Source organism: Cibotium barometz, chromosome 8 (assembly GCF_041138505.1).
Source record: "Cibotium barometz isolate CiBa-2024 chromosome 8, ASM4113850v1, whole genome shotgun sequence".
NCBI lineage: Eukaryota > Viridiplantae > Streptophyta > Polypodiopsida > Cyatheales > Cibotiaceae > Cibotium > Cibotium barometz.
Window position 1 is genome coordinate 5203021 of NC_141053.1, and position 72089 is coordinate 5275109.

Below are 72089 nucleotides of genomic sequence, written 5' to 3' on the forward strand. Positions count from 1 at the left end.
ATATACTTGAGACTACATCAAGGAATAACTCCTTCTGAGTACATCATTAGAAAAGAAATTGAATTATTGGCGCCTTTCTAATGATAACTACCCAAAATACAATAAAGTTAGGGTAGAAAAATAACTCACCTAGATACATAAACAACTAGGTATCCGATTGGAATATGTACAAGAGTACAAGAAATATACTCCAAAATTACGTGCAAAAAACGAAGGCAAATGCTACCTTCAAAGCACATGTAATTATTCAAAAGATCAAAAGATCCTTATAAAACCATGAATAAAAGCATAGAAGCTCCTCGAATCCATAAAGACCATAGTTGATCATAAAAATCAATGCATATCATCTAATGGACATTAATCATGCCAAAAGAAGCATTAAAATTGGTGGCCAACTCATCAATCCAGAGTATATGAACATTGTCGTTCAAGCAAAACTCCAAAGTAAGCAAGTGAAACACATATGTTTAGCACTCAATAAAAAATCCCTAGACACAAGTGATCTAGGCAAAACCTGATGAGTCCATATAAAACTTGGAAAACATCCAATAAAAATCCACCAAAACAAACCGATCAACTAACCCATGATAGAATTTATCTTAGGCTTAAGAAATTAAGCACAAACCACACTTAAACAAGTGCAAAATAAGTTATCATGGAAAAGTGTCAAAGGTGAATCACACTTTGAACGTAAATTATAGCCATAAAAAGAAATTAAGGAACATGTCCAAAAAGAATGGCTAAACAATGGTAAAAAATCATGAATACATCGTTTAAAATTAATCCAAATATAAATATCCATTAATACGAGGTATAATCGTATTAATAATATGTGAATAACCCGCATCTATCTAATGTCAGCACGAGAAAATGTACTTCAACATTAAATAACCCTCGAAAATATTAAATTCTCGAGAAAAAAAATTATCATGATTTTTTTCTAATTTTCTAGGGCCTCAAAATATGATAATTTTGAATTCCACCAAACCTATCTTATGGCATTCCAAACCTATATTTTTCCAGAAAATTTTTAGCAATTAATTTTGCCAAAATATCATTGATATTTTAAAAATACCAATTTTTAAGATTTCTAAAAATAATTTCTAGAAATTTTCTAATTTTTCTTGAGAATCCCATCGTTCACAAAATTTCCAATTTCGCCCGACAATTCTCAAATCCAATAAAAATTTATAATTTTAATGGATTTTTTAATTTTCTAGGTCAAAAATATATTTTTAAAAAAATTTGAAAGGTCATGGGCACCCAAATGGACACACCGCATGCCAAACACCAACTCCACATTTTTCCAAAATTTAAAATAACCTTTGTCTAATTTTTCACTAATTTTCAAGAATTTTTTGAAATTTTTAAATTACCCCGAACGCATTTAGAATACGAACGGTCAAAAAATTTCGGAATTCCAACGGTTTTCCCGAAATACGGAAAGCCAAAAGTTTTGGGAAAATGAAAAGACAAAAAAAAAAATCGGAATGTGAAAGGTCAAAAGTTTTCAGAATACGGAAGGTCAAAAGTTTTTCCGGAATTCGGAAAGCCAAAAGGTTTCGGGAAAACGGAAAGCCAAAGGTTTTCCGGAAGATGAAAAGCCAAAAAAGTTTCAAGAAGAAATTTTCAGAAATTTTTCAGAGATTTTTTCCTCAAATCCCATAATTTCTCACTATTTTTCAGGCTTTTTTTGAAATATTATCAAAAGTTTTTTTTAAATAATTAAAAAAAACTCATTTTTAAAAAATATAAAAAGCTTTTATTAGCTTATAAAGGAATTTGATTTTTTAAGGGGGGCGATTTTTCGCCGGCTGGTTGAGCGAAGCCCCCCCGTCTCTGCGCGGAGATGAGTGAGAGAGGGAGGGAGTAAGAAAGCTCCCTCCTCTCCTTCTTCTCCCCTCTTTCCTCTCCTTCTTCTTCCTTCCATTCTCTTTCCTCCCCTCTTTGTTAATCAGAGAGATTAACTTTAATCTTTGATTAAAGTTTTTAATGAAACAATACTTAATCATAACCATCAATTATGATTAATATTTAAAAAATTATTTTTAAGAGAATTTCTCACGAAAAAAAGAAGGAAAAATCAGATTTGAGAGGCGGAGAGTCCCACGCACACGGGAGAGCATTTCATGCATCAACATGCTAACTGGATTTCAGTAGAAAATCGACAGAAATTTGATCGCATACTCGCGGAAAAAACCCGCAAAAATATATAAAAAATACATTTTTAATCATATAAATGCTCAAAAATTTCCTAAAAATTTAGATTTTTTTTTTAATTCTAAAAATTCAGGAAATCCATTCTACCAAAAATATCCACCATAAAATATATGGAATTTTTGTAAAAAAATCTATTAATGCTTGATTTAAACCATAAAAATAGAGAAAAATAGCATTAAACTCATGGAATTCCCCCGCAACGTTGATTCGTCCATTGAATTGTAGTAACACGCATTCCAATCACCATATCAATGATCCACATGCAATTCATCAACACAAATCAATAAAATAATATTTTTATTAGTAAATATTAAAATTTACTAATCTAAAAAAATCAATAACAATTAAATAGAGATTGCTCTGATACCACTGTTAAAACCCTAAGATCTCTCTAGATAATTGTTATGCATAAACATGCATAAATTAGGCATAAACTCAACCACCCAACTACCCCCAAGCCCAAGGGATGCACACATGAATTATAAATGAAATACATCATACCTCTACCTTGATGTCCCATACCATCAGGAGGTATAACTCCAATCCAATAGCATGTAGCTATAGTGTGAAAGGGTAGATGAGTAGATATGGACCTCTACACAAGAGACCATAGCATAAGCCTCCAAGCCCCCAAGCCTCCCTTGAGTGTGCCCCATGCCCCTATTATATATAGGAGGGCCCTCAAGTGACTCTTGACTTTCCATTCCCCATGTGTGACCCTTGGATGCCTGACCCTAACCTTAACCCTTAAGGTTAGTCCTAACCCATCGTCCACTAGAGCTTGTTCCCATGCTCACAAGCCTAATGTGGGTTAGCCTCCTAGTATATGCACACATAATATGCATATAACAGTTGGGGTCTCAAATGTGGACACTTCGTGTACTAGTGTGGTTTTCTCGACAAATCGTGCACCAAACTAGTTCTCTCTTGGGGTAAAGATGAGGTTTCCCAACTTGGTCACAGCTTTGGCCTACTCTCCATTGTTGGGTCATTTGTTGCGGCATACTAGCTGCTCCACTTCTTATCCTAAAGAGGACTCTTTTCCCTTTCCTTTCGATTGCGTACTTGTGGTTTTGAAGGAAGCTTCATAAGTGCCCTCATGCACTTATGAAGGAAGCTTTATAAGTGCCCTCATGCAATTCTTGGGAATGAGTTCCCTTGAAATTGTCATCGAAATCCATGGCGCTTGTGCAGCATTTCTCAAAGGAGGTGTGCCCTAGAGCATATAGGGAGTTATGCAAGGCTATATCTTCAAGTCCCTCCGATCAGTATGTTATCAAATAACTTGTCCCTACCATTACAGCGAGAGTGAAGATATCTCACCCAGTTGATGTAGTCCTGAATGCATTCCCCCTCTTTCTATCTTACATTGTGCAATTGCTCGATCGGACTCTATCGAGTTCCTTGTCTTGAATATCCTACTTTGAAAGCCTCTTTCAAGGCATCAAAGGTAGCCTTGTCTTCTCCTTTTAGTGATCAAAGCCACTGCCCAACTTTTCCATCAAAGGTACCTGATCGTCCATGTGACCAAATGCCTCACGGATCTGGTTAACATCTCCAAGTGGTATAATTCTTGAAGCTACCCCCTCCCTATTTCCATGGCTATCCTCAACATTTCCAGTGTTATTCCTACCATGGCCAGGGCTGGTGTGGGTTGGGGTATGATAGATGGGGGAGCTAGGCCTAGAGGATAGTATCCCATCTGTAGACCATGCCTCAGTGGGGTGGGCTGGTGTACGCTTCATAAGAATGCATATGGTATCTAGGATACACTCTACAAGGTGTGGTTGTACATGTGTGTGCGAGAGTGGTCTGGGTGGTCTCTTTCTCTTTGGTATGAGGTCTCTAGACCTTGGTGAGCTGGCTCTTGACCTAGACTAAGTGCGAGCCTATGATCCTAGAATGAATTTACCATCACAGTAGTTGGTATGGCTCTGAAAACCACTAGATCAATTTGTATTGGGTTATCTAGGCCTTGCCCCACCTTCGATTTGGGATCTAGCAGAGGTGTGATCATTCTCTCTGGTTGGACGATCCATGCTTGTGTCCCTGGGATGGGGCACTTTTAGTTGTGTATTACCCAGGATAAAGTTTTTCAGTCTTGAGGCAAGACTTCTTTATGAATGTGCAGGAGATCTTGGGTCTTTCTCTTGAGTCAATGGTTTGTTCATGTGTACTGGGCAGTCAATCCTTCTGTCTCTAAGTTGGGGTTGGTTTGTCTTGTTGTGCTTGGATGTTCTTTGCTTTCACTAGTGTTATCAAGGATCAACACCATTTGACTCCACGCTGTGTTGACCAAAGGGTTAGGTCTAATAAGTGATTGTGCAGCATAGGATGGTTCAGTGTCATCAAACAAGGTGTTGTTTCACACCAATTTTCCTAAGTGTAGGTGCATGAATGTGTCGAGTGACAGTGTAGAATCACACTCTAGAAAGGGAAATGTTTGCCCTCCAAGAGCTTAGGAATGGTTGTTTATTCACAGAGAAAGAAGCATTCACTCTTGAAGGTATCGGTGTGGCTTAGTGTAAGAGTTATGGTTGTACGTTGCTGTAAGTACGGTCGTGGGTTAAGAACAAGAATGGGCGTTCCTTGATGGGGAGGAACAGACGTTCTTTCATTAGGAAGGTGCGGCCGTTGGATAGTTAGAGGAGCGGTCATTCCTTGGTGGAGGAGCAGTCGTTCAATTAGGAAAAGTATGTCCGTGTCTAGTGTCAGCAAAAAGATTTTCCAACGAGGGAAAACATGTGTTCTCTCGTGAAAGTATGGTCGTACCTCTGTGAAGGTTGGGCATACGTCTATGAAGGTATGGACATACGCTCACACACAACAGTAGGTATCTTAACTACACCAAAACGACACATCTTCTAACAACCACCTACAAATATTCCCCTTACAGTTCAGCTGTACCCCTTTTATGCCTTTTTAATGCACATTACTCACATTTATGAGGTATATTTGGAAAGATTCCACTACATGAAGTGAACGGACGTTGATAGGATTTTTTGTGGCCACGAGGACATGGTCAATGGAGATACTCTCCCCAACCCCAAGAGAAGAAAATAACACATTGGGAATGATTAGGGACCTTAGGAAATATGGGATTCTTGCATGGACATCATTGTAGAAGTAGACTAGCTGTTATTTGTTGTTAGGATTGTTGCATGGTGAATAGCTGATAGGATTAGGTAGAGTAGGTGAGGGTATGCATGGAGATAGAGGGTAGTTGCGCGGGAGGGAAGTGTGTGTAAGCGAGTTTGGATTGTGATGAGAGCATGGTGAGAACTTTTGTGTGTTGAAGATGAGATTGTTGAGAGAGCTATTGTTTGGTTGTGAAGTTTGATGTGAAGCTGGTTAGCTATTTGTGGGCTTGTACTGTGTAGAAGGCGGCAGGAGATTGTTGAGAAGACTTAGATCTATCCAGAGTAGGGGTTGCAAGAGTGGTTAAGGGTTCTATGTGGAAGATTGTGTCCCAGAATCTTGCAAAGTGCATTACTGTTGGAACTTGGACCAGATTAAGGATTGCTCACAAACATTTCTCAGTTGTATTTGCTAGTTGAAGCCTGCAAGCTATGGTTGCAGATTATATGATTTTTGATGATTTTGTTGAAGCCTGCAAGCTATGGTTGTAGATTATATGTATTTGGTTTCTTTTGTGGTCATTTGTGTGAGAGCTCTGTTGAGCTCTCCTTTTGTTTTTTCTCTCATCTACGCAAGTTTCAGGGTTTGTTGCATGTTGCACAATCTTCTTAAAATACATAAAGAATCAAGTTGTGTGGTATTAAAGAATTCTTCTGTCGTTTTGGTTCAATTCTGTGTTGTTTGGATGGAATTCTTTTAAATAAAAGGCTGTAAGTAAAGAATTAATTCTGGTTGAGACTGTGTTGTTGGACAGTTAACCTATGTAGGGATCAACCATTGTCAGACCTATTTGAGTTGATAGGAAGTGGATCTAAGGCACAACTAATGGTTTCAAGTCTGTCTAAGAATAGTGGAAAATTGTAAGAAAGCTTGTTGTCTTACATGGTTTCTGTGAGGTGACAGTCTAACACTAGTGGTCAACTGCTTGATTCTAAGGCTTGGTTCTAGTTTTGTTTTAGTGTTTTGAGGCTGTTATGGTGCTAGTTGACTCAAGGGAGAGAGAATCTATGTTAGCTAAGTCAGTTTGGTTAGTTGGGTGAAAGCCTGGGGGGTCAATCATAAATATGTAAGTGTAGCACGTGGGTTCACATAAGAGATTTTCAAAATTTCTTTTTTTACATATTTTTTATATACAGAAGGGTACCATTGAAAGGGGGTATTCATAGGTTGAATAGAAAAAGGGTATGTTTTATTCATGAAAAATTCACAGATAAGGGATTTTTAAAATCGGTCTTGAACGCACGTGATACAGAGGGTTTACTTATAGTGAACCCCCCGAGGGTAAAAGCATTCCATTCGAAGGCAGTTGTGGGCTTGCAGTAAGCAAAGAGCATGTGAGGTGATATCTTGTTAAGTTGAGAGACATCTGAGGGTTTCTAGTTGTCAAAGGACATTTTGGAAAGTTTCAGAATTACTATAGACTTCAGAGACAAACAATAGCTGTGTGGCAAAATTATGAGGCAGAACTCTACAGCTGGAAGATCAAGGGATGGTCGAAAGAGGGTCGGTATGTAGGATAGTCAAGAAGGTCTAGGAATTGTGGAAATTAATTTTGTTGATGCTGGAGGATCGTAGAGGACATTAGAGGATCAATTTTGGATTGGGGTAACCCATCAAAATTTGGAAGCAGGTAACAGTGAGTTTTTGCTTTGTTTGTGGGCAGTTGAGAGAGTTTATTGTTAGATAATGGGTCAGATGAGGGAAGCTGCTTAGTTCTAAGAGGTTTTAAGATAAGGTTGTGAGATTAGCTGATAGTGGAGAACACTTTGGAACTCTAGAAAGAAAATTTCTGATAGGAAACAAAGGGAGGACTTTGGAGACAGGTTTCAGCTAGTTCTGTGATAGTAGTAGAAGCTGGAAGCTGTTCTGGTCAACTGAGAGTCAATTGAAGATAGGAGAGGCTCTTAGTGGAAAGATCATAGGTATTGGAAGTGAGAGATGACCTTAGAGGACATTATGAATAGGCTGCCAATTTGAATAGGGGGATTGGGAGGGTATTGAATGATCCAACTAGGGCAGCTGAGAACCAGGCGATGTTATCTAGGTGTGTTGGTGTCTTCTAGTGTTTTTTATGTTGGGATGTGGTGTTTGTACTACTCTCCTCTCACAGTGATGTGCTTTGGATGGAGCTATAGAGGTGGTATCTCCCTAAGCCATCATTATTTTGGTGTCCCCACGGAGGAGGGCTTTCAAAGCACCCTTTAGACTATTGGTAAAAGCTGAGACGTGTTAGCTATTGAGATGGCTACAATGATTTCTTATCCCAAGCATGCTAATGAGGATCGAAATGAATTTTTGGTCGGGATGGAGCTAGAAAATTTTACATTTGGAAAGCACAGAGATGAGGAAAAATTGACACTGTTGTCTATGTTATTGAAAGGGGATGCAAAAAGGTGGTTCCATACTTGGAAGGGTCAACCACATTAGGGGCAAGCATATGAGGATGTTAAAGGAGCTCTGGTGCACCACTATAAGAAAGGTGAGTCCCTAGATGTTATTTGGAAGGATATATAGAAATTGAAGCATAGTCTATCAGATGTATTTGATAGAATTGTAGATCGTTTTAAGGATTTGTGGGGCAGATGGGATGCTTCATTAGGAGCATAGCACCCACTTGTACTCCTTAAAAAGGATATGTTCATTCAATCCCTTCATGCTAATCTCAAGGAGAAGGTAGAGTTAAAAAGACCAGGTACCTTTGATGAAGCCTTGAGGATTGCAAGAGAGAAGGAATAGAAGCTTCAAAGGCAGGATCAAAAACAAAGAGAGTTTCCAATTGAGAACATACGTGTTATGACTGGAGAGAGAAGGATAGAAGAAGGGAGTACTACTCTAGTTCTAGTGGTGGCTATTGACCAATTAATGCAAGGTACTAATTAGCTAACTCAGCAAATGGAGAATTTGAATTTGAGTTTGTTGTTGTAAGGAGGTAGGAATGTCCTTAGAGCAAGAGGAGAAAGAGAAGGAATGAGAGAGGCAGAGGCAGAGGAGTCCCTAACTTGAATGTCCAATGCTTCAATTGTATGGAAAGAGGTCATATCTCCCTTCAATATCCTTACCCCAAGAGAATGGGAGGAGATGTATATCCTTTGGCACCTAGAAGGAAGAAGGGAAAGCAAATAGAGGACCAATTCAAAAAAGAGGGTAAGAGGAAGAGCAGACCCAGGAGGCGTATTGGTATATGCCAGAGTTTCCTTTAGGGGTTTAGGAGGAAGAGTACGATTTGAAGAGGGATCTCTAGTAGAAGAAACCCACTCTGTCTTGGCCCCAGTGGTTGTAGATGTGCCCCAAACTTAGAAGAACATGGAGCAAACTGGTTAGCACAAGGTTTGTCAAGAAGGATAAGAAAGCAGGACAACTGAATATAGTACGTGTTAAAGGAGACAAGGATTATCTACCTATCATGGATGCCTAGATAAACAAGCTTAAAGTGCCTAAAGTGTACATTGATGGAGGTTCCCAAGTTTGTGTAATGACCCAATAAACTACGGAGGCCTCAAGGCTTAAGGTGAGTGCACCTTCTGAGTTTAAAGTTAGAATGGCAAATAATGCAAAAGTTAGATGTTTAGGGGTGGTGAAGAGGCTGCAAGTGACTATTGTTGGATAGGAAGCTGAGGTGGATGTTCATGTCATGCCAGCAAGGACAGAAGCTTATCCATTGATTTTGGGGAGACCATGGTTGATTGCAATGAGAGCAGGACAAGATTGGTGGAGAGGGCACCAGCCTGCCAAGAAGGAAGTTAGATATGACATGGACAAGGGGAGAGAATTGATCCCAGAGAGTAATTCAAAAGATGAGGATGAAGATGAAGAAACCAGTTCCACAGAGGAGTCAAAAACAAAAAAGGATAGCTCAGAGGATAAAGAGGGGGAAGTCCAATTGTTGGAGCCAGATACTAACCTCATGTGCATGTCTCTACAATTGTGTACAGAGGAAGGGGAGAAGGTGGAAGATCAGGCTGAAGAGCAGTCAGAGAAGGAAGAAGTCTTACAAAAAATGCTTGCCAACAAGGAGTGGTTGAGAAGAAAGAGAATCTGACAATGTTGTAGCAGTTTCCATATTTATTTATTTCTTCTTACATTCAAGTTAGGGGGTGTCAATTGTGCAACATGAGATACAATTGAAGCCTGAAGCTAAACCAGTTGTGCAAAGGCTAAGAAGATTGGGAGTTATGCGGCAGCATGTATTGAGAGAGGAGGTGAATAAGCTGTATTGAAAGTAGGCTTTATCTTTTTAGTTGATAATTCTAAGCAAGCCTCTCTAGTTGTAATTACTCCCAAGAAGAATGGAAAGTCGAGAGTCTAAGCCTTTAAATGCTGTGACCAAGAGCGTCCATTATCCACTGCCTTTTCAAGAATGAAATCTTAGATAGTGTTGCTGGGCATGAGAGGTATAGTGTCTGTGATGGATATTTAAGTTACTTTCAAATTTCTATTGCCCCAGAGGATTAAAAGGAAACTACCTTCAGTACACCATTGGGTTGTTTTGCATAAAGGAGGGTGATGCCCTTTGGGCTTACAAATTCACCTGCTGCTTTCCAAAGATTTATGAACTTGGTTTTTGAGCCTTATTTAGGGTCCTTCATCAGAGTGTTCGTTGATGATTGCTGTATCTATAGTGTAAATTAGTTCACTATGAGAAGCTGAGGATGGCATTGAAGAAGCTGGATGACTTGGGTGGACAATTAAACCCTGACAAGTGTCATTTAGCTCAGGCCAAGGTCACCCTACTTGGAAATGTGGTTTCTAAGAATGGAATTAAGGTAGATCCTACAAAAGTATAATATTTGCTCTTACTAGAGGCACCTCAAAATGTGAAGTAGCTGATGACATTCACACATAAAGTAAGATACTTGGCTAGATTTATTTATCTTCTGTCAAGCTTTATACTCATTGTGTTGCAACGAGCATCCCAAAGAGATCCCTTTGTGTGGCAAGACAAAGAAGAAGAAGCCATTCTGCAGGTTAAGGAAATTATGAGCATCTTGTTGTTATGCCCCCAAATTGGAATAAAGAGTTCTTTGTAAATCCTAGTGTGGGAGAAGATGCCATAGGTGCAATACTGTTACAGCAGGGAAGAGAGCATTCTTATATGAGGCCAGTATATTTTGTTAGCGGAACAACGATAGTTGGAGAAAGGATTTATTCTGAAGCAAAGCTAGTGATGGTGGCTCTCGTGTTTACTTTAAGAAAATTTAGGTCTTACTTACTTCCAAAGCCTTTCACTATACTGACCCATTACTCTTTACTTCCTCATTTGATTCAATATGTTCCATCCAAGAGACTGTCTAAATGGTTGGTTGAGCTGCAAGAGTTTCAATTAACTTGTATAGTGGAGGATAGCACAAGCGCTACATTATTAGATATTTTAACATATAGACAGAATCCTTTGGTACTGAGGGAAGAGACAATAATGAAGAAGAAGGTACCCAAGTGAAGCAGATCTATCCAATTCTTTTACTCTGTTTTTTGATGCTCTTTACTTCCTCATTTGATTCAATATGATCTTCCATCCAAGAGACTGTCTAAATGGTTGGTTGAGCTGCAAGAGTTTCAATTGACTTGTATAGTGGAGGATAGCACAAGCGCTACATTATTAGATATTTTAACATACAGACAGAATCCTTTGGTATTGAGGGAAGAGACAATAATGAAGAAGAAGGTACCCAAGTGAAGCAAATCTATCCAATTCTTTTACTCTGTTTTTTGATGGAGCCTTTAAGAGAAGCTTAGGTGTAGTTAGTGGAGGGGTTGTTTTGTTGGATCCAAAAGGTATAGTAGTATGTCAAGAAGGGATAAAGCTGCAAGTGCAAACCACAATGAAGCTGAGTATGCCATTTTAGAATATGGGCTTCAATAGTGTCTTAAGAGAGGAATTAGCAGGCTAATTATCAAAGGAGATAGCTTATTGGTCATTAGACAACTTCAAAATATCTCGAAGGCTAAGAATCCCAAGTTGAAGGAGTGGTGCTTTCAAATAAGAACAATGTTGTAGAGATTTCAAGAGGTCCAAATTCAACATGTGAAGAGGGACAAAACCAAGTTGCACAGACACATTAGAAAAAAGGGGGGTTAGGCAGCAAGGATTTGGATGCATATGCCATGATTGTAACCCATCCTAGCTATGTTGGAAGGGAGAGTTTATAAAAAATTGAAGAGTTTTTGCATACAGGTTTGGTGCCTTCAAATTTATCCAAAAAACAAAGATATGGTTTCATAAGGAGAGCTCTGCGGTACAATGTTATAAATGATCAACTCTACGAAAGGCAAGGATTTGATTCTAAGAAGGGTTCCAACTAGAGAAGAGATCTTTGCCATAATGGCTTCATGTCATGAAGGGGTCTGTGGAGGGCACTTTGCCCTAAAGCTAACTTTGAGAAAGATTTTGACTGTAGGTTATGTGTGGTGCAATTTGAGAAAGGATGTTTACCATTGGTGTAGAAGCTACGAGCCATGTCAGAACAAGGAAGAAGGGTGTTTCATCATGAGTTAAGCAAAACCATTGTTTCATATGGAGCTTTTGAAAAGTGGGGTCTAGATGCAATTGGTCCTTTACCCACAACTATTAGAGGCAAGAACTACATCTTAACTAGAGTGGACTACTTAACCAGGTGGGATGAGGCTACATGTGTGAAGTGTATTACTGCTAAGGAAGTGGCCAGGTTTGTCTTTGAGGATATCTCTGCAAGATTTGGTATGCCATTGGAGTTGTTGACAGATAAAGGACTTGGGTTCAGAGGCCATATTATACAAGAGCTGATGCAAAAGTTACATATCACACAGGTTTTCAACCCCTTACTATCCACAATGTAATGTGCTAGTTGAGCGAATCAATGGGGAGTTGTGTATCATGTTAACCAAGTGTCTACAAGAGCATCCCAATCAATGGGACTTACATGTATCTTCAGCTCTATGGGCCTACAGGGACAACTATGAGAACAGCTACAAAGTTTTCACCATACCACATGGTTTTTGGGAAGGAAGCCCTGATGCCCATTGAAGTGGAAATTCCTAGCTTGCAATTTCTTCTAAAACATCAGGAGAGGGACATAGATGAATATGAAGAGAGGTTGCTAGATTTACAGGAGCTGCACTAGCTAGGGAAGAAGCTTTGGACCACTACATCTAGTTGAGAAATAGAAGAGCTGAGCTTTTTAATGAGATAGTAAAGGAATAAAAGAGGGACATTTGGTGCTTAGGTACAATAGCAAATTGGATAAAACTTTCCAGACTAAGTTCCAAATCAAGTGGGAAGGTCCTTTCAAAGTTGTGCACATTTCTAAGAATGGTACTTACCAGCTTGCAGATTTGAATGATCAACTTCATTCAAAGAGAGTTAATGGCTACATATTAAAGACATATTGGTGCAGAGTCATAACAGTCCAAAAAGATTTAGAGACAGTGGATGAAGGCCTACTTGCTGAGATGAAGCTGCTCTGCTCTGCAGAAGAACATAAAGAAGCTTGTTGTTTGGGACCTGGATGTATTTTTGGTGGGCTGAGGATTATTTCAATGAATCCATAGCATATGGTTGAGTATAAATGCTCTAACCATGGGGGGTTTGGCAAAAGATGATAGGATTTTCACCTAACTAACCAAACTAACTTAGCTGACATAGATTCTCTCTCCTTTGAGTCAGCTAGCACCACAGGAGCCTTAAAACACTTAAACAAAACTAGAACCAAGCCTTAGATTCAATCAGTTGACCACTAGTGTCAGACTGCTGCCATAGAAACCCTGTAAGACAACAAGACTTCTGACATTTGTCTGTTGACCTTAGACAAACCTGAAACTGTCGGTTGTGCCTCAGATCCACTTACTATCAACTCAAATGGGTCAAAACAAGATCTCTACACAACCTGGTGACTGTTTTGATGTCTGATTGACAATGGTTGACCCTTACACAGGTTGACTGGCCCCAACACAATCTCAACCAAAATCAATTCTTCACTTACATCCTTTTCTTCAAAATAACTCCATCCAAACAACACAAAATTGAATCAAAGCCATAGAAGAACGCTTTAATACCACACAAATTGATTCTTTGTGTATTTTAAGAAGACTATGCAACATGCAACAAACCCTGAGACTTGAGAAGATGAGAGAAAAAACAACAACAGCTCAAGAGAGCTCTCACACAAATGACCATAAAAGAAACCAAATATATATTCTCAACTCCAACAAGATCATCAACAACCATATAATATGTAGCCACAGCTTGCAGGCTTCAACTGGCAAATACAACTAAGAAATGCTTGTGAGAAATCCTTAATTTGGTCCAAGTTCCAACAGTGATGCACTTTGTGAGGTTCTAGGACATAATCTCCCACAAAGAACCCTCAACCACTCCTGCAACCCCTGGCAGATCAAAGTCTTCTCAACAATCTCCCGTCGCCTTCTACACAGTACAAGCCCACAAATAACTAACCAGCTTCCCATCAAACTTCACAACCAAACAATATCTATCTCAACAGTCTCCTCTTCAAACACACAAAATCTCTCACCATGCTCTCAAAATCCAAACTCGCTTACACACACTTCCCTCCTGTGAAACTACCCCCTCTATCTCCCTGCATACCCTCACCTACTCTACTCAATCATGTTGGCTATTCACCATGCAACAATCCTAACAACAACTAATAACAACAAATAAAAGCTAGTCTACTTCTACGTTGATGTCCATGCAAGAAGCCTATATTTCCTAAGGTCCCTAGTCAAGGAAGACTAGGCCTTCTAGAGCCACATTATTACCATGGGGGGATTGTTAGATATTAATGGTAATTAATGTGGGAATAAATACAATGCTAGGTGGTTGTGTAAACTAAATTGTGTGTAGCCACCAAGGGTGCCCACATTGCACTAGACCGGACCATCTCTAAGGTCACACCACCACACCATCACACCACCACACCATAACACCACCATAGTGGGTCAACCCTAGAGGAACCATCGTAGAGCATTCGATGAACCATCCAAAAGTGCAGATGCACCACCAACGGATACATGAGAGGTGCAACACTGACTTTGGAGGCACCAAACTAACACTCGAACGAGCATCTTCTAGAGATAGGAGATTCTACCAAAGGCCGCCACTCTAAGGGCATCCACCAAGATATGCCACTAACTCCACCGACTCCACTACGTCTTGGAGGAATACTATATGGTACCTCGTGAAGTATTTTCTTTATCCTTCATAATACATTGTAGCCTTAGCCTTGGGTGATGCAGTCACTTGTCCTCAACTTAAGCGTGTGTGTTGTCCTATCCAATGCTGTGACCTTTGCAAAGTGTGCACGATATAGTAAAGCACATGTAATAGTGTTTTTAGAGTAGTGCAAGTGTTGTCCAACCTTCTCGTTCTCTTGTAATCTTCTCACTGTGTTGTGTTCCACTCCATTCTATCTATTTGTGTGTGTGCTATGAGGTGAGCATTAAGGACTTTGGACATACTGTCCAAAGAAGAGCCACCATTAGTGTGCCGGGTAACCAAACCTGCTACTATAGGTACAATAAAATTTGGCACGCATGATGGGACTCTTGAAAGTTGGAATGCTGTCAGCTCACCCTTATCTTTGTGTCCTCTCTGTATTCCTAATACACGCTCCCATAGTAGTCTAGTCAGCCCATCCAAGAGTCCTCTCTTAATATGCTGCTAACTACAGTCTGAAGAGGTTCAATTACATACCACTCAGGTGTTCCCTTCCACCTACGTATCCCCTTCCACCTTTCCCTGTGGAGCCGACCTTGGCAATCCCACTCTCGATAACAATGCTCGAGGCCAAGCCAACCCTCCTGGTCCAGCCAATCCTCCTGGCATGTAGAACCCCACAGTGCCCGGACAAGTCAATGTCAAGCTTCCAACCTTCAAAGGATCTTCCACTAAAGATGTGGATGACCCCATCTAGAGGTTCATCTTTATGTGCAAAAGCTGAGGCCTTGAGTGTGAGAGGATGCCTTCTTGGTACTCTTTCCATCCGCTCTACAAGGCTCTGCAGAGAAGTGGTTCAGTCAATTTCCAACTGATCACTTTGCGGACTGGGCCACCCTAAAGAACACCTTCTTCTGCACCTTCCATCCTGGTGGTGACTATGAGGACCACATTCTCCAAGAGCTAGGGAAGCTACAATTTCTACCAGAAGAGAGGGTGTCAGAACTTATGACACAAAAAATAGTGCTGGTGGTCTTGTTATACCAACACACCCTGGCGACTTCATGGTGCATCAATGGTGGTTGGGTGACATAGACCTTGCCCAGGTCCAACCCACTAGAAGATTCAGGAGAGTCGGCCCTCACCAATCGGCCCTCACCAACTACATTGTTGGAATTCCAAGAGCTAGTCTCCCAACTAGAAAACGCACAACTCATGTTTGAGCATGATGTGGGCTATGTACATCCAACAATGACATCATTGAATGACCCGATGGCTCAGCTAAGCGAGAGCTAGATGTACTCAAAGTGAGCCACAAATATCCGAGTGAGGAAAGTACCTTGCTACTACAACTTAGAAGGGAGACTAAGGAAATGAAGATATAACAAGAAGCCAAGAAGGGACTGTGGTGTGCACACTAGTGGGACACACCGTCCAAGAATGCCCAAAGAGGAGGTACCGCTCCTTTTGCAAAAAGGGAGGGCATGAACAAAAAGAATGCTACTACATGAAGAGGTTATGTTTAACTTCATCACTCCACCTTGATAGCTCCCAACCTAGCCCACTACGCCAGAGCCTCCCTTGCCGTTCCACCAACCTTCCACATTACTACACCTCCCATTTGCCAACCTACTCCTCTTGTGACCTACCTTCCACCACTCATTCCTAATCCTCCTGCACTAGCCACTATGGTAGCACCCCCCATGAACCATCCTGCTCGCCCTCCATAACCCCACAAAACCGCTGTGTCCTCTACTACATCTGTGGGGAATATGGTCACTACCAAATCCAATGCCCCCTTCTTGAAGGTGCATCGCCCTATAGACACTATTAAGAATCCAAGGATCATTATACCCGAGATTTCCCCAACCAACAGACATCCACTTCATCGGACTTCACATTCCCACTAGCCCTAGCCACCACATGGTCTTAGTAGGACATCCACCATCCCCTACCCTTGGTGTGTCTACCAGACCCACACCAACCATTCATGAGGATCCACCATCAGCCATAGTGGGAACCTGATCACAAAGGAAGGCCATGCCTGAAGAGCAAATGGTAGACGAGCCCAATGATACCACTGCTCCACTCCCCTGCATAGTCATAGACCAGTACTTCTTGCACTTCTTGCAAGCCTTCATGGACCTCCACAGCCACCCCTCTATGTTGGACAAACCACCTACCCCCTCCCTCTCACATTACAAACCACTACTTCCACCTTTCTCCATGTGGAGGATCTACTCAGGGAAAATAAAATGACAGTGAACCTCTTTGATCTTATGCAGATTAGCCCCTGTGTTCGACAATGTCTCAGTTCACTAGAGAAACTCCACACTACGCCACCCAATTCTAGTGGTGTGGGCAGTATAATGCGCCGTATTATGGGCTTCCACTTCCTATAGGGTTGCACATTGCTGGTTGCATGGGTATGAGTCGTACCTATCCCTCCCTTACTGACTACCAAAGCCCCTGCCTCTCCGCGGAGATTTACGGTACCCCACTTTCTGGGGCAATGTCGATGGTGGCTCTAGGGTAAACCTCATACCAGAATTCGCACTCCGTACAGTAGTTCTCAAGGTAACACGACCAGCCAACTTCTGTGTCCGGATGACCAATCAGAGGTGACCCCCATTGGCCTGGTAGAAGGTGTCTTTGTAGTAATCTAGGGGATCTCATTCTTACTGGACTTTGTGGGGTGATCCCGGCTCCTTGAAGTCTAGAGGGGCCTACTCATTACTCATTGGTCAACCATGGCTTAGAAGAACATGTGTATTGCACAACTAGGGTTATGACCGTTCATGGATTCCCTACTAGGAGATGGTCAACATGAGTTGAAATTGGAGAAAGATCTGGACAAGGGATCCATGGTGCCGCAATGGCCCCCACTTCGGAACCCTTAGGAGACCACCTCTTGGCTTATGCTTGAAGAAGGCCTTGTTCCCCATGGTGACGAGTTGCAACTACTTGACTAGCTCCAAGTGGTGGAAGGCCTGACATCCTACATGGTGGACATTAGGGAGGTACCAAATGACTTCATCAACCCTTCCTCCGAGCACTATGGGGCTGTAGGGCTAAGGAAACATGTCTCACAGGTCACCACCACAGAGGGTGCAAGATGGTCAAATCCCTCTCACACAAGGCCGACAACCCCACAGCCCCAACCACTTCCCCACAGCTCAAAGAACCAACACCACAGGTGTTTGTGGAAAAACTAACCTTTCCCTTAGGGGAGTGTCCTAAGTCTTGGATGGATGAACACTACGACAGCTTCCCAATTTACCACCAGATGGCTCATAACCCCACGCTCCTCTCCAAAGCAGCCGTCACTCAAGACAAGGAAATCTCAATCCCACCCTTGGGAAAGTGTCCTACGTCTTGGACAGGCAAAACCACTATGGCACCTCCTAATTTACCACCAACCGGCTCACAGCCCTACCCTCCTCTCCAAAGCAGCTAAGACATGGGAAACCCTTAGCATTCCCTCTTGCCACTCCAAAGGAGCCTCATCCCATCTAGGAATTTGATCTTGGCACTCCAAAGGAGCCTCATCCCATCTTGGCACTCCAAAGGAGCCTCATCCCATCTTGTTAGCCTATTGGTTGTGGGACTACCCCACCCTACTTGAGCAAGTCGTTGCCTTTTTCTAGTCTTGTAAGGATGTCTTCACCCTGAACATACAAGGACTTAGAAGGTGTTCTAGCCAACATTGGTGTTCACACCATACCACTCCAAGAACGCGTTCTTTAATGGGCTTATAAGCTCAATCCAAAGTATGCGCAGGGGCAATCAAAGTGGAGGTGGTGGAAAAGATGGAGGATGCTCAAATCATCTCCCCGATGGAACACTTCAAATGGCTTTCCCCCATGGTCATCTCTCCCAAGAAGAAGACCAACAAGATCTGTGTTTGTGTGGACTTTTGGTCCCTCAACAAAGCAACCATCAAGGATGGATTTCCACTCCCATTTACGGATTGGGTTTTAGAGGATGTTGCCAAGCATACCCTATATAGCTTACACCTACAACAAGATACACTTTGGGATGTGCTATTCTCCATCTACCTTCTAATGGGTTGTCACCAATATCTTCAAGAAGTACCTCCTCATCTTTCTTCATACTTTCATTGATGCTTTTTCTAACTTCATAGCAGGCACTCACCTTGTCTCTCGGATCGAGGCCTTCTCATAACATCTTGCTCAGCAAGCTCTAGTTTTTGCCAAGTGTCGCTCATCCAGGTTATGCCTCAATCCCTTTAAGTGTTTGTTCTTGGTGGTCCAAGGCACACTCCTAGGTCACATCATATCTTCCCAAGGTTTGGCTCTCCCGACCGAGATAAAATTGTTGCCATCCTCCCAACCATAATAAAATCATTACCATCCTTTACCTATCATCTCCCATCAACCCTAAAGGAACCCAAGTCTTTGTTAGACAGACTAGTTATCATCATTGTTTCATCGATATATATGTGGATGTGGCCCTTCCACTGACTCGCCTAGTCAAGCTATCCTGATCTTCGAGTGGTCTTACCCTTTTGTCTATCTCCTACCTTAAAAAGTGCCTCACTGAAGCTCCCATTCTCGTCCCACCTGACTGGATGCTCATCTTCCATGTCCATATAGATGCAAACCTCACTGCTGTGGGCGTGGTCCTTAACCTAGTGTGGACTCCCACTTCATCATCATCTTGGACTCCACCATGCTCTCAAATATCTTCTCAACAAAGCCTAGGTGGTGGGTCGTGTGTCTGGGGGTGGCTCTTTCAAGAATTCAATTTTGAGAACCTCCTTCGATTGGGCAAACGACACTGGGGAGCTTGCAAGACGTGTATTGAGGATGATGCTCTTAATAGTATTTTTTTTTCAAAGTTGATGTCACTTCGGATTGGTATAAAGATGTTCTTGCCTTGCTTTCCATAGGATAATTTCCAGTTGGCGCCAATCCAAAAGACAAGCAACGGCTATTGATGAAGAGCCGACCCGTCCGAATCATAGCCAGCCAACTCTATAAAGCTGGTCATGATGATGTTTCATAAAGGTGCATCAACCCTCATGAAGTGCCTCACTTGGTCGAAGGTGCCCACTTTGATCATGGTGGTGGTCACTATCTCGGATACATCTCGTGTGCCCTCTTATTCCAACACGACTTGTGGTGGCCAACAATGTTCAAAGATTTCATTCAATTTGCCAAATCTGTGACACTTGCCAACAGTGCAGGCCCAAACCAACCTGTCAATCTCACCGGCCTCTCGAGGTCTATCTCGTATGAGCCCCATTTGAGAGGTGGGGCATTGATTTCGTGGGGCCCATCAATCGTGTGGTGGCACACTCAAGCCGGTGCAAATACATTCTCATCACTAGCAAGTGGGCGACAGCCCAAGCCATCAAGGATTGCACCGCTAACACAGTGGCTTGGTTCTTATACGAGCACATCTTTGTCCGCTTTGGCTACCCCTTGGAAATCACTAGTGACAAAGGCTCCACTTCATTAATGAAGTCATTACCACCTTATTGAGCACGTATAAGATCTTCCATTGGAAGGAGTATACTTATTACCCTAGGCCAATGGGTAGGTAGAAAGCACAAACAAAGTGCTCTGTCACTTACTTCCAAAGATGTGGCATCAACACCCAAGTCACTGGTTCGAGGCTCTTCTCGACGCCTTCAAAGACACGACATGCAACAATCCCTTTCAGTTGGTACATGGTCGTCTTGCCCTTTGAATTTAACCATGGGTCATATCGGGTAGGGATCGCCTGCCCCAGGAGGATGCTACCCACATTGCCTCTATGCTCCACTTGACCATCCTGGATGAAACTTGAGCGTTAGCAAACCAAGCTTTAAAGGTGAAACAAAACCGAAGAAAGGCATGGCACGATCAACATCTTTGGAAGCCTTGGTTCTACGAAGGCCAACTGGTACTACTATACCAAGCTCGTTATTTGAAATGGGGAAAGAAGTTGATTACGATAGAATTTGGGAAAAATTAGGTGTTTATATTTTATTTGTTAAATTATAAATTTTAAGGAATAATTTATAAAGTTAAGTAATACAACCAAATTAATGCAACCTAGCACTACACCATTGCTACATGCCAACCTTTCACAAAGGCTAGCTAAAAAAATAAATTAAGGGCAAAGAACCACGCTTGCAAAGTGCACATCACCATATCTTGTGCAAAGCAAGTATTCAAGCTGGCCACTGAGAGACACAGGCACGCCCAATAGGTGGCATTGGGCATATGGCCAAGGTAATGTTTTTGCTGCCGGTGTCAAAGGGAGAGAATTGTTATACCTTTTATTTCCTCCTTTTATTATCGATGCCGTTTGTTACACAAGGCTTACAAATATTAAACCTTAGTTTTCAACTAATGTAAATGGTCAATTTTAAAAGAGAGAAATATATGGCCTCATTTATGAGAGGCTATTCACATGAGAGATTTGCATGCAACAAATAAAGGGTATAAAAATTATTTGAATCATTTAGAATAGAAGACTTATAGTCATGATGTAAAATGAGAATTATTGCTTGTCAACAACAAGTTGAGCAGAGTCACCTCATTAAGAAGATATGCACATGGGTAATCCACTATTGGGTGCATGATAGTCTAAGAGAGGATTTCTTAAGGTTAAGAATTCAAGGTTTTTATCATTAATGCTAATGATGTGGAAGATTGTGGTATGAAAGCCTGGTTAAAATACCTTGATCAACTTGTGGTATCAAAGCTTGGTTAATAACTTGATGAATAAACAAGCCATGCTTTTCTATTTTTTTTTTATTTTTGTGAATAATTAAGATATTATTTTGAATTTTTGAAAAACATAACATGACACCGTTTGGAAATGTGTTTCACTTGAGGTGGGGGAGATAACATAGCGCTCTTGCCCTATGCAGCGACAGCCCTGGTTCAATACCCGCCCCCCTTATATTTGCACTACAGCCTTTTCTCACAAAGGCTTAGCCAACTTGTGTGTATTGACCAAAGTGGGTACTTTTTCTACTTTTACTCGTCCCCCATGCAAGGAAGGCACGAGAGAATGGAGTGAAGTTGCGGCAATGCTGCCTACCTGCTGTCAAGTTCTTCTTGTGTACGCTAGGATGCGTCTACGTTGCAAAAGAGAGGCCTTCTGCAGTAACGAGTTCGTCCACATGATCAACGGCTTCAGCTTCACAGAGCGCAGTCAGCTGCTAAAGAAGAAGAAGGCAGAGCTTCAGCTGATCCATGGATCCCAGTGGGCCTGGTTCAACACGGCCAAGGCCGCCCTCCCAGGTGCTTCCATACATTAATTATCCTTTTCACGATGCGTTGTATGTATGTATGTATGTGCTCTGCTTGAGAGCCCCATCCTTGAGCGTACGGCAGCGCTGCATTTGCACACAGGGCTTGAATCACCATATGTTTTGGCATGAATATGAGCTGAAACATTTGGATTCTTAACTTCTCTCTATGTGCACAGCATCTGTTCTTGTACAGAAGAGCTCTGTACAGACCCAAGTCTTTCGTTGCTATGGGGGGGTTGCTCCAAGTCAGGTAGCTTGTTAGGCCCTGGCCCTTGAAGGGCTCCATCCCATGTGCGTTGATTCATGAGAAGGGAATGGCTGTTAGCCTTCTAGCTCTTAGTAGATATCAGTTATATAACAAGGAAGGTGGCTTGATGCTTTCACATGCTTGTAGTTCTTGTACAGGCAGGCTGCCAGTAGACACTGATGAAGTAAGGATTGCTCTGTCTGAAGTCGTCCTTGTTGACTTGCCTGCTCCTTCATTGTGCTGGTTGTGTTTGCTCATATCAATGTGCACGATTGCCATATGATGACAACAGGTTTCTCCATGGGCGCAAATTTCGAGGGCGAGTCAGTTTGATGCTGCTCAAGTCGATGAGGGGAACATTTTGATGCTTAAGAATCAGCTCAAAAGGGTTTTTTCCATGATGGTCAGTGCCAAGGTATTCCGTTACATATATGAACCATTATCTTAGTAACCAACCCCTCATATTGGATTCTCCAATTTCTAATGCAGCCAGATATTTTCTCGAAATACGAGCCAGAGTTGATGGCATGCCTTCAACTGTGTGTTTGGAGGTTCTCCATATGGCTGGACAAGCCAACTCCTGGAATTGCTTCAAAGGGTCTGCGATACAGAAATGAAGGGGCTTTTCAGTCGCTTGTTGAGGCTGGGAAAGGTCTGATTTCTAACTTTCTATGACATCCGGAGCGGTACAAAATTTATGCTAGTTGATCAGAAGATGTGGACTAAACGTGTGATGACTGACATTAGGGTGTTCTCCTTCATGTATTCATGTCATGTGCATCTCCAATACTCTTATATTGTTCAAAGAATTGGCCGAGGTCAATTTTCTTACCAAAACCGTACTCGTTTTGCGAGGTTTAGTGAGAACCGGACTTGAAGGGCCTGGGTTAACATTATTACAGAAGTTTGGATTCCTTTTTACCATGGTTGGTGTGCCATATGGGTGGGCTCGCCTGCAGACGCTTCCTACTTTTGAACATATCGGTGGCAGCCGCCAACAGGTTCATCTGTTTTTAACACTCTCATGTCCGTGTTTACGAAGAAGCGAGGCTGAAAATTGTACCAGAAAATTTGAAAAAGTAAATGCTTTTTGAAAAGTGATTAACAAGGCAAAGTTAGAGACGAGTAGTGTTTACTCTTCCTCTTTCTGTGGCATCAATTGGAATGATTCTTAGATGTAGGCTTGCAATTCTTTAAAGGAGGATGAGAAGAAAACAAAGACCTGTGGAATCTAGCAGAGAGCACTGAGAGATTGACCCAACACAATCAATTGTGAGCGACTGCAGGCCAAAGTATAGATGCTATGCCAGAAAGTCATTTTGCATCACAGATTGGAGGGAGGGTTAATTTCCACTCCATTCTAAGCCCACGTCATGGTAGAGGGGGTGTCCTAGATAGGAGAGATGCACATTGTGTATGTCACTCTGACTGTGATTCTACTTGTCACATGCATCTGCTCCAACACCGATGCAGTTGTCATGCTAGAGCTTGTCAGGTAATTCTCGTGACTGCTCCAAGGCTGCCCATGGGCTCCCTAAACCTGCCCAGTCTGATTTTCTCTTGTTTTGGCCCAACTGCATGTGTCCCTGTGTCCAATGCCGGTCTTGGGTTGCTCTATGGTTCCCACTCATATCAGCTCATTCTCATAGGGCTTATCCCTTCATGGGCTCGCAACTGATCTATGCTCGTGCAAACCCTAAACCTCACAGTACTCACCCGATGCATGTGTCTTGGTTATCTTTGAACAAGAGCCCCGGGGGTCCATGCTTCGATCAGGTCTTTCTTCGCTCCACTGGAACCGATCCTGCTGTTGGCGAGCAGGATTTCCTCTGCCTTGAAAATTGACGGTAAGGCAAAATTACAATTGTAGTTTTACTCGTTAAATAGGTGCTCTTATACCTAAAGAAAATAACAACTATAATATCTAAAACGTGAGAAGTATTACTTTACCTTAATACACAACTATAATATCTGAAAGTTATACGTCCTCTTATATTAAAAAAACAATTCTACTAAAACTTGAGAAACATTACTTTTTCAAGGTTTTTCACAAAACATGAGAGAGAAAACAAATTAAAAGAGATAAAATTCTTGCAAAAGTTAAGAGACATATATATTATTCATTCTCACTCAATCTTAGTGGTCTCCTTTCCTTCAGTGACTTCCACATGTCAAATATCCCATCCCAATTTACAACTTCAAGATTCTTATTGATAAAAAAAAGTGACAAACATAAGTCTATCCACGATCTTCAATCAAATAGAAGATCTATCATGACTCTTGATTCTATTTTGCTTTCAAAGACCTCTCTCGCACACATGATGGAACTAGCAGGTAGTACAAGAACAATTTGCCAAAGCTTGAATAGCGGTGGAAACATTTGTCTCCACTCTAGTTCATTGAGTCCATGTATCAAAGAGTTCTCTGGTTGGATAATCCTCTAATTAGGTTCCAACAAAGCATGGCAATTCAATCTCACATTCATCCTTATCTACAAGTGGGGACGGCTCATTTGCAAATCTGTCACATAGCCAATCCAAAAATTGTCTTGAAAAATTTTCTCGATTGACTTTTTCTCGAGTAAGTTTCCTGAATTCAACAAATGGCAATCAACAAAACCCTTCATTGAGTCTCGAATAAAGGCTTTTTTGCGAAACGAATGCATCCTCCAGTATCCTCTAATGGTGTACTATCAATAAGATTTTGAAGAATTTTGATGCACTTCCAAGGCTTGTGTTTGTATAGTTTTACTACCCTATCCCTAAATGGAGTGTTTATTGAACATATCTTACATTTTATGCATTCGTTACCTTCATCATCAATGAGAGGATAGGCCCTATTCTCCAAGCAAGAAGAAAGTTTCTTACATAAGTATCTCTTCATTTTTAAAGATTTTCTACTTCTTCACTTTTAACTAAAATTTCATCACCAAAAATAGAGGCAAGGTAAATGGAAGCTTCCCTTGCATTTCTTGTTGCTCCAAAAGTGGCATGGAGAGATATCTTTTTTTTTTCCTTCCCATTTACCTACTAAGACAAATATCCTTTCAACTTCATTTTCTAGACCATCTAAATAAGTGACATCATTATTAAGATTTAAGAAGATGAAATAAATAAATATAAAAAAGAAGCATACTTAGAGACAATTGTGTATCGCATTCTCACAACTTGCTTGAGAGTTGCGCAAACGAGGGCAAGCTTTTTAGCAAAGGCCCAAAGGTCATACAAGAAGTTAGACAAATAAACTTATTATAGTGCAAAAAAAAATCTTCAAACAAACTATTACAATTAAAAAAAAACAAACAAACTCTACTAAGCACTTGAAACTTTGGCGCTGAGGCCGAATTGAGCCGGAGTCTGAGAAGGATGGATGGAGTCACACAGACTTGCAGATTTTCTTAGCACATTTTGGCGCTTGAATCTTAACTTCCCGCCTAAGCCTGGTTTATTAACGTTATAGCGGCTATGGAATAACAGTAATTATATTTTATGACGAAGACAAGGATGAGAATCTCATATTTGAGTGGTCTCTTGTAACAGGCCTTCGTAAGGGCTGTGGCACCGTACTTGGCCTATCTTCAAGAAAATGACACATTGATGAGTAAAACCTTGAGAAAAAAAAAAAAACTAAAATAAACAAGAGAAAGAGAGAGAGAGAGAGACGAAGGGTCGGAATAGCCTTGGACCCCTCGCTGGGGGAGTCTTGGTTCTCTTTTCTTTTACATGTCTCAATAATGAGAGAATAGTTGCATTTATAGTTTTTACCCAAAAGTACTTATAGCACAAAAAGTATTTTTAATATATATTAAAAGCACTTCTCTTTTTAGTATTTAAAAAGCTTTTAATCTTTTGCTTTCCAAAAGCTAGTCGAATCATTCCAAGCTTGTAAAGCTATCTTGCCACATGGCAGTGTCACATCAGTCCTTTATTTATTTATTTTTTGGCATTGTGTTGTGTTTTTGCATATCAGCACGGGCGTCAAATTTGACGGGAAAAGGATGAGCGTGAAAAGGCAACACTAGTTAGGGGGCAAATTTGACGGGAAAAGGATGAGCGTGCAAGTATTTCAGCATTTACATGTAATTTATGACATCTAAGAAATATGTTTATAAGTTTTTTTACGTCCAAAGTACCCAGAAACGTTCAACATGCCCGTTACAAATCAAGCCAACCCCTAACTTATTAAACAATTCTCCTCAACTGATAGGTCTAGCTTAGCTTTTCCTTGCTTTTTCTTGCTTTTTTGTGCTTTTTCTTATTGTGGGCCTAGCTCCTCTCTCTCTAGCTATTTGAGACATGATTCTTAATGTGGAATGTCCTTCTCTTCCCTCACGGTTTTCACCCTTCACATAAAGTAACCTTGGGTTTGACCTCTCTGGTAGGTACTCCCACACCTTGCACCTCTAGAGTCGCCCTTAGGCAGGAGTTTCCTAGCATGACTCTTCCTGTCAAGATCAACACGCATCTGTTATATGCTTCCCTTAGATCAACACGCATCCGTTATATGTTAGAAGACACAAACATGTGCATACATGCTCGGTTTTAACCGGGCGTCCTTGACCCTTGGCACACATACACAGATAAATCAAATGACCGAATAAATGCACAAACAGTTTCTTAGTTTTGACAACAATTTCTTGGTTTTTACACCAATTCCTATTGTAGTTCAACTATCTATGTCAGTGTCTGATAATGGTAGACTAAGAGTATTTATATCCATGTACTCAGTTGTGATTTCCACTGATAAGCAGTATCTCCATGAGATGGCTAGTCTTATGACTCTTCTACAAAAGGTTTAGTGTTGTTCAATCTCGGAGTTGCTCCTTTTAGATACAACTTGGACAACAACTGTCAAGTTCTAGAATACTCAATTTCCTGCAGTGGAATATAAACCTTGAGCATTCTCCTCCTATGAAACTATGCATTGTATTGTGCCTTTCTAGTGGAACTATGCACTATATTGTTATAGGTAAACTCTACTAGTGGAAGATAAATCCAATTTCATCCCCATATTATCAAACATTGCCCTCCAGAACAAACTCGTGGTTCTGGGATCTCAAACACCAATAATAGACTTGGGCATTCCACGAAGTTTGAACACCTATGCCAGAAAAATTCTTGCCATGTGGTCTACCTTGATGGTCGTCCTCACTGGAATGAAATGAGCTTGCTTATTGAACTTGTCCACAATGGTTCAAACACCATCATTCCCAAACTTTGATTTTGGCAAGTGGAAAATGAAGTCCATCGCTATACTTTCCCATGGTCTCTCGGGCACAGGTAGAGCCATAAGTAGTCTTGGAGTCTTTTGATGATTATACTTGACCTTTTGGCAAGTCATGCACTCGGATACATACTTGTCAATATCCTTTCTCATGCTAGGCCAATAGAAGTACCATTCCAATGCCTAGATTGTAGAAGAAATACCTCTATGCCCTGCATAAGGTGTTGCATGTGACTGTGCAATCACTTTTTGCCTCAAATTCTTGGTTACGTATAACCGTGTATTTATCATCAAATATCCCTCTTTCAAGGAATATTGATTAATTGTCTGACCATCCTCTAGCTTTCACATAATCCCTTTAAGTCCTCATCATGCACATAGTAATCTCTCATGGAATCCAACTCTCTATGATAGGTGATGGTCACTGAATGTACCTGTAGTCTCCTAGATAGAGCATCTGCAACCACATTCTTCTTTCTAGGTGTGTGGAATATCTGGAAATGAAATTGGACAAAAACTTTGCCCACTTTTTATGCTTCTCGGAAAGCTTAGTTTGGGTCAGAAAATGTCTCAAACTTTGATGATCTGTCTTCACCATGAATCAGCCCCAAGCAAACAATCTTCCATGAAGTAAGGGCATGAATTACAGCTAGAAGTTCTTCTCATAAACCTGGCATTTGTCAACCTTTGGCTCTCAAAGGCAACCAAATGCCCTTCTTGTTGTAAAATTCTCCCTATACGATCCCCACTTGCATCACATGCCACCACAAAAGGTTTCACTAGGTCTGGAATGACCAATATCGGTCCAGTAGTGATTTGTTCTAGCAACTTCAATGTCTGTTCTGAATGGTCCATTTTCTCCTTAGGTGTTTTGACCAAAACATCATCAATGAACACAAATACACACTTTCCAATTACAATTGGGCATTTGTTAGGCCAAATGTCATTACTCTAAATTCATACTAGCCCTTTTCCATTTGGGAAGCTGTCTTATATGAACATACTTTTTTGCAATTATAATGTGACGGTAGCCATTCTTAAGGTTTATCTTAGAAAAAGCCTAAACCACCTTGGATCCATAAAAAAGCGTGTGGATTAACATAGATGCACAACATATAATTTCGGAGTGGCTCAAAGACCTAGCTTTGAGATCTTTGGTCAATCATTCCATTTGGATCTGCTTTTTTTTTTCCCCCCCAGGAAAAGATCCTTCTATTAGTTATCGAAAAGAAACCAGCCATGAAGGGCTACATACAACCACGAAGAGCTAGATACAAATTCGCCTCCATGTAAGGGGCGGTGATCAAAAGATCAAAGGTGGAGAAAGATGCACTTCTCCTCCGGCTGGCCGTTGGCGTTGGCCGCTCTACAAGGAGAAGGCTATCTCATAAGGGGGAGGGGGGGAATAACCACACGGGTGGTCTGTAATGCCAAGTGGGATCACCACCTCTATCTCTAAGCAAAGGGCCAGGCGTCCAAAGCCTCAAGAAAGCTCCCCGCTGCTTTCGCATGCGGTTCGAGCCACCCTGCAACTCCCCCCATTGTCCGCGGAGGGTATGAATGATGTCTAACCAAATGCTCCTGATGGACTCCGCAGGCGGAGTGTGGGTGTTCTCAATGGCTTCGCTACATCAACCTCTCCATATGTGCTAGGTTGCAATGCTGCTACAAATCTCCCATCTCTGGCACGAGCCCAGAGTCTATGGGGATGGGACTGGTACTACCGATATGTGAAGGTGAGAGACCTGAAGGGATAGCCTCCCACCTTCCTCATAAGCCATGAAAACCTCAGCCTCTCTGGCCCAAGTGACAGTGCCCCATGAAATGATATGGGTCGAGGTCCTATCCATAGGGAAAATGCGGAGAATCCACTGCCAAACCTGCTGAGCCTTTGGTCAATCCCAAAGACAATGTCGCTGAGACTCCTGCTTCTGTCGTCGGGGTGCTCTCAACCTCGGGCATCTGAATCCTGTGGCCTAGCTGTGTTGTGTATGCAAAAAAGGGGTGTCAAGAGTCTCCTCCCGATCAGCAGGATCACGACAAGTCCACTCCCCGGGGTCCCACTGAACATGCGTGAGGGGCCGGCTCTCCCAAATCCAAAACCGTCAAAGTTGCTCCTTGGCCACCTTGGCTAGTGGGGGGTCTATGTGCCACTCATGTGCCTGAAATCCGATCGCCCTCACCCTCTTTAAGGTGCAGCCAATGAAATCCTCCAAAGGGGGCTCTGATCTATCTAATCTGCCATGGGGACCAATAGAAAAAGTGAGCAAACCACAACCCTCATCCGCGCCATGGATTGCCAAGAGAATATCATGCCTAGTAAACATGCCTAGCCACTGTGGGGGTTCGGGTCTAGGAAAGGGATCAGCCACTCCTGAGGAATAGCAAAGTCGATGTCGAGGCTAAGTCTGTCTCTACTCTGGTAGGCCTCTCTCCTGCTGAGCCTCTGAGGGAAGCTGTTTGTGTGCAAGCCAATCTACGAGGGACTTGGCGGGTCCTATGCTCAATGCTCCCCATGATACATGAGGTCGGGCCCCCAACATATGTCCATTGGGTAAATAGATCAGGGGCTGCCGAAGATGCTCCTTTGCGGCTACTGGAGCTAATTCCCTGAGGGCCGAGGTGATCCCAAGCTCGGAGTAGGCTGGCTGCAAATTTTTCCTCAAAAGCTGGGCTAAATCCATGGGCCCGCATCTCTGTGAAGATCCATCTAGTGCTCTACGGTTAGGGGCTCCCCAGGCTTGGAGTCCGGGCTGAAATCTGGGCCAAGAGGAAGTCCTTCCAAGGCTCACCACTTGGAAGGAGTCCTCTAACAATCAACTTGCCCAATAGGGGGCGGCTCTGAATGGCGGGGTCAATGATACCTAGGACCCCTCTGCGTCATGACTGAATGATCACTCTCCAAGCCACCTTGGCCCGGGCAGGCCTCCCATCACTGCCAGCCCACAAGAAGTTTTGGATTATCCGTTGTACTTGACAATGCATGCTCGGGAGAAGGTCCAACAAGAAATAATGTACCACATGAAGGCAAGAAGGACCTGGTTCGCCACCACCACTCGACTAGTCAAGGAGAGCCTCGCTGAAATCCAGTACAAAAGCTTCTTCCAAATGCTTAGGAAGAAGAGGGGCAGGGAGATATCGATGCCCACTTGGCATCCCAGATAGTGGACTGGAGTGCCTCTCGGGATCCACTGGAAAGCCTCAACTGGGTGCCAAGTCAGGGTGGGTGCAGAGCCTACCCAAAAGCCACACAACTTGTGCTAGTTGATTTGCGCTCCTGATGCGTGAAAAAAAATCTCGATCGCCTCTGGGAATCTCAGGAGATTTCCCACATCTCCGGGTAGGTATGCTGCTGTGGCATCTGCAAAATCTGAGTCCAGCAGCTCCTCTTGAGTACGGAGGGGGAGATGCAATCCCTGAAGCCTGGTTTCCTGAGCTGAAAGAAAACACCTCATGGCCTCGGTGACGAATAGGAAAAGGTAAGGTGCCAGTGGTGGACAGCCGTCGGACCGAGCGAGAAAGGGGGAATCTGTCACCTCGGGCTCCCTAAATGAGAACCTGTTACCTGCCTGTGAGAGGCTGAGTAAAGTCGTGAAACACCACTGATCCACTCCACTGGGAACCCCATCTGGTACATCGTGCCCTCTAGAAAGCTCCAATCAACTCTATCATAAGCTTTCTCAAAGTCTAGGAGGAGCACTATGAGGTCTTGCTGCCGCATCTTGGCCGAAGCTGTCGCCTCCCAGAAAGTGAAGATGTCCAGAATGCTCTGATCCTAAACAAAACCTGTCTAAGTGTCATGGATCAAGTCAGGGAGGAAAGGCTGAAGTCTCCGGTGTATCAAATCCTCGGAAAGCCTCTCTAGCATGGCACCTGTGATCATAATCTCATTGAGGGCTGCTCGAAGGCCGCCTTCCATGAGATCCCAATGGCGAAGAAAGAAAGAAACTTGAAGCCCATGGATGGCCCCCAGACATTTTCCCCTAGGGAGAGTCGTCAATGCCTCCACCAACTCCTCTGCTGTGAAGGGAGTCAATAAGAAGGACCGGAGAGCGGGGGGAACCAGCTCTCTCGTGTGCTCCAAGACCCTCTTGTGCACATCCATCACCTGTGGGGATAATGGGGCGCCTATGAGGAGGGATCGGAAAAAATAAGTTGGCGATGGCTCACACATGGGGGGGGGTCACAAAGACAATAGCTCCACCCTGGCCACACAACCTGCGAATACCATCTCTCCACCTATGGGGGCCTGCAATCTCAAAGAAGTCCCCCGTGACTCTATCTTCGACCTGGGTCCAAAAGGAAGCTCTGGCATGGTACATGTACTCCACCCTCCTCTCCTCGATGGATTTGATCTCTGTATGGGCGGCAATAAGCTGACTCTCAATCCACAGGCTATTGGGGGAACTCTCCTGAAGACGCTGGAGAGAAGCAAGGCCCTTGCGAGCACTAGGATTCCAACCAACCGAGATCTACAGTAGGATAGAGCAGATATGGGCACGACTGGATTTTATCTCAGGTTCTGTCGTGTGCACTTTGGATGTGGGCCTTGGTGAGACAGCACAGAGTAGATTGGAGGGATTTCATGAGAAAGAGAGGAGCTTGAGGATGCCTATCCTACCTCTAGGGGTCCTCTAAGGACAAAATAACCAAAGCGTGATGAGAGAAAGTGGTTCCCACCAATATGCCAATCATGCCCCGATGACCGCAAGCCCACTCATCCACACAGAATCTATCAAGTCGAGAGAGGTTGGGGCCGGTGCTCCTCCTATCGGACCGTGAGACGCATAGGCTCTCAGGGTTGTGCCCAAACTCTGGAAGATACCAAGGGTCTTGTCCCTTGAGTGCTAGGATCAACTCCTCCCATGTAGAGAACTCTATGCCCGAGACTGTCATCGTGCGTCCTCCGAGTCTGTCCTCTGCTGACTCGATCATATTAAAGTCTCCATCCAAGCACCAAAAGTCAGCCTAAGGAAGGGCTTGGCGGACTGTACTCCAGAAGAGGGCTCTATCTGTTGCAGTGCTCGGGGCATAAACATTGAGAAAGCCCATGCAATCCTCTCCAATCCTAATGGTAACCCGCTGCTCTCGCCTAGAGAGTATGACACCTGAGCCTATCATTGCCGGCAATAGCTGCACGCTGAAAAAATTACAAACTCCAGAGGAGCCGAAAGAGGGAGAGCAAAAAATGTGACTCCTTCTTGGTAAAATATTCCCGTAGCGACAAGTACGCCCCTTGGAAAGATGGTCCTCTTGGAGGAAAATAATGTCGATTGGTCTCCCAACTGTAGCTCTGTGGAGCTCTCCTCTAAGGATGCCTCGCCTCTGAAAGCACTAAGCGCCCCCCCCCCCCCCCCCCAAACCCTGAATGTTCCATGAGGTTATCCGCATATCAATCTCTATGGGAGGCGGAACTATCGGAACTACCCTCCACTCGAAGTGGGGAGTGGGTTTTGACGGGGAATAATCGCAATCAAACCTGGGGAGAAACTGCACCAAGTGGGTGCGGATCCTGTCCTCCATGTGTCGCCACTCTATTTGAGCGCAAGAGTAGGCATACTTTGAACTCCATCGATCACAAAGGAGGTATCAGTAAGAGGGGGGGAGGAGTATTGCAACTGAGATATGAAGGAACACAAAGAGCAGCACCTCGAGGCTAGAGGACACTACCTACACTTCGCCTGCGAGCTCCGCCTCTCCCCCTCCCCGCTGCTTCTCGTCGTCGCGCCCCCCTCTCCCCCCCGCCAGTCCCCCGCTTCTCCTCCGTCCTCTCCCCCGCCTCCTTCATTGCGCCCCTCCTCGCCATCTCCCCCGCCTTCTGCCTCGCATTCTCCCCCGCCATCGCTCCCCGCCTCCTTCCTTGTTTCCTCCCCCGCCTCCTTTCCCCCCCGCCTTCTCCTCCTCCGCCTCCTTTCACGCTGCCTCCCCCGCCATTCCCCCCCCGCTTGCTTCCTTTCCCCGACATCTCTTCCCCCGCCTCTCTACCCCCCTCGCCTCCCTCTCCTCCGCCTCTCTTCTCTCCCCCGCCACCTCTCCCCCCTCCGCCTTCTCCTCCGCTGCGCGTCTCTTCCCCTTCGCCTTCTCCCTCTCCTCCCCTTCCGTCTCGCCCTCCCCCCACCGCTAGCTCCCCCCCGCCTCAGCTCCCCCCTCCCCCCCCCCCCCCCCCCCCCCGCCCCGCCCCCACTATCCTGTAGCCCTCCGCCTCTCCTTTTCCTCGCAGGGCTGTGTCCCCTCCGTTGGTGACCCCGGTTTCTGGCCTTTTCCCGCTGGAGGACTCCATGGAAGCCGCTCCGACTACCCCTGCCGATTCCGGTCTCCGTCTGGAGTTCACAGCTGAAGATCTTCAGTTGTTTGTTTCCACAGTATCCGCTCTTGAGGCCTCCTCCTTGGTCTGCAAGATAGTGGGTAGCCGTCCGATGCGGAGAGAGCTTCGCGACCTTCTGCAAGGCAGCCTTGTTGGCGTGCCCGCCAAGATCGTCAGCGTAGATTTTTTGGGACGTGGCTACTACCAGGTGGATTTCGAGTCCCCCCAGGCAGCTCAGCCCAGATGGTGCTGGCTCGGAGCCCCATTGCCCTCCGCTCATCCCCGGGCGTTCCTGGCGCGATGGACTCATGGTTTCGACCCCGCTTCTGACCCGCTAGCAGGCGCGACAGGTTTCCCCATCACTATCTGCTTTCCTGGACTCCGTAGGGAGTACTTGCCCCTCTTGTCATCCATTGGCAAGGCGTTCGGGCAGGTGGTGGAGACGCCTCAGACAGCGGCTTCAGTGATTGCTCGGGCAGCAGGACTCCCGGCCATTCGTGTTGTGGTTCCGTCACCGGAGTCCCTCCCGAAGACGATCCTCCTCCCTTGTCTTTCTGGAGGACATCTGATATAGCGCGTGGAGTATTTGGGCCTCCCCGGCCAGTGTTACACATGTCGGGAGATGGGCCATCTCGCACGCGCCTGTCCCCGCAAGGGGGTTCATCCTTCACGCTATGCCGCCTCTGGACCCCCTGCAGGAGACCCAAGGGGTGGCCATCCACCTCAGAGACCGGACATCCCTGGCTCGCCACAGCAGGCGCCATCATCTGACGAGCAGGCCCCGGCGGAGGATGCCGCGCAGACCCAGGAGGCTGGCGGATGGCAGGAGGTTCGCCGGCGGAAACGCCCGGCCCGCAGGGACCGACGCCAACAGGCAGCACAGGCTAGCGGACAGGCGACTCCGGCTGGCGTGCAGGCACCTACCCGCACTTATGCTCCAGTCAGGGATAGGCGGCCAGCAGGTCCCACCCCGATGGACGAGGATTCAGACTCAGTGCCCGTTGAGGCCGCTGGTGGAGCCTCCCACGTGGAGACCCCGCTCCCGCCTCCCCCCGCGGGGGGCCCCGCCCCCTCCTCGGAGCAGATTCCTGAGGATCCCGAGACGCACTCTGCGACCCCCAGCTCCCCTTCCCCTCACCCGGAGAGCACTCCTTCCACCCCCCCCTCCCCCCCCACCCCCCCCCCCTCCCGCCTCCCCCGGCGGCCCCCCCTGACACCTATCCGCTGGCAGATGCCTCTCCATCCTCTCCTCGCTCTCCCCCCTCCTCGCCGCGAGCCCCCATCCCTCCCTCGGCCTCTCCAGGATACTTCGCCAGACCACCCACTGCCTCGGGGCAGCGCAGTTGGGTAGGCCAGAGTTCAGTCCAGCGGCTGTTCCACCGCCACTCCGGGCCGGTGGAGATGGCGATCCTAGCTTCGCCCGCCACACAGAGTTCTCTCCAGCCTCCCCTGGGGGCCCCCGCGAGTGATGGGGCTACCAGTGGATTACGGTTTTTTCAGGTGCCTCCAGCTGGATGCTGGCCCGTTCGAGACACTGGTCGCGCCCTTACGAGTTTGCGTGGTGTGCCATCCCTCTCGTTCTCCTTCAGTGGTGAGCAGCATGGTGGCCTTCTCCTTTCCTCTCAGTGTTGCCCCAGACACAGCATGGGATTGCAACTCTGTAGAGGAAGTTTTGCGTGATCAGATACTGGAGTTTTCTCACCACTTCAGTGACTTGGGGCTCACGGACCTATTGCAGACCCGATTACACTCAGCCCGCATGAGCTTGTTTGGTATAGGAGATTGGTGGGCGGATCCGGTCCACACCTCAGTTGAGGCGGTGCTACTGATTCTCCTCCATGCCGCCCCGAGGGTGCAGCCTACCTTTAGATACATATATGCAGAGGATTGGTCTCACGCCTATGCCCTGGATAGGGCGAAGGCGGAGTGGGGCTGGACACAGAGACAGGTCACCCTCTTTTTGGAGAGACTCCGCACCCGGACAGACAGTGACTATTCTCCCTCCAAGCCGGCGCCCAAGACTCACAGAGTGGAGGGCAGATCATCCGGACCGGCTGAGAGGGGTGAGCCAGTGGTGGCTGCTTCACTTGCCATAGCTCATCCATGAGGATCCTCTCATGGAACATCCAGGGTCTCGGTGGACATCGCTGCTACATTGGTCGGGGCAGACTTCGCCAGGAGATCCAGAGGGCTCTCGTTGGAGGACCCATAGATATCCTTTTCATCCAGGAGCACCACCTTTCTGCCGGGCGTACCCGCACCTGCGGGAAGATCTTGCCAGGCAGGAGTCACACTTTTTGGTCACCGGCATATGGCTCCCAACCAGGGTGGAGTATGCATCTCAGTCAGTGAGCAGCTTCTATCCGAGGTTGTGGACTCTGGCACTCTGGTCCAGGGTCGAGCGCAGTGGATCATCCTTCGGGTTGGGGAAGACCGCATTGGCTTCCTCAACTTCTACGCCCCTAATGGGGCGACCGGGAGAGCCGAGTTCTGGAGCACCATTAGGCAGTCCCTCCCCTTGGCAGACCATTGGTGCCTAGGAGGGGATTGCAACATGCTGGAGGATGCAGAGGACAGGATGGGGGGCAGCCAGGAGACCATTCATGGGCCGGAGCTCGCTGCCTGGGAGGAACTAGTGCTGTAGGTGAGAGGCCAGGATCCGTGGACTCTCCCGGAGTTTGGCAGGTTGCAGGGGAGTCTATCTTTCTCGCGCTCGGATAGACGGGCCACAGGAGTTAACCTTTCCCGCATCGACAGGTTCTACATTGATGAGTGGGCTTGTGATAGAGGTGGCACTGTGGGCATACTTGCAGGCTCCTCGTTTTCAGACCACTTTCCAGTGCTTCTCCAGATCGAGGACCCTACGAGAGGAGAGCGGGGCCAGAGCGTCCGGATTCCAGATTGTCTCATAGAGGAGCCCGAGATTGCGATCAGAGTTGAGCAGGTCTGGCAGGAGCTGCAGTTCAGGAGAGGATCGGCAGCCAGCGATCTTGCGAGTGGCTTGCAGGAGATCAGTCGGATGCTCAGACAGGCTGCCTTGGACCGTCTGGAGGCCTTCAGAGAGCAGGAGAGGAGCCTACGGAGGAGTCTAGCGTCCCTCCAGAGACTCCAGGAGAGGGATCCTACGAGCCCTTGGATCTCAGAGCAGATGGAGTCAGCTCGCACTGAGATCAGATCCATCGAGGAGAGGAGGGTAGAGTTCCGATTCCATGCTCGGGCTTCTTTTTGGACACAGGCTGGAGACAGAGTGACTCGAGATTTCTTTGAGGCGACAGGGCCTCGCTTCAGACGAGAGGGTCTCAGGCGTCTTCGGCAGGCTGATGGCCAGGTTGTGGTGGATCCCCCCAGGGATCGGGCGATAGCCACAGATTTTTACAGGGATCTTCTCTCTGCTGAGCCAGCAGATGACAGGGTGAGAGAGGCTCGGGAGGCAGTCTGGAGCTTCATGAGACCGGTTGTGCCGGCCCATTTGCAGCACTCCCTTCTCTCCCCCTTCTCGGATACGGAACTGGAGGAGGCTCTTCAGGCATTACCTCGGGGCAAATGCCCAGGAGAGGACGGTCTCTCAGTGGCTTTCTTCCAGAGGTACTGGGGCCTCTTACATAGGGGCTTCAGATTGGCATTCCAGGAGATTATGGAGTCGGGAGTCATGCCGGACAGCATGGCAGAGGGGTTGATTCACTTGATCCCCAAAGAGGGAGGAGACAGACTGGAGATTAGACAGTGGAGACCGATCACCTTGCTAGGCACGGCCTACAAGGTCCTAGCTAAGGCGATCAGCAGGCGGCTTCAGCCTCACCTTCCGGACATCATCCACTCCACGCAGACAGGCTTCATCCAGGATAGGAGCATTCTGGATAACATTTTCTCTTTCTGGGAGGCTACGGCTTTGGCTAGATTTCGGCAGGAGGATCTGGCAGTGCTCCTTCTCGACTTCGAGAAGGCATATGATCGGGTGGACTGGGCCTTCTTGGAAGGCACTATGGAGAGGATGGGCTTCCCCCCTCAGTGGATCCGTGGGGTCTCTGCACTCTACACATCGGCTCATAGCCAGGTGCTGATACAGGGCGTGCGCGGAGAGAGGTTCCAGCTCTCGCGCTCGGTGCGGCGGCAGGGGTGCCCCTTGGCGCCCTTCCTTTTTCTTTTTGTGGCGGAGTCCATGAGCACTTTTTTGACGGCACAGGATACAGGTTTGCGGGGCCTCCAGCTTCCCATCCGCACCTCGGAGGAGCTCCTAGACTCGGAGTTTGCGGATGACACTGCTGTCTATCTTCAGGGAGGTGAGGAGAACCTCCGCCGCTTCGCCTCAGCCATGGACAGGTTTTGCAGAGCTTCGGGCGCTTTGATCAACTGGCACAAGTCGTGTGGGTTGTGGGTCAGTTCTATGCCCCCCCCCGACTTGGAGGCCAGTTGATGGTTTTCAGTGGCTGCCCCCCGGCACTACAGTGCGTTATCTGGGATGCTATGTGGGCATTGACATATCTCCGGAGCAGCAGATAGCCCCCCTTCTTCTGAGCATTCGGAAGAAGCTTTTGTATTGGAGTACCGCTCGTCTATCTCTGGCTGGCCGAGTAGTTGTGGCCAACCAGGTTCTGCTTGCTACCATGTGGTACATCACTTCTTGCTGGGCCTTCTCTCGGGCGTGCATTGGCCAGGTGCAGAGGCTCATCAGGAACTTTCTTTGGTCCGGTGGCGACGGGCGGCCCGCCAGGGCCAAGGTGGCATGGGCTGTGATCACTCAGCCGAGGGAGAGAGGCGGCCTGGGCATTGTTGATCCTATTTGCCAAAGCCGAGCTTTGCTTGGCAAGTTGGTAGTTCGTGGCCTCCTGCCAGGCGCTGAGCCGTGGAAGGAGTTTCTTGTTTCCAGGATGCTCAGCCGCACTCCTTCTCTTAGCGGCCCCTGGACCCCCAGCATCAGGTGGATCTTTACAGAGCAGCGATCCAGAGGAGTGGGCCTTGGCTTCGAGGAGCGTTTTGCAGCTAGCCTTCTGAGGGCCTGGGCGCATCTGAGGCCGTCACTCTTCCAGACTCCCCCGGGCACCGATGAGGAGCGCCTGAGGCAGCCATTGATCTGGAACCCCTTGATTCGACTTCCCAGTGGCCATATGGTTGGATCGCGGTCTCACGTGTCATGGGGCCCGTGGAGCACCGGCCCAGCCCAGTCCCTAGACGACTGGATATGTTTTCAGCAGCTGCCTCTAGAGGCTCAGGAGAGGAGACTCAGTGGGATGAGGGGCAGAGAGTTGATGAGACAGGACATTGAGGCGGCCATCCCCCGGGAGTGGCGGACCCCAGCACAGTGGATGGGTGTCTTTACTCAGCATGAGATCCTTCTAGCGGTCTGCGGCATAGCGGAGAGAGTCGCCCCACTCACTTTCGAGGTGGGAGAGGGTGGCCAGCTTCAGAGGACACGACTAGATTTGGATGGGCTCCAGGGTTGTATTCTTCAGAGGGTGCGGGTGGTCGGCTTTCATCAGAGACAGTGGCATGTAGACCCCTCACCGGCCTTGGAGATTATGGGCTTGGGACAGCAGGCCTCTTATTCAGTGGGATCCAGGTGAGTGGTTTTGGCGAGATCCCTACTCGGCCCCTACCAGCCCAGGCATCCCCTTTTTTCAGTACACAGCGAGGCTGGGGCGGCGGATTCAGAGGCACAGGATAGCGAGCACCCCGGCGGCGGCCGAGCATTGGCGGCGACAGGGGCTCTCCCCTGCCTTTCTTAGGGACTTCTGGCAGCGCCTTTGGGCCAGCTTCCGGCCCCGGAAGGTGACGCTTTTTCTCTGGCTCACAGCGCATAGAGGACTGGCTGTGGGGGCTTGGCTAGCTTTTGGCAGACACCCTGCCCACAGGCACAGCAGGTCTGGCAGCGCGCTCTCAGGATGATTTTTGCAGGCTCACCAGGTGAGATGCTGGTGACGTGGGGTGCGGTGGCTTGGGCCACGGACAGCGGCCCGGCCCTTGGATATGAGGATGTCCCTGGCAGTGCGACCATCCAGGTCTCTGACAGGGCGATGGTGGCGGTGGTTCCGACGCCAGACTTCTCTTCGGCAGCCCCTCAGGAGGGGGTCGGGCACAGATGGGAGATGATCAGTAGCATGACGGCTTGGCACATATGGAGAGCCCGATGCAGGGAGGCCATTGACCGCCAGGCGACTCCACCGGCGGAGGTCATACAGGCCCTCTGGGTGGACATCATTCACACCTTGAGAGGACACTGGGGGAAACTCCAGGGCGACTCGGATCGCATGAGAGGGCGCCGCAAGGCTTTCCTTCGCACTTGGCAGCCTGGCCCTTTCCTCATCGCGAGGGGCGAGGATATCACTTGGCACTATAGGCCTCCAGTTTGGCTTTTCTCACCTCCCACATGTACTACTAGGTAGGCCCCCCCCCCCCCAGAGAGCGGCCAGCCACGGGGGTGGAGCTCAGGTGTTCACTGTGTTTTTTATCCCTCCTTGCGAGGTGAGCTTTGTAGCCTTATGGCGTTTTCTCATTAACTAATAGAAGGATCGTTTTTCGGAAAAAAAAGAAAAAAGAAAAAAAAGAAAAAAAAGAGGACACTACCTACCTGTCCTTATCTCTATGGCTTGAGCCTCCCAACTCCATTCTAGCCAGGGGTTGGAGGTGGGTGAGCATGTCAGCGATGTGCAGATCATGAAGATGGTGTGAGAGCTCTACTGCCTATCCCTCGATGGCAGCAGCCACCAACTTCGAATCCCACTTCGTCCCCGGGGGGGCTGCACTCAAGGGGAAGGAGAAGATCATCATGCCGCTCTATGGCGTAGTTGGTTTGAAATGATGAAACACCACACAGATCCGAATGGGAGCCACTATCTTCTCAAAAATACCAGTTCCTTCCATCAGAAGACATCGGAAGAAACTGTAACCCACAAGTAGCCCCAAGTCTTGGGGGGCCCACCTGGGGAATCTGGAGGGAGAGCTCTCATCGGGGAAGCGTGATCTCTACCGGTTTTGAGAATCGATGAATCAAGTGGCAGATGGAGCTCGCTGGCTGCTTTTGCTCCGGGTTGGGCGCTGCCGGACGGCGGTGAGAGTGCTTTGGAGAGGCGGAGGGAGGGGGAAGTCCGGGCTCGGAGGAAGAGGACGGGGCAGGGGAGACTGTTGCAGGAAGAGTCGGAGGCGAGGATGGAGGATGAGGAGGAGGAGGGGGGGAGCAGGCTGTGGGGGAGGGGAGGCGGAGAAGAGGGAGATGGGAGCGGCTGGGAGTGATCCATCGAGGAAGAAGGGTGCTGAGAGGGGCTCGCTGGGGGTTTAGTGGGGCCACCTAGCCTCACTGGAAATTGAGAACCGCAAGAGGAGTCTCGACGGGGTAATGGCCACCATGCTGAAGGGGCCGGAGGTGGGACCCTTGCAGCAACTGGAGGGGGCCCATTGCCGACGGGTGGGTGCTGCGATAAATGCTCGAAACGGTTCTCTGACAGAACCGAATGCTCCTGTACTCTGCCAGCCTGGTGTACGTGGCGTGGCGCTCAGCTCTGGAAGTCGGCTGATGGCCTTGGTGCGGGCCAATGGTTTGCCACTCTCTGTCAACAGAGTTGTCTGTGGTTAGGTGCTGGTGCTCGGTTGCCTGAAAGCCTACCTCTCTCTCTACCCCCTGGAAAAAATGTGAACTGGGACTAGGGGGCGGTCTCCTGGAATGGCGCCAAGGGCAAGCTTTGGCGAGGTGTCCCATCTGCCTGTAAATGAAACACTGGCTGGGAAGGCCTGAGTACTCCACTCGCTGTAGGATGGGGTCTCCCCGAAGGCAAGGAAGGAATATGACATGAGGCACTATCTCTAGTGAGGCAATACATATGCAAAGGGATGGAATCCTGGCGCACATGCGAGGGACGAAGTGGCAGTGGGGGGTCACAGGAAAGCCTGAAACGTCAACCAGTGGGTCAGATGCGGGGTTGAAGCTCTGCTGCCACCAGCAAAGAAGAATTGGGCCGTATTCAATGCAACAGGGCTCAGCTACATGACTCGATCTGACGCCGTTGGCGAGTCGAACTCGACCTGGTAGCAGCACTCCAGAGGATGAACGTATGTGATCTTTGTAGGCCCACCAATAAGGCTAGCCTAAAGAAGATCTTTGAGTTGTCTGCGCGCAGGGCGGCTATTGACAATCTTGCATATTAGAGTGAAGGCCTCTAAAGACACAACAGTCATAGCAAGGAGCTGAAGGTCCGCTTCAGAGAAAGATAAGAAAGTAATGACGGCCTCGATCAAGGATGACGGAGCGGCTGCCATGGAGTCCTCTTGAGGGGTGAATACCAGAAGAGGCTGAGACTTGTCGAATGAGAAATGCCCAAGAACTGAAGATGCTGCTAGATGAAGACGGAGGGGACGAAGAAATGGAGCCGGAGGAAGACGGAGGAACTGGAGAGGCTATGGAAAAGGAAAGCGAGGGGGGGGGGTGTGGCGCTAACAGGTGCTAGCTCGAAACATGTATATTGCAATGCCAAATTGCAGTGACACCACACATGCACACAAGCAATCACCCAAACTAATGTGCACTTCACATATCATTTATCGGGATCGGGAGGCTCACAACACTGTGCTTGCTTGTGGAGATCGAGGTGAGCACTTCTAGATCTCTCACTCTATATGACAGGGCTGCTCCTTAGCTCCACTGTTGTATATCATCGTTGCAGAAACTTTGAGCATTTTTCTTTGCTCCAGTGCTGGCATATCTAGATTGAGATTGCCACTACGCATGGAGGGGAATCTTTTGGACTCTGAGTTGGCTGATGATACAACAACATCTCAGAGGGAGTCACCAACGAATTGCACAGATTGATGTAGCTATACCTAACCATTGGATCAATCGTACATTTTTACATGAGTATCATCACTTGTGGTTTGGGGTTTTTTCTAGGACAGGCATGCCCCTTCAGGTGTTGGGATTCCCAAAGCCAGAGGAGGAAGAGGGTGTTTCCTTCTATTCCATTCAGTCTGGATGGCGGATGGAGAGATGTGATGTATAGGTGATCACACTGAGCTTTGTGATTCATCGAGTGAGAGTAGTGGGTCACTCTGGGAAATGTTGGTATATTGACCCTTCTCCAGTGATGGTTACTTATGCCTTGTGGTGCCTATGGTTATATGGTGGATTCCCTATCAGATATCTACCTTGGGACCTTGGTGAATGGGAATGGACTCATGTGACTAACCTCGTGAGGAGCATACCTTTCTTCAGCTACACTGTGTGTAACACAAGGTGGCTCATGCTTGGATAGACCATAGAGTTCCCACTCTTAAGCCTCACTAGGAGGCGCATGACATTACACCTCCCATTCAGAGAAGATTCTGGCAGAGTCTCTTGCAATTGTACAAGAGGAGCCAAATTTCCTACTTCTAGTTGTTTCCACACGTTGGGTTGCCCACCAACGAGTGGAGATCTATTTTTGGCATGGATCGCTCTTGTCCTAGAAGCCTAGCTCCACCCGAAATAGTGTATCATTGCTTATGGGAGGCCAAAGGAGCACAAAAGATCTAGGTATCTATAGCCCAGTGTAGTAGGGTTAGCTGCCCAACACACTACGAGAATGGTGGTTCTACTCTGGACAGTATGTCCCAGAGTCCTCAGCTCACACACAATGAAAGAACACTTGAACAGTCTTGAAATGAAGAGACAGAACAAATGAGAAGAAGATTGGATCCCTTGTATCACTTCCACACGCTGTTACAACTCCTCACTGCAGCGTGCACACCCAACAGTGGTCATAGTGAGGTGGAAACCCACAAGACAGAATGACAGTGACTACATTGTTTTGTTTTTGTTTTTCGAGCCGGGGTCAGAGTCTCTGAGACTCGAGCAGAGAAACGCTTTTGTCATTAGCTTCGTCATCTCGGTCGTGAGTTAACTTCGTCGTCTCGGTCGTGAGATAGTGACTACAGGACTCAATGAATGGATGACAATGACTATGATGAAGAGGATGAGAAAAAGGTGTGGCATGAAGAGTTGGATCCCTTGGTTGCTTTGATTTGTCTATAAATGCTCTAGCAAGTCTCACTGCCAGAGGATGCCGTTTGGTGAGAATCCTCTATCTTTGGTCCAGTGGTGCGTCGGTGGGAAGATGCCAATCAGTGTGCGGTGCCTTCAATGATGTGTGAGCCTTCCGCTTTTGGAGGTTCTTGGGATCCGTTCCAATCTAGCTGGATGGTCCATCTGCACAAGTCCAATGAGGATGGTCCAGCTGCACTAGTCCAATGAGGATGTTCCAAGGAGGATGTACTGGACCAGTCCAAGGAGGATGGTTCACACTGCAATAGTCACACTGTGGGAACCCTTGGTGGCTACACCCAGCTCTTGGGCAGATTGAGGAGTGATCTTATCTTTATTTCTTGGGGGTGCTATTGCATGGTTGAATCAGTCTGGTCCACAACTTCTTTTCGAGGACAGGGGTGTAGATCCTGTTATATTTGTCCTTAGGGGAATAGCTCAGAGATGTTTGCTTCCGGATATGCCCCAGTTACAATACACACCCCAGGAGTATCATGGCGTGGCATATCTCGAAGATCAGATGCTCAGAGGCCTTCGAGGGTATTCATGTTTATCATACCCAGTGTATCTATAGTATATGGAGTGACATCGTTCATACTCTTTTGGCCACCTGGGCCTGTATACAGGGATCTTCTAGAGTTGCTCAAACAAAACGCAGCAGATTTGTGAGAGTGGAACCATGGTATTTGTCCTCCACTCCTAGGGGCTTCTATGGCAGCATAGCGCCCACGATTGGTTGCAATCTCCCTACCTTTTGGTTTGAGATCTCCCTTTTGTATGATTTTATATTACTTAATAGAAGCCTCTTTTCTGAAAAAAAAAACTAGTTGTGTAGAAAGAAAGCTTCTTGTTACATAGCTTTCAAGTAGGTCAGTTATTTGCAGCTTTTTTGCTTAAAAGGACTAAAGCATTTGTGTTACTTGCCTTACCATCAAAAGAGGACATGCTTTTGCTTATTAATGTGAATGTTGATATGCATAGAACAATTGGGCGTGGGTTTTGCAACATTTTGAAAAAGTGTACAAGGTTATGAACTTGGCCAACTTTCTCCTTTTCCTTCATACAGGACGGTAGGGCATGTTTATTTGTCACACAGACACATTAATTGCTATTGAACAATATGAACAAACTTTTCAGCTAACAAAATGCTCATAATTAAAGTTTTTACTAGCTCGTATTTGTGTATGGGGCAGATATCGGAGCATTGTTGATCGAGTCTTAAATGCAAGGCTTGTTTATCAGAGGCCAAATACGGTTCAAGCAACAAGTACTGAGTTAATGAATCGACAGTTAGTGTGGGGCGAATTCTCGGTATTTTATGGCTCCCCTCTTCCCTCCTTCATACATGTCTTTATGCAAGTTAAGAGAGCAAAATCAATCAATGATCGCTTATTGTTTGCAAAAGAGTGAGCACTTGTTCATGCTTCTTTTTTTTCTTCTTCTTCTTTTTTTTCTTTTTTTTCTTTTTTCAGAAAAGTGACTTCTATCATGTATAAATAGACCATACAAATCACGGTTAGAAGCCGGAACAAAAAAAACCTCATTCCAAAATGTATGGTGATCTCAACCAATCTGGGGCACAATGGTAGAGAGTCCTGTGGGGGTTGATGAGAAAAAGATCCCATATCCCACTCCCTCGTGATGGCAGTGTGCTTTGCTTGCGCACATATGGATGGTCCTTGTATACGAGCCCATCTGGCCATAAGAGTGCGAATAATATCTCCCCATATAGTAGTGTCATATATGTGAGTGCCCTCTACAGCCTCTCTGCATTTGGCGCCAAGTTGTGATAATGGCAATGATCTCCCAAGTGGTATCAGTCCTCTGCAGGTGGTGTATACTATGTATAAGGAATATCCAATATCATATGCAACGTTGGGCCACACCTCTGTGTATCTTTAATGCAGTGTCCAAATCCCTTGCCCTCAAAAAATATTTGTGGACGAGACACTAGTGAGCCAAGCGATAGTACCCTAAGTAACATAGATGCTATCTCTCCTCAATCTGCTCATAAGCTGAGTTATAAAGCCCCAAATCCTCTGAGCAGCTCCACACCCCTATATGTAATGCTGTCCTGTCTTAGAAGCTACCGGGCATCTGGAGCACGAGGGGTTTGCACCAAAAAATCCCTCCACTGATTAATCGGGAGGCCACCATGTAAGAATAACCAAAAGAAGTGGTAGATATGGCTCCTCCTATATGATTGCCAAAGTCTGCCAATATCTCTTTTGAATCAATGGGGTAATGTCATAACTCTCCCAGTGTGGCGTGAGTGTAGGAGTCTTGTGAATCTGCCCAAGTAAAAGGAGTACGGCATTATGGATAGTGGCTCTTTATTGGATTGGCTGCATCAATCCACTCCCACTCACCAAGATCCCAATGAAGATATCGTTAGGACATCCACCATATAGCCATAAGCATGAAGACCCATGGGTCACGAGATCAAGGGGAGGGTCAATATGCCAGTGCTTCCATGAGCGACTAACTACTCTCATGGGATGAAGGACAGTGCCTGGAATAGTCTTTTGTGTGTCACATCTTATCAATCTCCATCTTGGTTGGATAGAATAAAAACCACGATCTCCCTCCTCATCATGATCGTAAAATGTGCTAGTAATCTAGTCATGAGATATAGCTTCATCAATCTGATCGATCCATCTAAAAATCCCTCTGAGGTGCTGTGGGTGGATGCAAGTCTCTGATCCATAGGAAGACTTTCAAAAGTCTTCCCAGCAATAACTATCATACACATCTCTCGTAACCTGGCCATGGCATATATCCAGACGCACCCAAAGGTTGCCCGACCTCATCTCTAATGAGGTCATCCCACATAATGGGTTGTCTATCAGCCTCATCCTCTAATATAGGAAGCCTCGGTCTCAAAAAGGTTCTCATGCTGCTCCCCAACCAGGATTTGCTAATGGCGGCTATAAGTGGAGAGGAAGGTGCCCTATACGCTGCCTTAGGAAAGATGAAATGTGAACCGAGCATCCAATCTCCACCACCACGAGGCATATATACAGAGATGTGAAACATAAAGAAATTCTGCCAGGCAGTTGGGCCAATGCATCCACGAGAGAAGCACCAACATGAGGCAATGAACCAAGCTGAGGAGGCAAGTAGGACTTGGTGAACCACCAAGGCTCTGGAGGCTAGATCCAATCCCCTAGAACTCGAATGAAGAAGTTTCTTCCGTTGCAAACTATGTGCAGGCAATATATCAACCCCAACTTGACACCCCAAATATCTAGCACCCCAATTGACTCTTTGCGAGTAACTAATCCAAAAACCAACGCAGTTATGCCAATTAATGAGAGTAGGAAAAACTCCTCCAATGCAATCCGAAAGGAACATAAACATGTGTGAGGCCTCGAGGAACATGGAAGTATAGTACCTAGCACTAACCCTCGGGGTTAGCAACTAGTCCAGCAAGGTTATGTGTTACATGCATGGAAGCTCTGTGTCTTCTTTCAGCCCTAAACACCCCTCCGTAGGAAGAAGTAGATGCAAAATGCAAAGCCGAGATAGAGAGAAGAGAGAGAGATAGCTGTATTTTCAGTATATTCATAATGTACAAAAAGGTACAAGTATTTGGCAGCCCTAGGCATGCCTTTGAAAAGGTGGAACCCTATCCTACCTAACCTATTATGTGACCTAACACCAAAGAGTATCAGATAAGAAACAATGAGCCAAGCGCTGCCTTATATAGGCTCCTGAAGGAAATGTGAACTGGCCGACAGCAGTTCCTTGGACATGGAATAATCCTCCTCTAGCCGACACCATCTGATAGATCATTTATCTGTTGGCTGATAGGAACCCGGTCCACTACAATGCCTTCCATGCCTTTTTTATAGCTGTTGAAGCTCTTGAATCTAGTGTTTATCTGCCACCCCTTTAGGGATTAGCTCTGGAATGAGCATGTCCATGTGCATGCACATGACATTCTCTTTTGCTGAACTTGATGACGGGATTCCAACTGTTGACCCTGGATGACTGTCATCATCCTTGTCTCCACATGGACTCCCCAACTTGTCATCCTTCCCTTCCTGGCAACCTGTTCACTGAAAACCTCCCTGTCTCCAATTCCACTCCAAATCTGATGCAGTTTGGTGCATATGCTCCACTTTGTCCCCTTTCCTTCTTGCCCTGTCTCTGAACACAAACATGAATCCTTCTTCTTGAAGACTGCTCCCGGGCATCCTTGGCTCAACCCCTTGGATGATCTTCATCCCTTGGAGTGCTCCATAAAAGCCTCTCGGGCTGCCCCAAATGGCTACCGACTCTCATGAAACTCTTCCATATTGGGTTTGCCTGACACCAACCAGCTTCGGGGGGTTCTTGACACATGCTGTGTTACTCTCCTTGGACTGTGCATCTTCATCTAGGACACCATCAGTGTTTAGCATTGCTGAACGTGAAGCTCTGATACCAATGTCACATGTGTGGAAGCTGTGCGTGTTCTTTCAATGCTAAACACATTTCCATAGGAACATGTAGATGCAAAACGCAAAGCAAAGATAGAGAGAAGAGAGAGAGATAGCTGTTGTTTTTCCATAGGAACATGTAGATGCAAAACGCAAAGCAAAGATAGAGAGAAGAGAGAGAGATAGCTGTTGTTTCAGTACATTCATAATGTACAAAAAAGGTACAAGTCTTTGGTAGCCCTAGGCATGTCTTTGAAAAAGTGGACCCTATCCTACCTAACCTATTCTGTGACCAAAGAGTGCCAGATAGCAAACAGTGAGCCCAACGTTGCCTTATATAGGCTCTTGAAGGAAATGTGAATTGGCCAACGTGTTGTCGGCCAGTTTCTTGGACATGGAATAATCCTCCAGCCGCCGACACCATCTGATAAATCATTTATCTATTGGCTGACAAGAACCTGGTCCACTACAATGCCTTCCATGCCTTTTTTACAAATGTTGAAGCTCTTGAATTTAGTCTTTATTTGTTGCCCCTTTAGGGATTAGCCCTGGGATGAGCATGTCCATGTGCATGCACATGAAATTAGGTGATTAGGGAAAGGAGGCTTCGATAGGTGGCTAAGGTTCAATTATTAATAATCCAAGGTTATTGGCTATTTATAACTGGACTGTTATTTATAGCAGCAATAAGCACTATATAAGTGACTCTTGGGTTAGTATTTATTCAATGTGGTTTGGACCTGGACCAAGAGACTTACTCTTGCCATGGACATGGTGGATCACAAGCGGTCTTAGCAAAGGTCCCTTAGGACAGGCTTTGGTGGTATGGGACGCTAGGGTTGACTAGCTTGGGAGTGTGTGTATGAAGTGATTTTTGTACCTTAGGTCACTCTCACTTATCATTTGTACTTAAGAGTATTGTGCCTCTTTCTTGCTCACGACCGCTTCACTCTTATGTGTGTGGTGCATTTCTGCAAAACCAACAGCCACGAAAGCAACACACGGGTGCCAGAAAAGAAGAATTTGTAGATTTCCTAGGCTAGCCCTAAGCTTGCAAGCTAAGTCACCCTCCACATGTCCATGTATCCCGTTGACGATCGAGCTCGGTGGTGAGCTAGCCGTTTATGGTATACTTATGGTGTTTGCACTCCGGAACCACTTGCGCTTAAATCTAGCTTAAGCAAGGTTAGGCTCTGATACCATTTGGGCGCTTAAGAAAGGTTAGGCTCTGATACCAACTATAGAGTACTTGTGCCTATGTGCTAGGGTTTCTGAAATAGAGAGAGAGAGAGAGAAAAGAGTGCAACGACAAACACACAAGTAGCCTTAAAACTACTGTATTGTATTAAGTACAATGAAGATGTTAACAACAGAATTCCAAGTACAAAATGTTACTCAAGATGATGATCTCAGATCTCAGCCCACAGATTGTAGATAGCGCTCTTGGCCAGCCTCAGTCCAAAGAAACGCTTTTGCAGATGCTTGATCGCTTGGTAGAAAATGAGATGGAATTGCTGAATAGCCATGCATGATTATATAGGGGGTCATCATACCCAGTTGGCCTATGCAGAGAACATGAGGACATATGTGCCCCACGGCTGCTGCTGTACTGCCACATTGCAGCCACGCGACACGCGCACCGACTTCTACCTTTGCTTGATTGCTCTTGGGTCTCTGCCCGACTGCTGTATGCCTGGCTTCAGGGGCTGTACACAGAGGTGTCACATCTGATCCCTAGATTGCTTCACCCGTGAGAGGGGGCTAAAGCCAAGTGGCAAGAAAATCTCCCGCATCTCAATGTATACTGAGTATCTGCATATGAATGAGAGAGAGAGAGAGAGAGAGATCTGTCTTGTGCTTTTGTCTGTAGAGAAAGAAAGATAGATATCTTAAGCGTCTACTAAAGATGAGACCAAAGTCATACAATAATGTCCATGGCATATCTCATCATGGAATGGAAAATAAAATAGAAACAAAACATAGCTATCTCACTAGGGTGATACAGGAACATGGGAGGAGCATCAGCCCCCGATAGATGGTATACCACTCTCCAAAATATCAAACATGGGGCTAATGAGTATTGCCGAGAGGTCTCCCTCAGCTATGTCATGCGGAAAGGTAGCTCGATGGCGGTAGAGCATGTCTTGGATCCGGTGAGGGGATCGTGGATGACATCCGGAGGGCCGGGGGCATCGGGCACGCTGGAATGCAGAGGCCCAGTCCAAGATAACTGCTCTCGGGCGAGGTCAGTCTGGAGCAGTGCGAGGTGGGTCCACAGGATCCACTGTATCGGTGTCCTCCACCTTGTAAATGTTTTCAAAGAAAAACAGTTTGACAACTCGGGTCTGTATGTGTAGAGCTTAATTAGTTTCTTCAAGCTTACACCACTCTGTAGGAGGGTGTCATGTCGAATGGCATCAAAAGAGCTACAGGTTCTCGTTGTTTGCGTGCATGGTAAATGTCCAAAATCTTCTTTGGTTTCCAATTCTTTGTAGGTAATCTTTGCTCATTAGCTTTCTACACAGACAATCTCTTGGATGCACACATGAAACTGAATCAAAACGAGGTGCCTTGTGGGTGATACAATATATTGTGTAATATCAAGGCCGTCTTTGATACTCTTATAATGCCCTCGAGATTTGAGAACACACATTAAACTGTCCTTTGCAGGAGCTTATGTTGATTCTCTTACCTTTGTTGAAGAGGGTGCCCACTTGGTCATTTTTGAATCGAAGATCAACCGAGGCCACTACTGTTGAGAAAGATACTTGTCCTCTTTGTGCAGAAAAATCTATCACCATCCCTTATGTTGCTCGGCCATGCGGACATCTCTATTGCTACTACTGTTTGAAAACTAGGTGCACAGCAAATCGAGCATTTCGTTGTGTTACATGTAATGTGGAGGTAGCTAGCATGCAACCAAAGCATAGCTTCAAGGATCACGAACAAGGGCTAGATCATAGTACAACTCATGCACCATAGAATTTCTTGAGAAAAAACCCTCTGGAAAAGAAAAGGTGGTGTCATACTTTGGTCATTTGATTTCAGCAATTGTATCTACTGTGTATTGTGTGTCTTTCATTATTTTTAGTCCCATCTTAAATGCAGAAACTCCTATATGTGAAGGCTTATATTCTTAATTAAGTGAAAAGTTTCTTGCATCATGCTCTATGGTAGCTTGATTGTTGAGCCAATGTTGTGCAACTTCATTAAGAATTGAGGTGAGTTTCCTGCATTGAATTAAAAAGCTTCATGCCCAGCTACTTGTTAACATAATTGCGGTGAGTTTCCTGCATTGAATTAAAAGCGTGTAGAGGTGAACCTCCTCTCAAGGAATGGGAAGCTGCCTACCCTTGTGGACACAAACTGCAGGCTCTTTCTTAAAGTTACTCTCCTCTTACCATCACTATTCTTTCAAACATCATGTAGCCTTGGGTTCTAGCACTTGCCAGATCCATGGCGATGGAAACAATCATCACCACTAATCCATGTGAGGAGAATTCAGCTGACATCATGGAACACTTGTGTTTTAGGGCCTAGCCCATGTTGAGATTCACAAACAAGCGCTTTAAACATGCGAATGGCAAGTCACAAATCTCTCACAGTATGATTGGCAAAACCTTAGGCGAAAGGCTGTGCAATGGTACAGTAGAGAGAGAGAGAGAGAGAGAATGTGTGTCTTGCTCTAAAGGTTTGAAACTTGTCAAGAATTTCTTGAGCAAATTATGTCATTAAACACAAATCTAAGCAATCTGAGAAGTGTCATGTCCTGATGTCATCTATAATTTAGTCTAACTTCACCTCAATTTAGAGAATCTAGACTAACTTTCTCTCTCTAAAATTTAATTTATTCTAAGGTTTCTAATTAAATAATAAATTCTCCTAAATTTAGGAGTAGTTTATCTAATTTCTCTAAGATTCAAGGCAACAATAAGGTTTTTCTAATTTGCTAAGGTTCTACAAAGGGTTGAGCAGTAATTTAATAGCAAGAGGTTAAAAAACAGACCTTAGAGGTCTCTGGTTTTAAAAAATGCACAAAGATTAATAAATCAATTTTCTATTTGATTTAAATTAAAATTGCTAATTTTATTATAAAAGAATGAGAAAAATATAACTTATGAGCAACATGTAATTGTACCTTGAGAAACTTAGCTTGTAGGAGATCTACTATACCCAATGGATAAAGAATTGACCTCTTCTTTTTAAAATTTTGCTCAACTAATTCCTAGTTGATGAGAGGACTTCTCTCAAGGTTCGCATGTCCTTTTACAAACACCACGTGTAAGCTCCTTTTCTCTTCAGAAACCCACATTTTTTTCCAGATCCCTAGGCTTCTATAATCCTCAATTAGCCAACTCTTGCACTCCCAATGATGCTTTAAACCTTGGTAAAGCCAACCGAGAACCAATTCGACATGTGCTATACTGAAAACCAAGTAGAAGTACTCTTCTAGCTCTAGGAAAAAAACTCGTGGATTTTTCATGAAGGGGAGGGGGTGTTAACCACACTCGTTAACATCATTTTTCAAGCGTGGTTATGTTTCTTGTAATCCATTGTTATGTAATCGCTCTAAGCGCTTAATGAAAAAGATATATGGGATGACTGAGCTTACGACTTGTGTAATTTCGGTCACCCAAGAATGAGCCTAGATGTACATAGAGTTACGAAGTTAGTTTTGGGTCTCCCAATTGTAAATGGACGGCCGGCCATTGTAAAAAGAGAGCTCATGTATATAAGTGATTTATGAAATATGAAAAGGGACAATCCCATTATCACAATTGAGTCTTGCCTTCTCTCTCTCTCTCTCTCTCTCTCTCTCTCTCTCTCTCTCTCTCTCTCTTGTGGGGCTATGGTGGTAAGCTTGTATTAGTGAATGCTTGCTTGCTTGATTGTAGTGTGTGCATGGTATCTTTCTCTTCTTCTCTCTCTCTCTTGTGCAAGGTAGTATGTTGACATGGTTAACATCTTTGGCGCCACCGGGGTTGGGCATTTAGCTTAGGGTCCTTCACAATCCACCATTTTCTAGAGGCATTGCTTAGCCCGATTGGAGTGCAAATTCATCGGTGGTTGTTTGTTTGTTGTCTACTTCAACTATATAGTTCAATGGAGCAATGGAGCATGAGGAGCTTGGGAGTCTTCATTGGATGCGGGAGACACAAGTAAGGGCCCTTGAAGTTCATCAATTTTATTTTTCTTTAATATTTCTCAAACTTTATACAATTAGCTTAATCCTTTAATTAATCGTAGGTAATTAAGTTTTCTTAGGTATTCGAGGCATCATTGGGTAGCTAGAGACTAGCTCCATCCATCTACAAAAAACAAAAAAACATAAAAAATCATCATGGAAGCATCCAAAAGATAAAAAATAAGGGGAGGGGAAGAGGCACATTTTCGATTCTGTCTGCATTCTAGCGTACGACTGTACCCTTCTCAGTGCTATGGCCATGTCTTCCTTTGCTACGCCTATGTCTTTCTCCTGGAGCAAATCTTCTAGAATCTATTGCATTAAAATGAGTAAAGGGTAATTAAGGGAAATAAATTGCATTTACAAGGTATAAAGGGCATTAAAAAGGGGTACAAATTAGGTATTGATGTACTATCAAGGGAATCTTAGAGGGGGGCTGTTAGATGACACGTCTATTGTGCACAATTAATTGACCCAAGAAGAGTATGTCCGTACCTTCACAAGCGTATGCCCGTGTCTTCTTCAGGACACACGTCCGTACCATTTCAAGCCATGCCCGTGCCTATTTCTTTGACAAAAGGCTGATCGGGAGATTCCTTGAAGGTCTCGATGATGTACCCTTGCATAATTCCTTGTATGCTCTAGCCCACACTTCCTTTAAGCAATGCTAAAGGAGTGCTATGGACTTTGAGAATAATTTCAAGAGAACATGTTTCCGAGAACTGCATGAGGGCATGTCTGAGGCTTCCTTTAAAACAACCAGCACAAAATCTCATGGAAAGAGCAAGGAGTCCACCTCAGGACAACAAGTCAAACAGCTGGCTACGATATTAATGCATCAAATCACCTAGCATTGGAGAACTGGCCAAGGTCGGGATCGAGTTGGCCAACTCCATCTTTACCCCAAGAGGAAACTAGTGTTGTGCCTGATTTAGCGAGCTGACCATACTAGCATGGAGTGTTCGCATTTGAGACCTCGTCCCACTCTCTACTACACTTATTGCCAGAAATGGGGAAATCATGAAATTGCAAATTGCTACCAGCAAAGAGCTGCTCAATCCTGAGCCCTTCCTCAAGACTTGCCAACTAGCAAACCCCAGGAAACCATTGACCTTGCCAGCACCTACACTTTATTAACGCACCTCAACTAGGCCATGAAGTGGCCCAGAGGGGAATTCTTTGAGTACTTGCCCCTCCCTCTACCTCCTCCACAACTCCCATTACCTCGAATCACCCCTGTTCGTCAGTTAACCTTGACTGAAATCTTCAAAGAAGGTGATGAGCGGGAAGCTACCTTCGAGCCCCTCAAATTGAATAGTCCACCCTCCCAGATTCTAAGCCACTATGTGATGGAGGGCGACCAGATGTACCCGGTATACCTAGCCACCCTAAACCCGTGGGGAAGGGACTTGAACAATGTGGCTAAGCGACCACCCATGCAATGCTATCATTGTGCAGGACCTCACATAGTAGCTGCTGAGTATCCGATTAAAAAAGGAATGACACGTACTCCACTGAGTGCTTCCACCTTAACCCTTTATGCATAGAGTGTGGAATTGACCATATGTACAAGGACTGTCTACCGTTGAGAGCAGCCACAATAGGAAAAGTCCTTGAAGCTAATCCTAGCACCAACATTAACCTGCTAAGTGTAAGAGACGGCTTCATCCACACAGCCCCTCTTAATGCAATGGACTACATTGCAAAATAGAAGAAGGGCCGCAATGCACGCTGCAACAGAAGCCAAGGCATCCACCTCACAAAATCAGGGACACCCAGGTCATATAGAAGTTCTATCCTAGAGAAATGTCTCAGAACAAGCACACACAACAAGGTGCTCGTCTCGGCGAAAGAAGGCCGCAAAGATAGGCAAAGGGGATAGCCGCATAGTCATAAAAAGCAGGTCTGAAGATAAAACGAATGCATCAACCTCTTCATCTGAAGAGGAGCAACTGCTACCTCCAGCCCCCCTATCCAAAGAGCCGATTGATCCCAACCAGCTAGCTACCCATGAAGTTGGCCGAATACCCCAACCCCATAAAAGAAAAGGAAAGGATAAAGGTAGCTCAAGAGGTGGTGAGGGACTGTCAAGCTTAGCTAAAGGACAAGCCTCCAACAACATACCTCAAACCATGCCCTTCGGTTTCCAACATGCAACCTATTGAGGAATCTCAGGAGCTTACCAGAGATTTCCAAGACCAAGGACCCCCTCAAAGACTCCTTTGAGGAGAAGAAGCACCCATCGCCATAGATACCCCCACTAGGGAGACCTAGTGGCAGGATATGTCAAAACCTAGGGGGTGACCGCCCGAAAAGGATGAATACAGAAATCCTGGTCCCTATACCTGCAAGAGTCTCAAAACAGACAGAGATGAACAAAACCAGGAAACTACATCCGTTCCTAGGGACATTGTAGGTCTCTCCTCCTTCCTCTCTTTTGAAATTCAAATCCCCATTGGCACCTTACTCCAAGGTAGCCCGAGCGTATGGAAGCATTTAAAACATTTTATGGAAGGATGCCTAGGGGCAGGAATGCAAGAGCCTCTAGAGCTCAACAGCTCTAATGAGACCAATGAAGATGAATTCATAGAGCCCCGTGGCACCCCCACTATTCGAGTTAACAAACTTGGGCAGTATTTCAAAGGAGATGAACTCAACATAGCACTACCCATAACCTTCGATAGCCTTCAGGTCACCGCCATCCTGGATGGAGGGGCTGAAGTAAGCATTGTCACTAAACAATGTTGGGAAAAATGGAGAGCACCTACCATGGATGACACAACCTTATTGGTGTAACTTGCTAATGGAGCCACACCCGCAAGACCCATAGGCCTCCTAAGAGACTTGAAGATCAAGATCCCCGAGACCAACTTTTTCCACACCTTTATGGTGATGAATTTATGATATGGTTAACCTGGCATGGTTGGGCGAAGATCCGAGGCCTATCTACATAGGGGATGACCTCTCGGCCAAAGAAGAAAAAGATCTCATTGCTCTCCTCAAAGAATTCCAGGATTGCTTTGCCTGGAAGTACACGGATATGAAGGGTGTACCTTCTGAAGTGGTCAAACATACCATCCCTATGGTAGATAGAGGGAGACCAGTAAAGCAGAGAGCATACCCCATGAGTACTAAATACTCCAAGATGGTCTGGGAGGAAATTGACAGACTCATAGACATTGCATTCATCTATGAGATAGAGCACATAGAATGGGTTTCACCCATAGTGATAGTTCCCAAGAAGAACGGAAAAGTGCGAGTGTGCATAGACCTCAAAAAGGTCAATGCCACCATAATACGGGATCACTATCCTTTTCCCTTCACGGAGAGTCGCAGCTTCCTTGATGGATTCTCTTGCTATAACCAAGTGTTGATCGATCCAAAGGATCAACACACTTTACAATTGAATGGGGCACATATGCCTATCGTGTCATGCCCTTTGGGCTAACCAATGCCTAGGAACCTTCTAGCATCTAATGTGCACAATCTACAAGGAGTATCTATGAAAATTCCTTGAAGTCTTCATGGATGACCTTTGTGTCAATTCCACTTCGAAAGCACACCTAGAATGTTTACGGAAAGTGCTAGAGAGACGTCGACTCTACCGCATCTCCCTGAACCCTCTCAAATGCCAATTCTGGGCTCGGCATGGAGTCATCTTGGGACACATTGTCTCAAAACAAGGAATCTCCAGAGATGACAACAAGGTGGGACTCACCCTTGAGCTGCCACCACTGACTAACTTTAAAGGAGTCCAGCGCTTCATGGGACATGTTGGGTACTATCAACGTTTCATCTTCATATATGTGGACATTGCTGGTCCCCTTTATGGACTCCTAATCATCTTTGAGTGGACAAAGGAATGCCAACATGCGTATAACACCTTGAAGAAAGCCTTGGCAAGCACTCCCATCTTTTGGTCCCCAAATTGGGACATCATATTTCATGTCCACATCGATATGCTAGCTCAACCCGGTGAACACAATAGGGATTTCCCTATTATCTTTGCCAGTTTGCCAACTCAACGAGGCAAAATGCAACTATACCACCACTAAAAGGGAAGGGATAGCAATGGTTTAGACAGTCAAAAAGATTTACCATATCTTCTGGCAACTCAATTCATCTTCTTTGTAGACCACCAAGCCCTCCCCATATAATCATAGTCCATGCAATGACCAAAAGGTTGAGTGATTAGGTAATGTCTTTTATCCTTTTTAATACCCAAATATTTTTACATGAGTTGAAGCATTCCATCCCCTCTCAATCATGAAGTGTAGCCGAGAATGGGTACCACCAACTCATTCATTTTTATCTTGCTTAGCCTGACATACTTGCCCATTGACCCTTTGGGTATGCATGTGGACAAGTCCCACCAACACCATGATACATGAGGACTCTCTATCTAGTAGCTATATAGAGAGATATTGGTGCCTTTTTGCATCCTTGATAACAAAGAGAAGGAAAGTATAGAGGGTTTTGTGCAAAGATTACACAAAGACTTCATGCAAATATCTCAAAGTATTTTGCAAAACTGATGAGACATTAGTCTTTTAAGCTTAGGCATTTCCGGTTCTCGAAGGATGACTTCCTTCTTATGTTTTCCTTCCAGGGATATCTTACTCAATTCCTCACCCCAATCCTTAGAAAACTCATCGGTACCTTAGTAGCTTCGAGGTATCTCAGACATTGGGCATCCATGGGTTTTTTTCGTATAGCAGGGCATTTTGTCGAGCGATATTTCGTTTTTGCTTTCGCCTTCTAAGGTGTTGGGCACTGGTATGGCCTTGTGATCCAGTCCCTTCTATGCTAAAAACTTCCTCTTCTAATTCCTCATCAATGGTTTGCCAACTCACTATACGGAGAGAGGTAGTGGAAACAGTCCCATATTCCACATATTGGGTTCCTAGACAAAGGAAGGTTGAGAAAGAAGTAAAAAAGTGGACATCAAGTTTATTTGGTGTGATTGTTGTGTAAGGTTAAGGTTGGGTTATCTTTTGCTTAATCACGATGATTAGTGATACTATGTCTAATTAATTAAGAAGGTTTCTTGTTTATTAGAGATCTTATCCAAATTTACTCAATACTTTGAAGACAACAAATGTAAAAGGCGTAAGATGAGCTATTTATAAAATGAGATTTCTCATTACTTAAGTTGAACAAAATGTATAAGAACTTGGTCCAATGCCAGAATCACTTGCTGAGGTTCCTGTAATCATTTTCTTAATGAAAAAAAAGCTATGTGATTAGTGTGAATCGATACTGTCATCAATCGTATCAATGTGTGTATGGGCACGGTCCAAACCATGCATCATATCCTCATGTATAAGTCCCTCTATGCGTGTGTGATACTCCAAAGTAAAAGCATGATCAACAGAGTCACCATAAGTGTCGTCGTCACTCAAGACAGACAATGTATCACCAGAATCACCAGAAGTGTCATCGTCGTCAGAATCACTAGAAGTGTCGTCGTCACTCAAGACAGATAATGTATCACCACGAGAAGTGTCATCGTCACTGAAGACATATAATGTAAGCATCATCGTCATTACTGAAGATAGATAATTTATCAATAGAATCACCATAAGCATCATCGTCACACTGAAGACAGACAATGTATTCACACATGAGAAATAAGTGGAATCACCCATGAAATTACTAAACCATAGAATCCCCAAGGTCATTAAAGTCATCCTCATAATAAGTATGTTCTATCTCCATCAAACTGGATCTAAGAAAATGTGTAAGTCAATTGCAAAACTCTCTAGATCCATATGTATTATCGACTAATGTCTCACCACAATAAAGCCATCTCACTAACCTCATGCCGCTCAATGCATGACTGCTCAAATATATGCACTATACCCACACAAGTGTTGCCAGATAAGCTATGAGAGCTTGTAGTACTGATATTGCGAATGTCCCCACAAGTGTTGCCAGATAAGCTATAAGAGCTAGTAGTACTGATATCGCAAATGTCTCCACTTGTGAAAGTCCAAGAAGAATAGCCTAACACATCTAACACATCTACTAACACAAGAAACGCAGGCCTATGCTCATAGGTGTTTTGTGGCTCCCCATGCAAATTATCACTAACCTCTCATGACTAATGGATGCATCACTAATCGTGATGCTAGTCCATAATATGATCATCAAATGCATCCCTATCATCCCCAATAAGGTAGGTAGGCCTAGGTGTATGAACACTCATAATAATGATCGATGTCATCCCTACCCTAAAGATCATGCCCACATGATCTAGCTCACATGCATCATTATCACATACATCATCATCATGTGCATATGTATCCGTATCATCATGTGCATATGTATCACTATTATCATGTGCATGTATATCATCATGTGCACATGTGTTTGATACATCAATATGATCATATATGTGTGTGTGTGATATCATCATGTGTATGAATATATAATATATCATCATCATGTGCATGAGTATACAATATATCATCATCATGTGCATCATCATCATCTAGATCCATGTCAATGTAATCTACACCATAAAAAACATAATCATGGTGGCTCAAGAGTGTAGGACAATCATACAAGTCACCAAAGGATGACTCGTCCCATGCAAACCCATCTGTGTCAAGGTAACCAAGCACTGAGTCAATAAAATTACCATGTGCAGACGATCTAGATCATTAGGCACATATATCCACCTCATCAAAAGAATGCCTCAAGTGTTAGGAAACAAACCCATGAGCTCAAACATCCAACAATCTCATCATAGCATGAAGTTGGCAAATGAGGGTCTAGAGGTCTAAGCCATGAAGTACCAAAATTATGTGTGAATGTGATAAAAGATATGTGAACCATGACACAAAATGGTAACTCAAAATATCGAGCCATGAAGTCAATGCGTGAGTGACCCTCCTAAGATTAGGATCAGAGATGGTAACATAGTGATGTCGATGACAAGGACGGTGTGTAGTGTGTCAGTCTCATAAGAAGGATAGAGGTAATATAAGAATAACCCATAGTTGTGTGCAAACACCACCCAACATACTCAAAGTGTGTGAAAACACAAACATCACCCAACACACTCAAAGCATGTAAAAACACCACACCAATCACAAAGCATGTAAACAAGGTTTACAAAAAAAACCCCAAAGTGTGCCCACAATGTGCAAGGAATGTGGACAAGGCTAGCAATGCACAAAAAAAAATCACTACGTGTATGAATAATCTTCACGAAACATAAAGCGTGTGAACACCCCCTCACAAAGCGTGTGAACACCCCCTCACAAAGCTCCTAAAAATGCTTCTGTGTGTGAACAAGGGTTTTTTTGAGAAGTGTGAAGAGGTTAAAAGGGTAAGGTGTGAAAAGGGCAAAAGGTAGATGGGGAAAAAGTGGATAAGGGTGTGAATGGTCAAGAAGAAACCCTAAAGAAACATGAATAGGCACCATTTGTTTTCTTCTAGAACAAAAATTTCTCCTTCTTCATACTGGCACCACTTGCGATTTGTAGAAAATAGGCTAAATGGTAAAAAATAGAGAAGTGTGAAAAGACCTAAATGAACCCTGAAATTTGATGGAAATAGGCACCTTATGTTTTTTTTAAACTAAAAAATTTTCCCTTCTCCTCATGTTGGTAGCCAAGCTTTGCCTTGCTCTGCTTGTTCATAACTATTGAGGGTTCTCTTTGAGCTCCATGATGCTAACAGCTCGATCCTCATCATGCTAATGGCAGCCTAGCCTTCCTAATCCTTCCTGTTGGTGGGGGAATATGGCCACTTATTCCCATTGCAACCTACTGAGATTCACTAGTTATGCATGCGCAGCATACACCAAACAATTGTAGATCTAATGCAATAAACAGAGCACATAGATTACTGAACACTATCGGGCTATCCGCTTGATAAAGTAGTGATGAAACATGATATGTTAACAAATGACTATAACGTATGCAACATAACTAAATATAAAGAATCGTAGTAGCAAGAAGATGAATGTACATGAGAGAGAGAGAGATAGCAAAAAAGTGGATGATCTTGCTTATATCAATCCAAAGCAAAAATGATACAATCGACAGCAAAACAACGAGCCTTTGCTAGGCTATGGGTTCATCCTTTTATAGTGCCTTCTTACAATATCTACCAGTACTATGATGATAAGATGCACCGCCTGAGTATTTAAGGAAGCACCATTTCCTGCAATAAATTAGGCGGGCCCTGACAATTGGTGGTGCTGACATGCAACTGTGGCACTAGTTGACATTGGCCCACAGCTCAGGCTAGCCTACGGCTAGATTACTTTGACCTTAGCTGGGTTGATTGCTATTCCTTTTTTGGAAATGATGTGGCCTAGTCGCATTTTGCTTTGGACAGCAAAGTCACATTTGGTTGGGTTTAAACTTAATATGGAGAGTCTGCATTTGGCCAAGCATAGCTGTAGATGCATCAAATGTCGAGATGTTTTACCAAAAACACTGAAGTCATCAATGAATACTCGCATGGAGGAGGTCAGGAAATCAACAAAAATTTCTTGAACCATGCGCTGAAATGTGGCGGTCGCATTCTTGGCCAAAGGTCATGACATTTGATGCAAAAGCTCCCCATTCTATGATGAAAGCTATTTTGTGCCAGTCTTCCGGGGCCATTTGTACCTGATTATATCCACTGAACCCATCTAGAAATGAATACATTTCATGGCCTGCTATGGCATCAACCATGGAATCTGTGAATGGCAAGGGAAAAGGATATGCGATTGTCGCTACGTTTAGCTTTTGATAATCTATATAGACCCTCAATTTTTTATTTTTCTTGGTCACTATTACAATTGGGGACAACCATGTTACCTGATCTATTAGATATATGAATCCGACTTGTAGCAGCTTCTCTATTTCTTCGTTCACCCTTTTGGCATAATTTAGGTTCATCCGGTATCTTTGTTTCTGGATAGGGATGTCATCTTCCTTTAGATTGATCAAAAGTTGGGATCAATCCCTTTCATCTTTGTGTAGCTCCAAGCAAAGACATCTTTGAAATAAGTGCAACACCGTGACCTCTTCTCGGAACTCAATGTCTTTGCACTGACCTGGACCATTTTGGGATCATTATCAATTCCAAGGTTCATTTCCATGAGTTTATCCTCTTTGACTCTTTTGGAGTGCTTGATCAAAATCTTTTTCTACTGCAATGAGTTGTTGTGAGCTTGGAGTAGTGTCTTTGTTAATCAGAGCCTCATAAAAATCTTCTTCTATTTCCAGACTGTGTTTCTCCATCCCTGGGGCAAAGTGATCCTTAAGAACCTCATCCTTGTGGGTACTGCTTGGTCGATATCTGTGCATTATCCGAACTACATCAACCTCAAACAGGCTAATCAAATGAGCATTTTGTTGGAGATACTCCTCCTCCTCATCGAGGTCTAGCCCTTCGAGCATGTTGACTCCTTCGACTACCTTAGGCTAGGCTAGTTTTTCCACCTTCCGCCCGCTTGGCGATAGAGATCTTGATTTTCTTCTTACCATGCTAGATAGTAATCATATCTGTGTCCCAATCTTTCTTGACCCGTGCTTGGCGGAGCCAAGGTTTGCTGAGCAACATTAGATAAGCACCTTTGATATCTTCCATCCGGAGCACTACAACTGCTATCTGAAAGTTGTATCTTGGATACCTCTAGTGTGAGCTCCCAGATTAATCCGAGTGGCTGTACTCGCCGTTGATATGGCATTTTGATAGCGAATGGTGTTGGTTTCCAACTACTCAACTCAAGCATGCTGCATGTTGCATCTGATAGGATATTGACTTCGGAACCACCATCCAGCAGAACTTTTTCTATATCCGATCCAGCCAACTTGACATGGATCATTGGGATGGCTTCATGATAAATGGGGGCTTTCCTTGGTGGGATATCTTCCCTTCTAACGTTCAAGATTTCCAGCGGTTGTAAGGGTGGCATTGCCTCTTCTTGAGGTTTTAGGCGACCAATTAGCTGCTCCTTGAAACTAGGCACCAATGTAAGTAACTATTCCACTGAGGTGTGTATTGGCTGCCATTTCAGATGTTCCCATAGATCATACGGTTGGTGTGCTACTTTTGTGAGCTTTCTTGAGGAATCTACCCGCTTCTACGCTTCTGCACATTTTTCTAGCCCTGGTGTCTCTGCACCTTGCATTGGCTGATTGATATAAAGATTCTTTACGCATCTATTTATGCATAAAAATCAACTTCAGTGGGAATAACACTTTTATAAAATCCTTTTATGCATCTATTTATGCATAAAAATCAACTTTAATGAGAATAACACTTTTGAAATATTAATAAATCCTTTATGCATCTTTCTATGCATAAAATCAATTTTAATGAGAATAACACTTTTGAAATAAAAATAAATCCTTTATGCGTCTTTCTATGCATAAAATCAATTTTAAAGAGAATAACACTTTTGAAATAAAAATAAATCCTTTATGCATCTTTCTATGCATAGAAATTAAATTCAATGAAAATAACACTTTTATAATAAAAATTTCCATTATGCACCTTTCTATGCATAGAAATTAAATTCAATGAAAACAACACTTTTATAATAAAAATTTTCATTATGCACCTTTCTATGCATAGAAATTAAATTCAATGAAAACAACACTTTTATAATAAAAATTTCCATTATGCATCTTTCTATGCATAGAAATTAAATTCAATAATTAATATCAATGATATCCCTGCATATTTATAGGTGAATATATATACATGGAGTAAATTAGATTATTTCTTTTAGAATGCACAAACGGTGGGAATTACTCTTTTGGAATAACATAAAAGTAAACTTTCTTTTCCACAAAATTCTAGAAAATTTTTCCATAACCTCCTTTGTATGGCTGACCATTTCTCATTTTTAACATTATATTTTCAATTTAAATTAACCCCAATTAGATGTAAAGGACTCTAATCTACACAATTTACAATTTCCAAGAGAGTAAATAATAAGAAAAGTTTAATTAATCTTTTTGTTAAACATTCTAGGATAAAGAAAGGCTGAATTGTAAAGAAGAGAAGGGGATGGCCTTTTCAGCAAGGCATACAATCAGAATTTACTTTAATCAACTAAAACAAACAAGAAAATCAAGAAAACCATAGATTTAAAATTAAAAGTAATAAGAATTTAGCTTACATGGAGTTTGTAAGCTTTCCTTTGGCTTGAGGGATTGAGGGTTCTACTTTTGTTTGGATCAAGAGTGGCCACTAATTATTTTGGAGAGGATTAAGTCAAAAACAACTAAATTATCAAGAAAATTCAATGTAATTGGCTCTAGGTAGGAGTAGAGTAATAGTGCATAAACACTATTGACCTTTTACAAAGGGGGAGGCTTCTATTTATAGGAAAAAGTGAGCCTCTAACCAAGCAAACTGATTCTAGAATTTTTCAGATCAGTTTGGTCAATTTTTTACCATTTTTAGGTCAGTTTAGCTTACTTTTTGGATCTAGTTGAAACAGGAGAGAGGAGAGATGAAAATATCTCATTATTTTTGAGTTTAAAACTCCTCCACACATGTGAAATAGGTGCCTCCTTCATGAGGGTAGATCCCCACACTGAGGTGTCAAAAATGCATCATTTCCTCTAAATATCTCTTCTTTTTTAACTAATAAACCTTGTCCTTAGTCAACTCTTCATCTTATGTGAGCATTTACTCATTTTTGGGGGATTTTCTTTTATTTTTTAAATTTTGTCCTCCCTACATTTGGATTAATCTTACTGGTCCATAGGAACCTTAATTGGAGCATAATTCAAAAATTTCTGAAAATCTAGACCCTTAGCCTAAGGTCCTTTATACCTATTTTTAATTAATTCCAATTGCACATTGAAAAGTTCTTTTTGAATTTCTGTTTCAGGGGAAATCATTTTAGACACTAGGAGGATTTTATATCCAAAAATATCTCAATTTTGAATTACCTCCCTCTAGACATTTTCTCTCTCTAGGCCAAAAGAGGGTAAAACAGGATCTTTCTTTTATTTCAGAGAGGGGAATTATTATAAGATCAGAAGGGGAGATTCTTACACCTACACACCTCAAAATCTAGAGGGAGGAATCTTACATCCTACCCCACTTAAAAAATGCGAGATGTTCTCATCTCGCAAACTAGAGGACAACTCTTTCCCTTAAGATCTAACTGATTCCGGGGTTCCTTATAGTCTGGTGAACCCAACAGAATCCTGGGATAAAGATCCCTTATATAGAACTCATCATCACATAACAATTCATTCAGAACATATCATTCATATCTTTAACACAATAATGGTCCATTAGACCGAAATTTCCATCTGAACAATCCTCCATGGGAATTTCAATTATACAGATTTTTAATTTGTCATCCCTTAACTTGATCCACTGGGTCAAGTGTTAACAGCATCAACCTGTCAGTACAATCCACTAATCTTATAGTGATTTGCTGAAGTCATTATCATCATTCCAGTTACGAACATCATCAGAGGGACTCGCCCCATTCATCCTCATTGTGGTTTTGCTCAGCTTATTACATTTCAACCAAAATTCAGGAATCATCATTTTTCAATCAGAATCCAAATCAACTCATCAGTTCCCAACCAGAATTTAAAAATCATATCAACCACATTCAAATTCATCATCTGGATAGCATTTATGCTTATAATTTCAAGGTCTTAGATTTACTCGTATATACTGCCAGTAAAGAGTTGCAGTTATACCATCTCTAGGCCTCAAGCAAGTCAGGGATTCCATGCAATTACGGTACTTCCATTTGGAGACCCAATTACTAATTTATGAATTTCAGTCTGAATATCAATTTGTATGAATTTCATCACATAATTACAACCTTTTACTGCTACTTCAAAATTTTTTGACATTTTTGGCTTCACGGTTGATCCACATTAGCCAAATTTGCTCTGATACCAGCTAAAAGATCGCTGTCCCCACCGCGCAATGAATTCAGGGGTGCTAGCAACGGAAGTAGCACTTCTTGCGCGGGACAGGGTCCCTCACTCGGGGCCTCCTCCACAGATATCCGGACAAGAGACTAATCCATCGATTCTTCCAAAATCGAACCCAAAAAAACTTCCCTTCTCGGAAGGCACGGGCGAGTCCTCCAGGATAATTTTACTTTAACGTAGTCAAAAGCCTTAACTAACTGAACTGATCTGACCGAACCCGTAAGTCCTATAGTCAGATCAAGGAAAAGATTGCACTTGGATCATATAGACCAACGCTTTTTTTCTCATTGTTGAGAGGCATAGCCATTGATTCTTTTCCATAGAACAATTTTTATCTGGGATTTACTTCATCTATTGTACCATAATAGAATTGAGTCTCATTTTAGGGATCCATCAGTCCAGCCTAACCTCATCCAGTCTAAGCCAACCACCCAACCACTGTAGTGATGGGATCCATTTAAGAATTTGTTTAGGTTTTGTCCTGGGTACTAGGGAAAAGAGTTCCCAGGCCCCCTAGCTAGATATTCATGCAAACTCAAAACTAGTCACACCACTTACACACCCAATATGAAATTGCCTTTTCACAGATTCACCTGTCTTTAAAACAATTATTTAATGAAATCAAAGTGTCACTGATCATAATTCTCAAAATCTCCGATTGAATCCTTATTTCCAATCATTCCTTCATCGGTGTACTTATGGCATCATTGGCAACCAGAACGCTCTCACCACCTATCCACTCAAGGGGCCTTTTCGATGGTTCCTAGCTCATAGTACTTGGCAATATTTTCACATATCAAAATGGAATCTCTGTTGAAGATCAGCAAGATCAACCAACGGATCCATATAAAAGAGCCATGGACTCATCCGTTGAGGATGAGCAAGGTCAATCAACCAGATCCATGTCCGAATTCAGAAAACAACTCTTACTCCTTGTTCCAAGATCTTCCACGACGCATGTGTGGGTATCTTCGACGACCAGAGCCCGAGCCAGCACCCTCTAGGATCCTTCACAGGTGACCTAGTGCTTCACTCATAGGCCATTTCCTTGGTCCCTCATCCACCGTACGGAAAGCTCACCATTTGAATTAAACCGAGGCTGGTCAAGACCTCGACCGACCTTGCTACGCGAGACGTTCTCCATTGACTCTCCTTCTCATAGGCTGTTGCAACTTTATCAGATTAGGTCTCCACCATGATCTCATTCACAAGATAGTCAAAATGCTTCCCCAGCATTCTTGACATAAAACAATCATTTTAAAAACAGGTCATAAATACAGTTTCTAAAATGAACTCTCGTCTTTCCATATTATCCCACATTAATCCACATTATTTAAATCACATCCATTTCATAAGAATTCCCATTCTCATCTGATCACATCATTTTCATCTCATCACATCTTTCCTCATTTATCCTTATCAGATCTCATCCACTCGCATCTACCCATCTCCACATCTCATCACATCACATTCATTCACATCTCATCCATTCACATCCCAATTCCCATCACATTCACTTAAATCCATCACATTCAATTCTCATCACCATCCTATCACATACATAACATCACATCACATCTATCCACATCATATCTCATTCATACACATCCATCACCATCCTATCACATACATAACATCACATCACATCTATCCACATCATATCTCATTCATACACATCCATCCAACTGTTCACATGTACGACTACCCACATCTATTCATAAATTCATATCTATCACTTCACATCAACATATATTCATGTCACATCACATTCTTTCACATACACATCCACATCACATTCTTTCACATACACATCCACATCCATTCGTCACATACATAACCACATCTATTCTTTCACATACATGCACATCCATTCTTCACATACATAACCACATCCATTCTTTCATACATAACCACATGCAGTCTTTCACATACATCCACACCCATTCTTCACATACATAACCACATCCATTCTTTCACATACACATTTGCATCCATTCTTCACATATACATTCACATCCACTCTTCACATACATAACCATCCATTCTTCACTTATACATTCACATCCATTCTTCACATACATAACCATCCATTCTTCACTTATACATTCACATCCATTTTCATCACATATCATTCATTTACATCCTGATTCACATGACATCACATCTCATCCATTCATTCACATCTATCTGATTCACATCACATCTCATCACATCGATTCACATCACATCCATCCATCCATTCATTCACACCTATCTGATTCTAATCACATCTATTCACCTCACATCTCATTACCTCTATTCACATCACATCCATCCATCCATTCATTCACACCTATCTGATTCACATCACATCTATTCACCTCACATCTCATCACCTCTTTTCACATCACGTCTCATCACATCTATTCACCTCACATCTCATTACCTCTATTCACATCACATCACCTCTTTTCACATCACGTCTCATCACATCTATTCACCTCACATCTCATTACCTCTATTCACATCACATCCATCTATCCATTCATTCACATCTATCTGATTCACATCACATCTATTCACCTCACATCTCATTACCTCTATTCACATTACATCCATCCATTCATCCATTCACATCATATCTATTCACCTCACATCTCATTACCTCTATTCACATCACATCCATCCATCCATTCATTCACATCTATCTGATTCACATCACATCTCATTACATCTATTCACTTCACATCTCATTACCTCTATTCACATCACATCCATCCATCCATCCATTCACATCTATCTGATTCTCATCACATCTTATTACATCTATTCATAGAATTTAAACATAGAATTTAAGAGAATTCTAATTTTGATATAAAGATTCTTTACGCATCTTTTTATGCATAAAAATCAACTTCAGTGCGAATAACATTTTTATAAAAATCTTTTTATGCATAAAAATCAACTTTAATGAGAATAACACTTTTGAAATAAAAATAAATCCTTTATGCATCTTTCTATGCATAAAATCAATTTTAATGAGAATAACACTTTTGAAATAAAAATAAATCCTTTAGGCATCTGTCTATGCATACAATCAATTTTAATGAGAATAACACTTTTGAAATAAAAATAAATCCTTTATTCATCTTTCTATGCATAAAATCAATTTTAATGAGAATAACACTTTTGAAATAAATAAATCCTTTATGCATCTTTCTATGCATAGAAATTAAACAATTTATAAATAAAAATTTCCATTATGCATCTTTCTATGTATAGAAATCAAATTCAATGAAAACAACACTTTTATAATAAAAATTTCCATTGTGCACCTTTTTATGCATAGAAATTAAATTCAATGAAAACAACACTTTTATAATAAAAATTTCCATTATGCATCTTTCTATGCATAGAAATTAATATCAGTGATATCCATGCATATTCATAGGTGAATATGTACATGGAGTAAATTAGATTATTTATTTTAGAATGCACAAATGGTGGGAATTACTCTTTTGGAATAACATAAAAATAAACTTTCTTTTCCACAAAATTCTAGAAAATTTTGCCATAACCTCCTTTGTATGGCTGACCATTTATCATTTTTAACATTCTATTTTCAATTTAAATTATAACCCCAATTAGATGTAAAGGACTCTAATCTACATAATTTTTAATTTCCAAGAGAGTAAACAATAAGAAAAGTTTAATTAATCTTCTTATTAAACATTCTAGGATAAAGAAAGGCTGAATTGTAAAGAAGAGAAGGGGATGGCCTTTTCATCAAGGCATAGCATCAGAATTTACTTTAATCAACTAAAACAAACAAGAAAATCAAGAAAACCATAAATTTAAAATTAAAAGTAAGAAGAATTTAGCTTACATGGAGTTTGTAAGCTTTCCTTTAGCTTGAGGGATTGAGGGTTCTACTCTTGTTTGGATCAAGAGTGGCCACCAATTATTTTGGAGAGGATTAAGTCAAAAACAATTGAATTATCAAGAAAATTCAATGTAATTGGCTCTGGGTAGGAGTAGAGCAACATTGCATAAACACTATTGACCTTTTACAAAGGGGTGTTAAAATATACAAGTGAATAGGGTGTGTGCGGGAACCGGCCCTTGGCTAGACGCTATAAAAGAGAATCTGTAAATGTGAGAGAACCTGTGAAAAGGTGAGAAGAATCTACTGGGAGAGAATAAAGGGTAGCATGAGGAGATTTAGGAGGTGTGGAGATATTCTAGGAGAGGTGGAGAGAATCAAGCAAAAGAAGTGGAGTGAATCAAGGAGAAATCAGTGGGATTAGATGCTTGGATATAAACTCTATAAATTGAGGCATTGGCCTAATGAGAATTTGCTGATTTTTTATTATCCATGCCTGCATTAAGCTATCAATTAATTGCTCACTTATCATGTCTTAATTATCATTTAATCTCTTTGTTAATGATGTTGATTCTAGCGTTTGATCCACCATAGCTCATCACATTGCTATAATTTTAACATGGTATCAGAGCCTAGCCTAGAATCCATCAAGTTTATGAGCCCATTATCTAACTAATTAGGATTAGTAGATGATTAGAAAATAATTATTTTTCTAGATATTTTTAACTAGCCCACTATACCCCTAGCCACCAGTGGAGGGGCTTGATCTCCCTCCAGGAGCAACATTAGCTCAAGCCCTTGTAGACATACAAGCTATCTCATTTGCGCTCCAGCCAAGCAAATCAGCACAGCAAACTGCCTACGACAGCTCACGATTTTCACTAATCTGCACGTATCATTTTTCTAAGGAAAAATGATATCTCTTCTTCTCTAGTTGCAATGGGTCTAATTCCTCTTGGCCCTAGGGGTTTTCAAGGATGCTCTACAAGCTAGTGAAGTCAGAATTTGATTTGATCAAGTCTACAATGAGATCCAAGCTCTTCATCAAATATGCAGGTGACTTTGGTAAAACAGAGATTAAACATTCAATGTTTGGTCAAATGTTGTGTTTCTTGGCTTAATCCTCTACTAGACTGATTGCTATTGATGGCCTTGAAAGCATTTAAGCTCATTTGAACTCTAAGGCCTCTGATCTGGGCTCCCCACATACTCTGTTTTTTGTACACAAAATAGAGGATTAATGTGCTAATCCTCTATTTGAACTCTAAGGCCTCAGATCTGGGCTCCCCACATACTCTGTTTTTTGCACACAAAATAGAGAATTAATGTGCTAATCATTGTATTTTGGTGCACTTGAAGGTTCAAATTAACCATTAGGTATCTAATACAGATCCCTATAACTTCATTTTGCAATTCGAAGATGGTTTGATACTCCAACCATTCTGTACAAATTGGTTACCCTTGATTTAATGTACTTTGTGGAGTAAAATTATAATGATAAACTTGTGCTAATCATCATTTTATATTTAACCCTTGGTCAATGCCTGCAAATCACACTCAAATTCAAGATTGATCACAGCCAGAGTTGCATTTGGGAATGTGCATAAGAATGAATGCTAATTCTCAACAAAACATCTAACATGTTGCTCACATCATGGAGCAAGAACTGACAGACAAGCTCATGGCCCCATCCATGAAAGAAGAAGAACATCTCTTTCCAAGAGGAGGATCCACACCAAGAAGAAGAGCTAGAGGAAGCATTGAAGGAAGACATGGACACGCGAAGAGAAGCTGCCACAACAAGAAGACTGAAAGAAGAGGAAGACATGGACGCGTGAAGAGAAGCTGCCACACGACAAGAAGACTAAAGACAAGAGAAGATGTGAGGATCTAAAGAGTGAGAAGCCATGTGAAAATCTCTGAGAGAGAGAGAGAGAGAGAAACCCCACAACCCAATGTAACCTACCCCAACAGAGTAAAACCACCTCTAAGCCATCGATGATGTAGGCCATGTGGTAGATGTAAGTGTGAGCACTTTAGTCAAGGTCACGGGCACTTGTAGTAGCCTTAGACACATAGAGAGAGAGAGTGTGTCAAGGACTATGAGTTTAGGGACTTGAGGCACTAGTC

At 44.0% G+C, this 72089-nt stretch overlaps 1 protein-coding gene across 1 annotated transcript; it reads left to right on the forward strand.

Moving 5' to 3' along the window:
- The first annotated feature begins 21575 nt into the window (after nt 1-21575).
- LOC147635843 (peroxisome biogenesis protein 2-like) lies at nt 21576-51141 on the forward strand. Its single transcript, XM_086801198.1, has 7 exons — nt 21576-21768; nt 22319-22429; nt 22516-22678; nt 22888-23027; nt 44538-44626; nt 44750-44867; nt 50651-51141. Exons 1-7 carry the CDS (start codon nt 21721-21723, stop codon nt 50960-50962), a joined length of 981 nt encoding a protein of 326 aa, XP_086657324.1. The 5' UTR covers nt 21576-21720; the 3' UTR covers nt 50963-51141.
- The last annotated feature ends 20948 nt before the right edge of the window (nt 51142-72089 follow it).

Coding starts and splice junctions, on each gene's coding strand:
- LOC147635843 (XM_086801198.1), top strand. CDS start 21,721: ATGGATCCCAGTGGGCCTGGTTCAACACGGCCAAGGCCGCCCTCCCAG. Junction 22,679..22,887: donor GCTTGTTGAGGCTGGGAAAG/GTCTGATTTCTA, acceptor TGCGAGGTTTAG/TGAGAACCGGACTTGAAGGG. Junction 23,028..44,537: donor TCGGTGGCAGCCGCCAACAG/GTTCATCTGTTT, acceptor TGATATGCATAG/AACAATTGGGCGTGGGTTTT.